Source organism: Eumetopias jubatus, unplaced genomic scaffold (genome assembly GCF_037043125.1).
Source record: "Eumetopias jubatus isolate StellerSeaLion01/CBP00866 unplaced genomic scaffold, mEumJub1_p1.0 scaffold_10, whole genome shotgun sequence".
NCBI classification, from domain to species: Eukaryota; Metazoa; Chordata; class Mammalia; order Carnivora; family Otariidae; genus Eumetopias; species Eumetopias jubatus.
Genome location: NW_028274816.1, coordinates 46,716,162 through 46,788,250, shown reverse-complemented (window position 1 = coordinate 46,788,250; position 72,089 = coordinate 46,716,162).

Below are 72,089 nucleotides of genomic sequence, written 5' to 3'. Positions count from 1 at the left end.
TCAATTATATTTTTGACATATGTACTTTCAGCAGAGCAGTGGAGGCAAAGCCTGACTCCAGAGGTTAAGAGAATATGGGAGGTTCTGATTTGAGTGAAGGTGGGGTAAACACATTCCACCTTGCTCTCCCTCTGAATGTAGCTAAAAACCCTGGGAAGAATGCATAAGGCAGATATCAGAGGACTCTAAAAAGTAAATGATAACAGGCATATTGGGGAAGAAAACCCGAACATGAAATACAACTAATCCAGTGGTGACTTTCTTTTATCCTTTTTTTTTTCCTCCTTTGTCTTCTGGCTGGGACCCAAAGACAACTTGATCTCTAAATCTGTATCCTGGCACAGACAGAAATATCTGAAAGAGAAGCCCTTTCTTTCTGGCTTAAGGAACAGAAGTAATGGCTGAAATTTCCCCAAATTTGGTAAAAGGTGTAAAATTACAGAGTCAAACCCAGTGAACCCCAAACAGAAAAACTCAAAGAGATCTATAGCCAGATACATCATATTCAAACTGCTACAAATAAAAGAGAAAGAGAAAGAAAAATGCTAAAAGTAGCCAGAGAAAAACAATTGTCTATGGGGAACCATAATTTGAGAGACTGTGGATTTCTCCTTAGCTGCTGTGGAGGACAGGAGGCAGTGGAAACATTTTTAAAGTGCTGAATGAGAAGAACTGTCAAGTCAGAATTCCGTATCCAGGGAAAATGCCCTTCACAAATGAAGATAAAATAGAAACTTTCTTAGGTGAAGGAAAACCAAGAGAAAGTGTCACCAGCAGACCTGCCTTAACGTAATGTTAAAAGAAGTTCTTTAGGCAGAAGAGAAATGATGGAACTTTCAGAGGGAGACTTAGAACTTCAGGAATAAGGAAAAACAACATAAATGGAAAATATGTGGATAAATATACCAGACAATTCCTCTCCCTTTAAGTTATTTAAGATATATATGGTGGCTGAAAGCAAAAATTATAACATTATCTGGTGGGGTTTTCATTGTATGTAAATGCAGTGTGTATAGGGCCACATTGCAATGTGATGGCCACAACGGAAATGAGGGAGGGTAAGTGACCCTATGTCAGGGTAAGGTTTCTCTGTCTTTCACACTCAAGTGGTAGAGGGTTATGCCAGTGAAAATGGCAGAGTAAGGACATCCAAAATCCTCTCCTCCATAAAAGCAAGGAGAACATTGGCAAACGTTGTCAGAATCAACTTTCCAAGAACTCTGAAGTCTTGTAGAACATTTGTTTTTGAAAAATGGCTGAATTTCAGTAAAAACTGTGAGTGTTTTGGTGGTTTAAGTTGCTCTATTTCCATTCCTCCTTCCTCACTCCATGGTAACTTTGACAACCAACAGCTTGCTTTGTGGTGGGAACCACCAGTCTGGCAGGCACTAGAGGCAGCAGATGCAATTGGAGCTTCTTCAAAAGCCCCATTCCCAAGATTTAATCTGGTGGTTCCTTGTAAGACCTCACTCACATGACTGTCTTTGTTTGACCTGACTGGAAGACCACCACACAGAGCCTTTTCCCTGGGAATGTTTGTGGAAAACAATCAATGGCATTTGTTTAACATTTCAGCTGCCTGAGGCAGTGGGTAATATTTGGGGCAAATAATAGGCAAACCAGAGGCATACAAAGAAAAGCAAGGGAATGATATGTTTTTTTTTTTAAAGATTTATTTATTTATTTGAGAGAGTGAGAATGAGAGAGAGAGAGAGAGAGAGAGAGAGAGTACATGAGAGGGGGGAGGCTTAGGGGGAGAAACAGGCTCCTCGCTGAGCAGGGAGCCCGATGCGGGACTTGATCCCGGGACTCCAGGATCATGACCTGAGCCAAAGGCAGTCACTTAACCAACTGAGCCATCCAGGCGCCCCAAGGGAATGATATGTTAATGGAGGCTTTGGAAAGCTCCAACATATCCCTGGGAATCTAGAAGGCCATGCGCATGCCCAGGGATGTGCACATGCTCAGGAAAAACCTGAGAAGGTCCTGTGCTTTTGTCTTTGGCTAACTTTGAGGGTCTTTGCAAGCAGGAAGTTAAGGCTGAAGCTGAGTTATAAATTGCCTCCTGAGTGTTGAAGGTGTGCCTCAACATGCATAAAGACTCCCTCAGCAAAGACTAGGAGACTTACTGGTTTCAAGAATTTAAGGAAATCTGTCCTGTCATTAGCTGACCACAAAGTTAACTGAGCAGAGACTTCAGTGCCCACATACAACAATGAATATATATTTTACAATTCAGAAAAGTCATTAAACAGCAAAACAACAACAACAAAAAACAACAGCAACACCAACAAATCTTGGGAAGTGTGTGTGTGGGGAGGTCTGATGTCCAGAGTTGTCACACTCAAAATGTACAGTTTCCAACCAAAAAAAATTATGAAACATTCAAAGAAATATGAATGTATGGCCCATACATGGGAAAAAAAATAGTAGTCAATAGAGAGTGTTCTTGAGGAACCTCAGATGTTGGATTTACTATACAAAGACTTTAAGCCAATTATCTTAAAGTGTTCAAAGAATGAAAGGAAACCATGTCCAAGAACTAAAGGAAAGTATCAAAATTATCTCATAAAATAGAGATTAGTAACAAAGGGTCAGAAATTAAAAGAACAAAATAGCAATTTTAGGGTAGAAAAGTACAATACCTGAAATTAAAAATTCACTAGAGGGGCTCAACAGTGCATCTGAGGAAGCAGAAGACCCAGTGAACTTGAGGTCAATTGAGATTATCTAGTCTGGTAAACAGAAAGAAAAGAGAATGAATAAATATGAACAGAGCCTCAGAGACCTGTGGAGCACCAGAAATCATATACATAAGGGAATCCTAGAGGGAGAGGAGAGATAAAGAAAGGAGAGAAATAATATCTAAAGAAGTAATAGCATAGGGGCGCCTGGGTGGCTCAGTCGTTAAGCATCTGCCTTCAGCTCAGGTCATGCTCCCGGGGTCCTGGGATTGAGCCCTGCCTAAGGCTCCCTGCTCAGCGGGAAGCCTGCTTCTCCCTCTCCCACTCCCCCTGCTTGTGTTCCCCCCACCCCATCAAATAAATAAATAAAATCTTAAAAAAAATGAAGTAATGGCATAAAACTTCCCAAATTTGATGGAAAACATTAATCTACACATTGAAGGAGCTCAACAAGTCTTATATAAGATAAACTCAAAGAAATTCATACCTAGACACATTATAATCAAAGACATTGCAATCAAACTGCAATCTAAAGACATCTTCGAAAGAGATCTTGAAAGCAGTAAGAGAAGTGTCACATCATGTACAAGAGGTCCTAATAAGCTAATTTCTCTTCAGAAACCATGGAAGCCAGAAGGCAGTGAGATGTTACATTCAAAGAGCTGAAAGAAAATGATGGTCATCCCAAGAATTCTATATGTAGCAAAATTATCTACAAAAGATAAAGGAGAAATTGAGACATTGCCAGATAAACAAACACAGAGAATTTATCATTAGCAGACATGCCCTGCAAGAAATACTGAAGGAAATCCTTTAGGCTGACATGAAAGGACACTAGATAGTAACTTAAATCCACATGCTGAAATAAAAAGCTCTAGTAAAGTTAAGTAGGTAAATATAAAAGATAGGATAAATGTAATTTTTATTTGTAACTCGGTTTTTTCTCCTATCTGATTTAAAAGACAATCATATAGACCTAAATCCAAACATATCAATAATTATATTAAATGTAATTCATCTGCACACACTAACTGAAAGTATGAGATTGTCAATTGGACTAAATAACAGGAGACAACTATCTGCTGTCTACAAGAACTCATTCTAAATACAACAGTGTAGGTAAATTAAATAAAATATTAGAAAAAGATGTACTAAGCAAATACTAATCATAGAAAACTGGAGTGGCTATATTAATATTAAAATTGCCTTCAGAGAAAGGTAAATTATCAGGGATAACGACAGACATTGCATAATGATAAAAGGATCAATTCACCATGAACACATAGCTATTCTGAATGTGTATGTACCTAACAAAATAACTTGGAAATACATGAAGCAAAAACCTGATTGAATTTAAAGGAGAAATCTACAATTATAGTTGGAGACTTCAACGTTTCTCTCAATAATTTATAAAATGAATAGACAGAAACTCAACAAGGACGTAGAAGAATTGATCAATACCATCAACCAGCTGGATGTAACTCACGTGTATAGAACACTCCATCTACCAACAACAAAATATACATGCTTTCCAAGCACACATGGGACATTTACCAATATATAGTACCACACCTCGTGTCATAAGACCATATTAACAAAGTTAAAAGAATGAAAATCAAATGATGTGTGTTCTCTGAGGCAGAGTGGAATTTAATAGAAAATAAGAAGAGATAAATTATAGATTGTGATTAGAAACAAATTGTATTGGTTTGTTAATCCTGCATAACTATTACCACAAACTTAGTGGCTTAAAACAATACACATTTAGGGGCGCCTGGGTGGCTCAGTCATTAAGCATCTGCCTTTGGCTCAGGTCATGATCCCAGGGTCCTGGGATTGAGCCTCACATCGGGCTCCCTCCTCAGAGGGTACTCTGCTTCTCCCTCTCCCACTCCCCCTGCTTGTGTTCCCTCTCTCGCTGTGTCTCTCTGTCAAATAAATAAAATCTTAAAAAAAAAATACACATTTATTATCTCAAGTTTCTATGGATCAGGAGTTCAGACATGGCTTAGCTGAGCTCTCTGCTTAGGGTCTCACAAGGCTGCAATTAAAGTGTTGGCCAGGACTGGGTTGTCATCTGGAGGTTCCACTGGGAAAAAATCCACTTACCACTTGTGGTTGTTGACAACATTTAGCTTCTTGGGGATGTAGGACTGAGAGATTTAGTTTTTTTCTGGTTGTTGACTCAAGGCATCCTCAGCTTATAGAGGCTACCCGAAATTTCTTGCCACTTTGAATTTTCCAACACGGCCATTTACTTCCTCACATTCAACAAAGGAGAAAGTTCCAAGAGTGCGCCTGCTAGCAAGATGGAATTTTATGTAATGTAACATGATAATGGGAGTAACATCCCACCACTGTCGTCTATTCTGTTGGCTAAAAGCAAGTCACAGGTCTTGCCCATACTCAAGGGGAGGGGATTAAGCAAGGGTGTTAATACCAAGGGGAGGGGATTTTTGAAGGTCACCTTAGAGTCTGTCCATCCCAGTCTAATCCCTTCCACATGCAAAATACATTCACCCTTTCCCAAGCTCTTTAAGAGACTCATCCCAGTGTAGTATCTACTCAAAGTCAAGAATGTCATCCTCATCTAAATCAGGTCCAGGTATAGATGAGGCTCCTGGCTTTTCTCTGTCTGTCAATGTGTAAAACTAATAAGACAAGTTATTATGCCTGTCCAACACCCCCCCGCCAAGCAAACAACAGCAGAATAGGCATAGGATAAGAGCTATTAGACATTCCCACTCCCCACAAAGAGGGGGAAATGAGAGGTACAAAAGAACCACTGGTTCATAGCTGTTCTGAAACCCAGCCAGTCAAATGTTGAGGGTTCCTTGATTAGGTTTCAAGGCCTGGGGAAACCCCTTGGTTTATGGCACAGAGTCCCTAAAACCGTGTAATTTCCTGAGTGATAAGGGTGCTTAGGAACATCTTTTGTTCTAATATTCCATCTTCGACCCCCAGTTCTTGGCATAAGAGCTTCTAAGACCTTTAGAATTTTGGAATGATGAGTGTCTTTTATATGCTAATGAGATGACTAGGGGCTGGGGCCCTCTAGGTAGCTTCAGGATGGGGGTTTTGCAAGCAGAAAGACCAAGGCATAATTAGAAGGTTGGAATTTTTTGTCCCATTCCCTGACTTCTGGGGAGGGAGGAAGGGCTGGAGGTTGAGTTTATTGCCAATGGCCAATGATTTAATCAATTATGTCTATGTAGTGGGGCCTCTATAAAAACATTAAACAGTGGGGTTCAGAAAGCTTCTGAGTTAGTGACGGAATCTACATGCCAGGAGGGTGGCGTAGCCCAAAGTCTATGGGGACTGAAGTTCCTATCCTTGGGACCCATACAGTTCTCACCCTATGTACCTCTTTGTCTGGCTGTTCACTTTATATCCTTTATATTATCCTTATTATAATAAGCCAGTAAATGTAAGTGAAGTGTTTCTCTGAGTTCTGTGAGCTGTTATAGCAAATTATCAAACCTAAGGCAGGGGTTGTGGGAACCCCTGATTTGTAGCTAAGTCATTCAGAAGAAAAGAAGCCCTGGACTTGAAGTTGGCTTCTGAAGTGGGTCAGTTTTGTAGGACTGAGCCCTTAACTTGTGGGCTCTGACACCAACTCCAGGCAGGTAGTATCAGAATTGAATTGAATTGTAGAACATCTCACTAGTGTCCAGAGAGTTGGAGAATTGGTTTTTAGTGTGGAAAAAACTCACCCGTTTGGTATCAGGAGTGTGAGTAGAGAAACAATCTTTCCTTAGTGTTTTGGAGCTCTGATCTCCAGGATCTTGGTTCTGTCCTTTAAGTCATTCTTCCCTTGCATGTACTTGCACCTGAGTTTTATCAGCCTGCTTCCTGCCGATAGAATTTTGGGGGTTCCTACTGCTTCATTTCATTTTGTGCCCTTTATCCCTTTTGGTCTATACTCTTAGTTTCTGTTTAAATAATTTTCTCAAGAAACTTTTGGGCCTTCCATGGATTTTCCTTAGATTCACTCCACTATAACAAAGGCACACATGCACAGATCTTTTTGAGATGAGCTTTTCTCTAATTGGGGCTTCTGCCAAGAGGGTTGGGGAAAAATTTCCTAAGCTCCTGCAGGCTCTATCTATGGTTTGATTGAGAGGATCTGTGAGGCCCACCCTTAATCTCTTGAAAGCCCACTTTGTGTGATTGAATACTCTGACTTTTTGTTCTTTCTGAGATTTAAGTAGAAGATCGTATAGTCACCTCCCCAGCTGTTTCTACAGGGCATCCTCTTCCCACAGAGCTTGGGGGTCTTTTAGTAGTATTTGCTATTTGGAAAGGCTAAGAATTAAAAAAAAAAAATCATCCAGTTCTGGTTCCTTTTTATTTAACAATTTTTTTTAATCTCTTTCCTCTCAGACTTTACTATAAGCAGCAAGAAAAAAACCGGGTGGCACCTTTAGTACTTTGCTTAGAAATTTCCTAGTCTGTATAACCCAGTTCATTATTTACAAGTTCAGTTTTTCCTCTAACTGCAGGAGACAATGTAACGAAGCTTTTTGCCACTATGTGACAAGGATCCCCTTCCTTCATTTTCCAATAACATATTCCTCATTTCTTTCTGACCTGTCACTGGCGGTATCCTCCAAGTCCAAATTTCTCCCAACAGTCTGTTTAAAGCACTTTCTCTATGATGCTTGTCAAAATTCTTTTAGCCTCAGCCCATGACTTGGTTCCAAAGCCACTCCCACATTTTTAGGTATTTGTTACAGTAGCAGCGTATTTCCAGATTAAAAAAACCTTTATTACTTATCTATCCCTGCTGTGCAATAAAGGATTAACTCAGCAGGTCTGGGTTGTTTAAACCTTGCACATTCCAAAAAAAGGTCTGGTCCTTGCCTGGCTCCTGGGAAATAGCTTCTACTCCCTTTAAATATCCTGCCTGTTAAGAGTGTTTACCTGAAGACTTGGGCCATGCCAGGTGATGCTAACATTGTGATTTATGGTGGGGGCCTTGGGGTATACAGTATGTGCCTGCTCTCTGGGAGAGCCGGATATTGAAGGTCAAGCAGGGCGTCAGCCATGCCTATGTAACCAACCTTCCGTAAAAACCTTGGGTACCAAGCCTTGAATGAGCTTCCTGGGTAATACTCTGTGTGTGTTGTCATGCACCATTGCTGGGGAATTAAGAGCTGTCCACGTGACTCCACGGGGAGAGGAGAACTGGAAACCTATGCGTGGTCTCTCTTGCACTCTGCTCTGTCTTTTTCTCTTGCCGATTTTAATCCGTATCCTTTAACTGTAATAAACTTTAACCATGATTATAGTGGCTTTGCTGAATTACGTGGGTCCTTCTAGCAAATTATTGGACCTGAGGTGGTTGTGGGGACCCCTGCACACAGATGTGTAACAAATTACCACAAATTTATTTTTCATCATTATTATTTTTGTTACATAAATTAACCCATTTATTAGAGGTTAGCAACGTCTCAAAATGGTGGCGCTTCTTGTCTTTCAACTCCTTCAGTCTCCTTCTGGTGGCTGACTTGACTGAGGGCAAAAGTGGTGTTAAAGGTGCAGGCACCACCTGCTACTGTTTTCACACAGGAACTGTGATGCCAGATGCCCACAGCTCATGTTTTCATCTCGGTTTTGCCCCAGAAGGAGCAAGGATTCTTGGCATGCTGGCTTATTTCAATCTTCTTCACCATTTTCCTGAGGGAGGCACCATAATGGGTCCCGTATTTACCAATGATGCCAACATTCTTGGTGCGTTTAGCCATGTTGTCGCAAACTGGGCTGAACTGAGAAAACCAATGTCTCTCATTGGCTCAAAATTTTGTGACTTAAAAGAGAACACACTTGTTCTCTCACAAGCACCTGGGCACAGAGTAACTGGGTCTCACAGGGCTGCAATCAGGGGATTGGCTGGACTGTGTTCTTACCTGGAAGCTCATCTGGGGAGGAATCTGCTTCCAAGTTCACTCAGGTTGTCAGCAGGGCTCATTTCCTTGTGGTTGTAGGACCGAGTGCTCCAGCTTCTTGCAGACTGTTGACTGCCCTCAGGCGCTGGAGGCTGCTTTCAGCCTCTGGGCAAGAGAGCCCTATGGGTCTCCCATCATGGCTGCTTATTTCTTCATAGCTAGCGAGGGAGAGAGAAAGTCTGTCGGGTTTGATAGCAAGTTGGAATCTTACATCATATACTGTAATCATGGAGTGATACCCCAACACATTTTACCATATATTGTTGATTAGAAGCAAATCACATGTCTGTCCCCAGTCACAGGAAGGGGTTGTTCAAGAGTGTGATACCAGATGGTGGGATTATTGGGGAGGTCACCTGAGAGTGTGTCCAATACAAGTCTTAATGAGGAGCTTTACTGTAAAGGGAAAAGAAAAATAGGGAATTAACCAGAGGGTAAAGTAAGGTCAAAAGCTATTTGAGACGAGGAAAATGTGCTGATGGGAGTGATTCAATAGATAGGAAATAATTAATGTAATGCTGCTTTACAGGTTAGCCATTCTATTCTTTTTAATATTAAATGTAATAAAAATTCTTATTTTGTCTGTCATATATCAGAAAAAGCCTAACTTATGGGCCATTTCCCCCAAGTTAGAGTAGGGAATATATATGCTAGGGAAAGTTCAAGAAACGGTGATCATTTGGGATATGGGAGAAAAATCTTAGAGCTTATATTTTTGTTCTTTTTATGCTACCCCCTACCAATTTTTATTTTTCTGTTTTATAATATACATGAGATATCAGTACAATATGATGAATAATTTATAAATAAAATATACGTACATTTGGAGAGTATATTAGCACATTTTTTAACTGATAAGGTACCAGATAAAAAAATTACAAAGTGCTTTTCCCATTTTATAAGTCTGTGTTTGGGGAAAAGATTTCATTCTACTTAATTTCTTCACAGAGTGATTTGAAGAAGTGATCATTTAAAACTAGTTTTCTGCTCAGGCCTTCACATTTATGAAAAGGTATTGGTGGATCATGACAGGCCATTCGATGTGATTTTTTAAACTTTCCCTTTTATAACTTTCAAGGTTTAGAAATTATTCTTTGCAGAACACTCTTGCTAATACAAAACATATAGTAATGTTTATATTTCAGTACTTACCAGTTTCCCCTAAATCTCATAATTCTATTTTAGTAATAACAAATGTGCCTATAACTCAGGTTAATTTGGTTGAATTTATGTTAAATACTGAGAGTGGGACCATTTTCTGACATTTTAGGGTCCTTTCCTGGCTTATAGCTGGGCCTACTTAGAAAATAGTTTAGACCCAATAAGCTATGAACTGTATGTAGCAATCTTTTTTTTTTTTTTTAAGATTTTATTTATTTGACAGAGAGAGACACAGCGAGAGAGGGAACACAAGCAGGGGAAGTGGGAGAGGGAAAGCAGGCTTCCCGCGGAGAAGGGAGCCAGATCCGGGGCTCCATTCCAGGACCCTGGGATCATGACCTGAGCCGAAGGTAGACGCTTAACGACTGAGCCACCCAGGCGCCCCTATATGTAGCAATCTTAATGAGAAAGGGTTTGGTATAATATTCCTGCTGACTGAAAAGTTTCCACAAAGATTTGGTATTTAAGACTTACCACAGTGCCATTTTATTTGTCATTCTAAGATACACTCTTGGGCCTCAGAACATCCTGTGGTGGATATTGCCACTGAAGGACTCATGCAGATGCCCTATCAATTGTGTGGCAATGTATTTGTCTGGGATGGCAACACCCATTTTTCAGTCTCCTGAAATACATGGTTTTTCAGTCTTCAGCTTTTGAGCAGTTTTGCCTACAGAAAGACCCCAGTGCAGTGCCCCCTGCTGGTGAATGGCAGCTGCGAGTTTGCATCATGTCAGTGATGGACAGCATGGGTCCCTTTGCTGACACTGAGCCGGCGGTGATGCTGAGCCTGCCAGGTCATTTTAGATCAGGTCATTAGAGGAACAGAAGGTCAAATCGATATAAAATGAGCAACTCATGGTTTTCTCTACATTTTTTAGACATGTGGATGATTTGCTATAGTTCACTTTGGCTGAGAGAATATGAACACTTCACAAAGATGTTTGTATTTCAGCCTCTGTCTTAGTTCATTTAACAAGCCATTTTGCCCTAATTCTCAGGAGCTGTGTTCTTGTTCAGTTGGGAAACCCAACTTAAGCCTTAGCAGAGATTTAATTTAATTTAATTTAAATTAATTTAATTTAATTTAATTTATTTTTTTGGCAGAGATATTAAACATGAAATATTTTGACTGTTCATTTTGTTAAACAATTAGAAAAACACTTTAAACAAAAAGCCCTTTTCTTTTTAATTTTGTTGATATGAATTAGCACCCATGTGTGCAGATTTCTAAATGATGATAATTATGTTAAAGAAAATTAATTAAAACTAAGGACCCGATTAGTGTTTAGATTATTATTTTAACTTTGGCCTCTGGTGAAGGTGATTGTTTTATAATGAATAACTATAACATTAATTTCACTCCCATAGTAGGTGGCTCTAATTTCTTCGTTTACATCTGTGGTGGATATGTCATGGCAGTGACATTTTGGGTAGCCTTTCATTCAGGAATGTAGTACACACTTCAGGATTTTAGTGTCTTAGGTTCATGAACAAGTGGCTTGTCTGCTTAGGTATTTCCAGGGAATTAGGAGGTGTGAATTTCCTTGTTATCATGTTTTTTACTGTGGTTTCATATGAGAGTGTGCTTATTTGTAGGAAATGTGCACTAAAGTATTCCAGTGTGATGAAACATCCTATTGGCACCTCCTTAACAATGGTTTAAGGAAAATAAGTTCTTCCTATTTTAAGTTGAGATTGTGTAAAAATGAAATAAAGAGAGTGGGAGAAGAAAACTAGAAGACAATGAGAACAGATAACTCTAAGAGTTTTATTATAAAGAAAAGCAAGGAGATAGGAGAGTAGAGAGTGGAGAAAAAGAAGTTGACAAGAGTTTCTAGGATACAGGTCCAAGGCAGGCATGGAAATTTAGATCAGTCATCTTGGGAAGGTGGCAGTTTATACTTTAGTGATTCACAAGAGAACAATGTCACATAGCTTTCCAAGAACCTATACTTTCCAAAATCAACCCTACTTTCAGGAAGAATTTTCTACCTGAGATAGGTTGGGATTGCTGTGAATATAGAGGATACTTGTTACCACATTTTCTCTGTGAATATAGAGGATGCTTGTTACCACATTTGTTGAATATGCTTAAAGTCAATTATTATCACTCTTTAAACTTCCCTTTTTAGACCCTTAGACCATTTGGGTCATTCATCCAACAAACATTGGCTGAATTTGACTCTGTGAAGCAAGGAGATAGTTAGTTTGGGTATAAAACATTTACGTGCCTGGACCTCTTAGATCTGTCTTCGAGTCTAGTGGTGGCAGCTTGTATTAAACAGTCATGAAACTGTGGTGAGAATTGTGAAAGACAACACAGGGATTTAGACAGAATATAAAAGGAAACTTGAATTTAAACTGGGGACTCAGGGAGCACCTCATTAAGGAAGTGCGAGTTGAATTGTAACATCAAGGACGAGAAGGTCATAGCTGTGCACAAGGCTGGGAGAAAAGCTCTTGTAGCAGAATGAGCAGAGTGCCGAGGCCCGGGGTGGGAAAGAGTGTGAGCAAGGAGCCAAGGAAGCCAGTGAGGCCAGGGCACAGGGAGCAACATTGTGGGTGGCTGGAAGGAGTCGGCGAGAAGAACAGACATCACATCTTGCCAGGCTGAGGGTTTGGAGTTTCATCCTGCAACAACATGAAGCCATTGACATATTTTACTAAAGGGAATGCCATAATTAGATTTGTGAGTTGTTTTTAAAGATCAAAGTGATCTTGACTTTGTGGACACAGTGACTGCTTTGTGGAGACTGGATTGTCAGAGGCAGGCCTGGAAGCAGAGAGATGAGGGAAGAGGTTGTTTCACTAATCCAGGTGAGAGATAAATGGTTACATATGCCACTGTGTTAATAGCGGTACAGAAGAGAAATTGATGGACATACAGTTTTTGACAATAGAATTGATAGAACTTGTTGATAGCTTGCATGTTTGGTGGGGAGATAAAATCAAAGAGATGAGAGAAAAATCAAGGAAGACTTTTGGATGTGGTCAAAGTAGAAAGAAAAGCAGGAGAGTGTGGGGTCATGGAAGTTGAATATAGCTGAGCATCTGTTGGATTTAGCAACATGGAGCCCACTGATGATCTTAGCAGAACAATTTGGGGGGGTTGCAGGAACAGAATCCATATTGCCATGTGAGGAAAGTGTAATGGATTCAAATTTCAGTGCATATGCCCAGGGGGCGAGATATGCCATTTCCTCTTTTCTTGGGGACTTTAACATCTATTAGGATCCCTCATTCTCTAGGTATCAGAAATAATCTCCTTCATTTCAGAGGCTGGGTCCACCTTTGCCTGAGGACCATGGCCTCAACTGGGGGCTTCTGTGGAGCATCTGTAAAATAGGGATATTTAAAGTACTTACCTCATAACAGTGTTGTGAGAATTAAATGAAATAATACCTGTAAAGCAGTACCGGTGCTAGGCCGATAGTAAGTGCTCAATAAATGTTGCTCTCCTTATTAAGACATGGTGGATATTGATACATTTTTATTGAAAGAATCAATGAGTAAATGACAGAATAAAGAATAAAGTATGTTCTAGAAAGAACCAGAACAGGTATCAGCCTGTTTTTCAAGGCCTCTCTGCCAGGTCTACTTGAATACCTCTCCGGTGAATTGCATAAGTCACTGAGCCAGTGTTCAGCCCAGGTACAAGGAACCGAATGAGGACAGACAGGCCGTGGTTCCCTGGGGGGCCTCTGGTACCTGGCAGAGCCATCTGGGCAGTTTGATCAGATGTCCATGCCTGGCCCTGTCCTTGGTGAGTCTGTCCCTGAGGTCTGTGCCTGGGCCCCAATGTGAACATTTCTATAAAGCACCCTGGATGGTATATTTTTCTGAAAACTACAACTGGGTTGTAGTTGTCTTTGTCCATTTGCGCTGCTATAACAAAAACACCAGAGACTGGGCGGCTGAAGCATTTATTTCTCAGTTCTAGGGGCTGGGAAGTCCAAGATCAATGCTAATATGCCTCGTGAGGGCCTGCTTCCCAATTCATAGATGGCATCTTCTTGTGGCGTCCTCACATGGTGTAAAAGACTGAGGGAGTTCTCTGAGGTCTCTTTGACCTAATCACTCCCCAAGGTCCCATCTCCTAATACCATCACCTCAGGAATTAGGATTTCAATGTTTGGATTTTGAGTCCATAGTGCTAGCTATGGTTCCTTTCACCTCTGAAGTCCCTAAAGTGATTATCTCTCATTACACTTCTGGTTTCTGAATGGCATGGTCAAACATCTGAAACTACTCTTTGCTTTTGTGTCTCATGGCAATCAAAGTTTTAGGAAGGATTAACTAGGGGCGCCTGGGTGGCTCAGTCATTAAATGTGTGCCTTTGGCTCAGGTCATGGTCCTCGGATCTAGCCCCACATCAGGCTCCCTGCTCGGCCGGAAGCCTGCTTCTCCCTCTTCTGCTCCCCCTGCTTGTGTTCCCTCTCTCACTGTCTTTCTCTCTGTCAAATAAATAAATAAAATTTTTTTAAAAAGGAAGGATTAACTAGATGGTATTTCATGTAATCACAAAGGAATTATATTTTCTTGTGAAACTGTTTTCTTAAATCATTTATTTGGGTCCCTTATCTGTGCATCTCAGTGAAAGGATAGTTTCAAAATGTTGTATTTAAATGGATGAGGATTCTACCTGCCATGATGTTCATAGAACAGCTTGGCGATTTTCATCCTGGTGGGGTGATAACTTTCGTGGAGAGACACAGCCCTTGGGGAGGGGGTCTGGCCCAGAGGATGTGCCTGGTTCTGGGCAAATTGCCCACATGACTGGACAGCCCCTGGGTTGACTCCATCAACCTGCCCTGGGGCAGAGGCTGGGCCATCCTGTTCCCACACCATGGAACAGCTCATGTTTTTGTGTGTGGAAGTGAATGGATTATTATTATTTTTTATAATTATAAAAATTAAGTCACGGGTAAGGATAGGGGATGCAACACGTGTATTTAATTTTGGTCCCCCTGAAATCCTACCAAAACAAGAGTAAAATGATTTTTTAAGAAAAAAAATACTCTAAGACCAAAACAAACAACAATAATCACAACAGACAAAACAATAAACAAGACAGCAACATTGTGGAAGCTGGAAGGCACACGGATGAGAGGTAGCTTACTTAGCAGGCAGAAGAAAGCTGTGTCCTAAGTCGACAGGCGAGAAACCAAGCAGCATCCTATTTTATATGACAAAATCCAACAGTCTAAAAACTGGGGAAGGGCGCCTGGGTGGCTCAGTCGGTTAAGCGTCTGCCTTCAGCTCAGGTCATGATCCCAGGGTCCTGGGATCGAGTCCCGCGTCAGGCTCCCCACTCAGCCAGGAGTCGGCTTCTCCCTCTGCCCTCTCCCTGCTCGTGCGCATGCTCTTTCTCTCTCTTGCTCTGTCTCAAATAAATAAATAAAAATAAAAACAGGGGAATTATATGAAAAGCTATCCAAGAGCAGGTCAGAGCCCCAGATCCTCACCCTGCCTCCATACTCCTGGGGGCCATCCCCCTTGGACACCAGCAGAGGGCAGCAATGTTATCACCCAGGGAAGGTCAAGGCTGAGGGTCCTATTTCCCAAGGCCTTGAGCATCTGGTTCACAGCCCCTCTCTCCACACTTAGCCTTGCAGTCAGTCCGGAGTTCTTCAGTCCAGCACCTTGACCCCGTGGTTCCTTGGACTGTCTCCCTTCCCCACATCAATATGACACCTTGGCCTTGTCATCGTTGGGATCTGCTGACTCACTTAGACATTGCATTCTGGGTGCCTCACATGTCCTTCCTATTAAGCTGCCTCAACACAACTGGTCCTTGACTGACACCTCTGGGCCAGGCATTATTCTGCTTTTTCTTAGTTTTCCGGTTTCCCCCCTGGCTTCCCATCCTCCCACCCTGAAACTTCTTGGAACTAGAGCTGGTATTTGACTTTCTATATATTATATCTCTCTCCTCACTTCTGGCCTCCTGGCCAAGCCTTAAATGTGGAGGGGCTCTTCGAGGGAGGGAGCCAGGGAGATGGGGAGACTAAATCAGGGGGAACCCCAGATCCATGATTTGTAACTTATGAGCATGCTCCATCCTCCCCTCCTTTGTTCCTGGCACAACAGCGGGGCCGCTGCTCTGTCTGTGACACTTTCCCCCCTGGATTCTATCATACACCCGGCCCCTCCATCTCTCCAGCCTTGTCCTTTTACATCAGTGGCTTCCACACTTTTTGACTGAGACACACAGTTGATGTTGATTTCCAGAGTGCCCACACACACATACACAGAAGCACACATTTACCTTGCAGGTTTCAGGAAGCAATCCTTCTTAGGATGTCCTCTGATATTTTCTATTTTGTTCTGTTTTATTCTATCCAGTCTATTTAATTTTCAAGATCCTGGCCGATAAATTCAAGTTCAACCCACTGGTGGATCCTCACCATTGGAAAAATACTGCCGCAAATCGTCCTTTTTATATTCTACTTTTTCCTTTAAGCCGGATCCTTTCTTTATTGTTTAACTGGCTTGGGTCTATCTGGATTTTTTTTTTTTAAATATTTTTTTTTTATTTTTATTCATTTGAGAGAGAGAGAGAATGAGAGATAGAGAGCACAAGAGGGAAGAGGGTCAGAGGGAGAAGCAGACTCCCTGCTGAGCAGGGAGCCCGATGCGGGACTCGATCCCGGGACTCCAGGATCATGGCCTGAGCTGAAGGCAGTCGCTTAACCAACTGAGGCACCCAGTGCCCCGGTCTATCTGGATTTTTAAGGATGCCTCCCCCGGGGTGCCTGTGTGGCTCCATTGGTCAAGCGTCTGCCTTTGGCTCATGTCATGATCCCAGGGTGCTGGGATCCAGTCCTGCATCGGGCTCCTTGCTCAGTGGGGAGCCTGCTTCTCCCTCTCCCTCTGCCTGCCGCTCCCCCTGCTTGTGCTCACACATTCTCTCTCTCAAATAAATAAATAAAATCTTAAAAAAAATAAAGAAGCCTACCCTGCTCCTTTTCACAATCACGTTCTGGAAAGAATTTGTCCGTATACATTGTTCCATGTCCTCTTTGCTACCTCTCCTCTCTCCCCACCCACGCCTGGCTGGCACCGGAACAGCTCGTGCTCTGGCCACAGAGGATCTGGGTCATCTCTTACCAGCTCTCCAGCAGCATTTAGCTTGGCTGCGTGTCCCTTCCGTGGCTTCCCCAGCATGCCTCTGCCCCAGCGCCTGCCCGCCCCCCCCCCGCCCCCGGTGACATCACACTCCCACTTAGATGCCGACCACTTACTGAGTAGCATCCCCAGCCAAGTCTCTGAGCTCTAGACTATTCTCTCTGGCAGTCCCTGGATCTGACGCCTGGGCCTGCTTCGTAACCCCTGATACACTTGCTCCCCAGCTTTCTATGTTTGAATGTCCCCTGGGTCCATCGACTTCCTCACACCCACACCACCGGCCCCCTGGTTTGCTGGTTTATTTTAGTCTTTGGAATCTGTGCACCCTGACTCTTTTCCTGAGAACGTGATGGAAGAAACAGTCTTCTCTCTCATCCTCCTTTTATTATATTTGCTCCTTTGCTAGCATCGAGCTTTTCTGTAACGTTTCCTATTCTTTTATTATGTGTTTGGTGCCATTTCCCAAACCTCATTCTAATTTTCCCTGGAGGGCAGCCTTCATTACTGCTGTTGATGGGCGCTGAGGAGGGAATGTAGGCGTGCAGTTTCTTTGCTTCTGTGCCCTACGCTTAGAAGCGAGCTCTGTTAGTGGATGAGCATGCAGCTGCTTGAGGCCACAGGCTGTTTCTTAACCATGTTACTCTTCTCCGGGGACTTCTGTGTTTATTCCTTGCTCTCTGTCTCCAGTTCTCTTTCTGATCTGGGAGGGTCCTACCACATTAAGGTTCTTGGAAGTCTAGATAATATTAGGTCAGACGTGAAGTCATTTTATTCTTTCAAGTGTAGCAAGTCTATTTAAATTCTGTCACCAGAAAATACCAGAAGGCTGTAGAAGGATTTCCTGTGTTTGTGTTCATTCGCTTAATCAATTTTCCCTTGCTCGGAAATATATTTGAAGATTGTTCGTTTTCGTGAGTCTCAAAATGGGGAAGCCCTAGAGATCACCTGGCAGGATCCCTTCACTGGAGAAGCTGAGCACCTAGGGTGGTTCAGTGCCCTGCACTTGTACACACGACTCATTCCCAGTGGAGTTCTGACTAAGGCTGGGTCTTCTAGGGTGGGGCTTTTTCTACTATGTCTTTCATACCCATGCCCACCACGCCTTGCCCCGTTCTTTTAAATCCCTAAGCGTACACAGACACCCACATTCTCCCTTAATCATCATTTCGGGAGATGAGAAATTGTTTTGTTCAGGGACACTTTTGGTAAGATGAGCTTTTTTTTTTTTTTTTTAAGATTTTATTTATTTATTTGACACAGAGAGAGAGAGAGAGACAGTGAGAGAGGGAACACAAGCAGGGGGAATGGGAGAGGGAGAAGCAGGCTTCCCGCAGAGCAGGGAGCCCGATGCAGGGCTCAATCCCAGGACCCTGGGATCATGACCTGAGCTGAAGGCAGACGCTTAAGGACTGAGCCTCCCAGGCACCCCAAGATGAGCTGGGTTTTAATGTAATTGTTATCCCTATAAAACATATTTTTAAACTGAATTTTTACTTAAAGTTACTTTACATCTATGGATCATGTATGTTTCCTTTATTTATTAATTATTTTATTTTAAGTGGGCTCCACACCCAGCATGGGGCTCAAACTCTACCAACGACCCTGAGATCAAGAGTCGCATCCTCTACCAAACAACCAAGCCAGCCAGGCACTCCTGTTTTCTTTTATTTAACACATGCTTAGTGAAGAGCATATAGGTGACCTCTGAATTTTTATATTTATTGTGATGAATGAATGAGAGAATTTGGTTATTAAAATGCCAGATCCTTTGGGTGCCTTGGTCCCACAACCATGGGTTTGTTCAGATTAGAGTGTGCTCTAGGATCTTTTGAAACCGTTACATTTAAATCTGTAATATCAGGTTTTGGGGATTATCTTCTTTGATAACCTTTTAAAAAAAGATTTTATTTATTTATTTGAGAGAGAGAGAGAGAGTGCACAAGCAGGGGGAGCAGCAGAGGGAGAGGGAAAAGCAGACTCCCCACTGAGCAGGGAGCCTGACATGGGGCTCGATCCCAGGACCTGGGGATCATGACCTGAGCCGAAGGCAGACGCTTAACTTGACTGAGGCACTGAGGCGCCCCTTTGATAGCCTTTTTTGAGGATGCAATGAACGTGGGTGTCTTGGATTTCTTTAAAGTTTAAGATAAATGTTTTTGAGTATAGTACACTTGTAGTACCGTTTGGTTGTCTTTGCTAGCTTTCCTTGTGGAGGGTGGACCGGGGGTTGGCAAACTTGTTCTTTAAAAGGCCAGACAGTAAATAGCTTAGGCTCTGTGGGCCATCTGGTCTCCCACACCACTCAGCTCAGCACTTGCGAGGAAAAGCAGCCACGAGCTACTGTAAATGATGGCGCATGGCTGTCCAACAAAACTACATTCACAAAACCAGCCTGAGTTTGCCAAACCTCATCTAAGCTACTGTCAAGTTTTTTCCCGAGTGTTAGTGGCGGTCTTGGCCAGCAGTTCTCCCCACCCCCGAAGGAGTCACCAAGCTTAGAATCAGAAGGACAACAGTTGTGTTCCCACTTCTGTGCCTTTTGTGAAGTTGGACTTCCTGCCCAAGATGCTGTCTCCTCTCTTTGCCATCTGTCTAAATGTTACGTAGGAAGCCTTCCCACTCAACTCACAGTGCTCTCTCCCTTCCCTGAACTCTGCTGGCTTGCTGTTGCCATGTCTCACTTGCAAGTCTTGTGGTATTTGTGTGTTCATGGGTGTAGGGCTTCTTTCCAAGCTCCTGGAGCCCAGAGTGTCTTGCACATGCTCTGCATACAGTGAGCACCCAGGAAAAGCTAAGCCCCTGCACTCGCACCCGCCCAGGAAGAACCATCCTTTGAAGGAATCAGTAGGACTGATACATGATCCAGTTAGCAAGAACAATAGTTACTGTCTTATGGCTCTGATTTCTCAGACAGGGTCTGTGGTGGAAATGGAAGTGTTAGAAACCATCGAAAGTTTAGGGAAGAACCAAGATGGTATCAAAAAGCACAGGGTGCTTTGGCAAGTATGTCTTTCAGCCCTCGGAGCAGAAATGGCCAAAGATACATTACATGCTGGAAAGAAAACCACCGGTTCCTAGCTGTGGGACCCTGAGAAAGTTGTTTGACTTCCTCAATTTTCTCACCTGTGTAAAAGACATAGAGTGATGTCTAGCATCCATTAAGCACCCAGTAGATGCCGCCTCTTGTCAGTTGGCATGCGGAGCCTGGCATGAGCCTGCCAGACCCTGAACCCCATAATTGCTTTAGGGCAATGATGAAGCAAGCAGAGGAACCCATCATCTAGGGCTGAAATTAACACCCCAAATATGCAGTTACCAAAAGATAACCATACTCCAGATATTTCTAAGGCTAGAGGGATTAAACTTAACTCCCTTGCAGTTTAACTAAAATGTATTGAGAGATTCTATAAGCTACATCCTGGGGGTGCAGAGATGGCTAAGTCATGGCTGCTGACCTTCAGGACTTAGAGTCAGGGAGAGACATATTTTCATTATATTCGGCTAAGCGGCGAGATAGATAGACAGTATTGTAAGAACATTATCCTGGTCGAAGCGGATATTAAAGGATGAAAGGATATTAAAAACTTCCATTAAGCTACAGGGATTCAGTTGCGAGATTGTTGATTCAGGGATACTGGAAAAAGTGGCTCCTGAACGGGTCTTGGGGGAGGCCGGCTGTCTGTCTAGGAGGAGGGCAGTCCGCTGGTGTTTTATACGTGATGTGGGAACCTGGGGAGGCGCTCCTGGGTCTCCCTGGTTCACGATGAGGCGGATGCCATCTAACTGGAAGTATCAGTGGTCATCTGCTTGGCAGGGTCAGGGAGTAGCTGCCCCTGGTCTGTGTCCATCTGCAGCAGAACTTACGAGGTGCTCTGAAGCTAGAGAGAACTCTGGAGCAAATGTGCAGATCACACAGGATCTGGGAGAATTGGATCTCCCATCAGAACAGGGGCAGGTTTGCTCTCTCTAAAGGTGACTATTAAGGTGTCCTTTTACATCTGTATCGCCCTTTCCGTGTCCTTTATTGCACGTGAAGTGCATTAGGAATCTGGTGTCCACAGACTCTGAAAGTGATCAATCACATGGTAACGAAAGGTAGGACCTATGATGAAATGTTTCCCTTGTGCTGTGCTGAGGGTTTCATTGGCTCCTGCAGTGGGCACTGCCTGGGCATTCAGTGCTTGGGGACATTGCTGTGGCAGCCACTGGTTCTACCCAAGTGAAACCTGTCTGTACCCCCCTGCAGCTCCCGATTCCCGCCCCGGGGCCTCTGATGCTGGGATGTGGGATGCCCATGGGTACCTGTTCAGCACTCATACAGGAGCATCCCGGGAGTGTGGGGGGAGACAATATCCCCAGGGAAACCCTTAACCTGTGGGGGACAGGGGCTATGTTAAGGCTGTTCCTTTCTTTTCTGCAGTGGGGGTGGGGGCAGGGGTGGGGGTTCCCAGCATATCTCTTCAAGCACCTCTGGTGGTCCCGTGGGATTGAGTAGCCCATGTCTGAGATGGCAGCCAACGTCCAAACACTCCCCGAATTGACCATCCATTTCATTCCTCCTGTATCTGCACATCTGCCACCTATGGTCACGAATGAACCCAGCACAGGATCTGCTTTTGTAGGAACCCAGATCAAGAAGGGTCCCTCTGATTGTCTCTCCCACCCAGCCTTTCCTGTGCAGGGTAAGTCTCCCTTGTGCCACAGTTCGAGTGTTCTCTGCTTCAGGAAGTCAAGGCCTCCCAGCTTGGAATATACATATTTACAGAGGAACATTGGAGTTAGAGATGGGAGAGGGCCTTTCTTTTTTTTTTTAAATAATTTTTTATTGTTATGTTAATCACCATACATTACATCATTAGTTTTTGATGTAGTGTTCCGTGATTCATTGTTTGTGCATAACACCCAGTGCTCCACGCAGAATGTGCCCTCTTTAATACCTATCACCAGGCTAACCCATCCCCCCACCCCCCTCCCCTCTAGAACCCTCAGTTTGTTTTTCAGAGTCCATCGTCTCTCATGGTTCATCTCCCCCTCCGACTTACTCCCCTTCATTCTTCCCCTCCTGCTATCTTCTTTTTTTCCTTAACATATATTGCATTATTTGTTTCAGAGGTACATATCTGTGATTCATCAGTCTTGTACAATTCACAGCGCTCACCATAGCCCATACCCTCCCCAATGTCTATCACCCAGCCACCCAATCCCTCCCACCCCCTACCACTCCAGCAATCCTCAGTTTGTTTCCTGAGATTAAGAATTCCTCATATTAGTGAGGTCATATGATACATGTCTTTCTGATTGACTTATTTCACTCAGCATAACACCCTCCAGTTCCATCCATGCTGTTGCAAATGGCAAGATCTCATTCCTTTTGATGGCTGCATAATATTCCATTGTGTATATATACCACATCTTCTTTATCCATTCATCTGTCGATGGACATCTTGGCTCTTTCCACAGTTTGGCTATTGTGGACATTGCTGCTATAAACATCGGGGTGCATGTACCCCTTCGGATCCCTACATTTGTATCTTTGGGGTAAATACCCAGTAGTGCAATTGCTGGGTCGTAGGGTAGCTCTATTTTCAACTGTTTGAGGAACCTCCATACTGTTTTCCAGAGTGGTTGCACCAGCTTGCATTCCCACCAACAGTATAGGAGGGTTCCCCTTTCTTCACATCCCCGCCAACATCTGTTGTTTCCTGACTTGTTAATTGTAGCCATTCTGACTGGTGTGAGGTGGTATCTCACTGAGGTTTTGATTTGGATTTCCCTGATGCCGAGCGATGTTGAGCACTTTTTCATGTGTCTGTTGGCCATTTGGATGTCTTCTTTGGAAAAATGTCTGTTCATGTCTTCTGCCCATTTCTTGATTGGATTATTTGTTCTTTGGGTGTTGAGTTTGATACGTTCTTTATAGATTTTGGATACTAGAGGGCCTTTCTTCTTTAAGAAAACTCAGCCTTTAGGAGCTCCTGGGTGACTCAGTCGGTTGAGTGTCTGACTCTTGATTTCCGTTCAGGTCATGATCTCGGGGTCTTGGGATCAAGCCCCGTGTTGGGATCAAGCCCTGTGTTGGGGTCCATGCTCAGCGTGGAGTTTGCTTGTCCCTCTCCCTCTGCTCTTCTCCTCTCTTATAATAAATAAAATAAAATCTTTTATTTATTTATTTGAGAGAGCGAGAATGAGAGAGAGGGAGTACATGAGAGGGGGGAGGGTTAGAGGGAGAAGCAGTCTCCTCACTGAGCAGGGAGCCCGATGCGGGACTCGATTCTGGGACTCCAGGATCATGACCTGAGCCGAAGGCAGTCGCTTAACCAACTGAGCCACCCAGGTGCCCCAATAAATAAAATCTTAAAAAATAAAAGAAAGAAAACTCAGCCTTCAGGGTGTCGGTCTTTCTGTGGCCTCTAAAAAGCCAGTTTTGAGATGGAAAGCCAAATAGGGACCCATCTGTGTTCGGCTATGCCACTGATTCCTTACCTGATACACTGAATCTTGGCTTTGCTTATTTGGTGGAATATGACCACAAGGACATAAAAATTATATCTTTTTAATATTTTAACAATATTCCCCTTTTATGCAGGCAATGGAATTAAGGTATTGAGGAACAAACAAATGTGAGCCCCTTCATAGGGGTACTGAAGCAAATATAGAAATTAAGTGCATGAAAATACACACACTGGGTTCTTTTTTTTAATAAAGATTTTATTTATTTATTTGACAGAGAGAGACAGTGAGAGCAGGAACACAAGCAGGGGGAGTGGGAGAGGGAGAAGCAGGCTTCCCACTGAGCAGGGAGCCTGATGCGGGACTCGATCCCAGGACCCTGGGATCACGACCTGAGCCAAAGGCAGACGCTTAATGACTGAGCCACCCAGGCGCCCCACACACTGGGTTTTTAATAAAACTAGTTTTTTGTTCGTTTTAGTTTTTTATTCAAACTCTAGTTAGCCAACATATAGTGCAACATTAGTTTCAGGAGCATATTTCAGTGATTCATCACTCACATGCAACACCCAATGCTCATCACAAGTACCCTCCTTCATCCCCATCACCCATTTAGCCCATCGCCCACCCTAAAACCAGTTTTGATAAAACTTTTTATGCAAGTTTTTTTTAAACTGTTCTCAGTAATTAGATTGTTGTTGGTAATATTATTATTGTTAATCTGAGACTATTATGTGTTTAACATGGGATGAAGTAAATGAATAATTTCGAGATAATCTAATGATATCATCTCTTGTGTTTTAGAGAACTAGTATTCCCAGTATAGAAGAAAGGAGACATAGATGGAAACAGAAGAACTGATGTTAAAAAATACTAGTCTTGAGTTTAAATGAGGAGTTCCAGTATGAATTCATAAGCTGTTTTGTTTTTTAAAAATATTATATATGTATGTGTGTGTGTGTATATGTGTACGTTGTGTGTCTATTTCTGGTTCAGACTAATGAAAAGGCCTAGCAGTGGGTATCCCCAGTGCCCAGATGGTAGCCTTACAATGTTGCTGCTTCCCAGTAAAAGAAACCAGGGCTCTTGGAAAAATGGCTGATTCCAGATCTGGGGCAGGAAGTGTATAGATGAACTGGAACATCTTATTGTACCAAGTAGTGAGGAAGCTAGCAGAGACTATCAGGTAATGTCAGAAGGACTTGGGCTAGTTTGCAAAGACCTTTTTTAAAATTTTATTTAAAAAATTATTTATTTATTTGAGAGAGAGTGAGAGAGAGCACGAGTGGGAGAGAAGCAGACTCCCTGCTGAGCAGGGAGCCCGACGGTGAGGCTCGATCCCAGGACTCTGGGATCATGACCTGAGCCGAAGGCAGATGCTTAACTGACTGAGCCAGCCAGGCGCCCCGCAAAGGCTTTTATCAGCCAAATTGGAAACCATTTGAGTTATAATAAGGGAAATATTTTTAATTGATCAAAATGTATCAAAATAGGTTTGAATCCATGAGTGTATAATGATTTTTAGAATAAAATCCAATTGGTCACCTTCAGAGTGATAGGGATCCAATTTATTATCTTGCAATTGATAAATAAAAGGAAAGATTCAAGCATTTATCCCGCCTTTTTTAGGTGACTGGGCCAGTGGCAGCCGAAGTGTAGAAGAGGGGGGTGCATCTGTTTATAGGAATATTCCAACTAATAAATAAAAAAGAAATGATGGGGCACCTGGGTGGCTCAGTCAGTTGAGCCTCCGACTTGGTTTTGGCTCAGGTCATGATCTCATGGATCGTGGGATGGAGCCCTGCATTAGGCTCCATGCTCAGTGGGGAGTCTACTTGAAGATTTTCTCCCTCCCCCCTCCCCTCACTTGCACGTTCTCTCTCTCATAAATAAATAAATCTTTTAAAAAATGTTTTTTAAATGATAGGATTGGAATATCACCATTCTAATGGATTTAGGCATTGTGCATTGACAACTGCTCATATCACAAAAAGAGAGATCATTATACTTTGTGTCTCCTAGTGAAAGACCCTAATGTCACTTATGATATTACCAAAGGGATTGAACCTGAGTCTAGATACAGCTGCCAATGTGCAAGAAATACAGAGGAAAATGTTGCATTACACCAAGAGTATCAGCAAAGCTAGACTGTGAGGCCTCTACAGGTCAAATGCCTCTGGCTTTTCAACAGATACATTGTCATGAAAAGAAAGGGACAGAGAAGGACCTGTAAAGTCAAGAGAGACTTAAAAGACATACTACCTTTTTTACAAGGGCAAGACAAGGTGCACACTCAGTGGAGAACATCACCAAAAAAAAAAAAAAAAAAAAAAAATGGCAGTAGAAGGTGATTACTACAAAGAGCCAGAATGTTGAATCCTCTAGGGGAGTTGGAGCGGGTTGACACTGGGACAAGGCACAGGGAAGGATTTCTGGGGTCGCTGGTAAATTTCTATGTTTTGACCTTGGTGGTGGTTATAAGGTGTTTTTGTTTTTTTTTAAATATACTTATTTTATAATAAAAAGATTAAAAAAGAAAAAAATGAGGAAGTGACTCAAGTATACCCATATTTTATTTTTTCAACTTTTTATTTTAATTCCAGTTAGTCAACATATAGTGTTATCTAAGTTTCAGATGTATAATATAGTGATTCCCATACATCACCTGGTGCTCATGACAAGTACACTCCTTAATCCACATCACTTGGTTCACCCATTTTCCACACCCCCACCACCCCGTAACCATCAGTTTGTTCTCTATAGTTAAAAGTCTGTTCCTTGGTTTGCCTCTCTCTCTCTTTTTTCCCCCTTTGCTCATTTGTTTTATTTCTTAAATTCCACATATGACTGAAATCATATGAAATATAACCATACTTTAAAAAATTTGTAAGGTGATTTTGTTCTATAAAGTCCCTGTCTTGGGGATTTTCTTAGGTCTAGACATTTAGACCCACTATTTACTCATTCTGGGGACCTCCTCTCTTTGCCTCCCTTCCCCCACCTGGTGACAGCCTAGGGACAAGCTGACGTTCCATCTTGATCTGGTTTCCAGGGGGACAGAACTAGAATGTTAACCCAAGGTCAAATTTGTCCATAAAGAAGATGAAAGAGTTTTTGTTTCTTTGTTTGTTTTGAAACCCAATACTTATACCTATACGAATTAGAGAACTGTCCCATTGCATTTAATTTCACAACATGTCTTTCAAGAGACCTCATGTATAAACCAAGGCAGGAAAATAAGATCTGTATCAAGACCTCCTTTAGTTCTGATATTTGGTATTTGAGGTAGAAGTAAATTAGCTTCCTTGTTCTTCATATGGAGAGGATATGAAACGAAGAGGTTTAATGGAATTCTCCAGGTCACATGGGGGGCTGGAGGCTCTGCCAGGCCACCTGTGAAATTTATTGCCAGTGTAATTCTTGTTTGTTTGCTTGCTTTTCAGTGCCATCTTAGAAATAGTTTTTATTTATAATTTTTCCTTCTGCTGTCTTCCTCCCTTGCCTTTTTGGCAGGGACCTGAGAAGGAGTACATCATTTCTGAGTTGTAGTAATTAAAGGGATATTCAGAGTGGTGTGTTCTCTGATTTGAATCCCTAAAAAACCAGAAGAGGTTTTGACAGAACTAGGACATGGGAAGCAAAAAGTCAATTAAAGCTGATTTTTTTTTTCAAGAGCCACATAAATGTTATAAAAGTGCCATATACTTGAGCCATTTTAGCAGTTTTCCATCTGCTTTTGTTGTCACAAAAAGAAGGAAGTTTTTCTGGCATTTCTCTGAATTGTCTTAAGTGACTTTTAGATTGTCATAGTGAGTGGGGTGGCCCTAATTCTCAACATCCCAATTTGACTCTGAAGTTTAGAGCAAGATGAACTAATTCATTTGGGTAGTTTTGCCCCCTTTTGGCTTGAAAAAGAAAAGAATATGAATTCTTTCACTTGGCAGAGCAAGTAGCATTGTGGGTTGTCCTTCAGATACATTTTCCACAGGCACCAATCTCTTCTTGGGCATAAACAGGCTGTTGTTGAACAGACAGACATTCAAGGGATTCTATAAATTGAATCTTCCATCTTCTGCTAATATGGCTTTTGGCAATAAAGCCATTATAATGAAGTGCCATAAAAGGCATCTTTTTTTTTTTTTTCATCTGTTGCCTACTCAGCGTGGGGTTTATTGCTATTTAGAAGTCTGATTGCTAAGTGTGAAACTAGGCAGGTCACCCTGCAGTGGATGGATAGATGGATCTCTGATATTCCACCTGCTCCCCTTCAGGACACCTGGCAGATTTGGGGGTGGCAAGACCTAAAAGGGCAACAGAGGCATGTTCCCTTTATTTTGGATGGCCAACTGGACATTGGCTCATTGACACTAATGAACATTGGTAGGTGTGTAATCTATGAATTGATCCAATTTAGATACTCATTGACTACCTATTTGGAGTCTGGTGCTGTGAAAAAATTTTAGAGTTGGATAAAATAGAAATTTGTCTCTAAAGAAATTTAGAGGGGTTAAGAAATGGGGAACTAATACTGAACAATAAGAAACAATTTGAGAACCACAAAATGCCGCTTTGTAGGTGCGCCATATGTGGTGGGTTGTTGTTGCTATTTATTATTATTATTATTATCTGGATCACAAAGGCAGGATTTTAGAGGTGACAGAGGATGGGTTGAAATATTTATAACGTCCGAAGGGAGCAGGCCCTTGGAGAGTGGATGGGCTTTGCCCAAATAGAAGGATGTTGAAGGCGGTGTGGCATAGATGAAGTTAGTTCTCAGTTCAGGGTTTGGCATTCTTGTGTCTGATGAGTCATTCATCCGCCTGCTCTCCAACTCCCCAGAGTTTGTTGTTACCGTTAGTTCTTGTCTTCTTCCTCTTCTTGCCAGTTTATGTCTTCTTCTTTTTTTTTTTTTTAGAAAATAACTTTACTGTAATTTTAGTAAGGTTTTCAGAGTAAAAGTAGATGCATATGTTCAAATGATCATTTTGATTGGAGACTTCTAAATTTTTTTACTTTGTTGCAGGTGTAATTGACATATAACGCTATATTAGTGTCAGATGTGCAACACAGTGATTCAGTATTTGTATATGAATCTAGTTGGCATCTGTCTGCAGACATAGTTACAAAATGTTTTTTCTTGTGATGAGGACTTTTAAGACCTATTCCTTTAGCAACTTGCAAAGAAGCATTATAGTATTATTAACTCTAGTCACCATGTTGTACAATACTTTCCCATGATTTGTTTATTTCATAACTGGAGGTTTTTTTCTTTTGACCCCCTTCACGCATTTCATCCATCCTTCACCCCTACCTCTGCCACCATCAATCTGTTTTCTGTATATCTTGTTTTTTGTTTGTTTGTTTGTTTTAGATTCCGCCTATAAGTGAGATCATCTGATATTTGCCTTTCTCTGTCTGACTTATTTTACTTAGCATAATGCCCTCAAGGTCCATCCATGTAGTTACAAATGGCAAGATTTCATTCCTTCTTATGGCTACATAGTATTCCATAGTGTGTGTGTGTGTGTGTGTGTGTGTGTGTGTGTGTGTGTGTGTACACACAATATCTTTATCCTTTCATCCACTGATGGACATTTAAGTTGTTTTCATATCTTGGCTATTGTAAATAATGCTGCGATGAACATGGGGGGCATTACAGATATCTTTCTGAATTAGTGTTTTAATTTTCTTTGGATAAGTACCCGGAAATGAAATTGCTGGATCATATAGTTGTTTTTTAAATTTTTTGAGGAAACTCCCTACTGTTTTCCATAGTGGCTGCACCAATTTACCTTCCATCAACACTGTGTAAGGGTTCCCTTTTCTCCACATTTTTGCCAACACTTGTTATTTCTTGGCTTTTTGATAATAACCATTCTAATTAGGTGTGAGGTGATATCTCATTGTGGTTTTGATTTGCATTTCTCTGATGATTAGTGATGTTGAGCATCTTTGTTTGTACCTGATGGCCATTTGTATATCAGGAGACTTTTTAAAAAGATCAATAACTTCATTTGTTTTTAAATAAAGATACATACTCATTATTGAGAACTCAAACAATATAGAAAAGTACCAAAGAAGTAGAAAGTCAATTAATACCCTATCACCCAGAAATTACTTTTAATAATTTCAGTGAAGATCCTTTAATTCCACACTGTATGCATACGCTAAATACATGAGTAGAAAGAGAGAGATATGTTCATTAACTTGGGTCATATTGTGCATGCTATTTAAAAATTAAAGTCCATACATTTAATTTTGCTTGAATATAATGTGAAAAATACAACAAAATGAAATGGTAGGAATTGTTGAACTTTAGATATTTCTTGGCTACAAGAAACTGTAGTTTAATTAGATAAAGATTGGGACTCAAATCACCTTTCTCAACCCCAGTGTCAAATTGTACTTTCCTGTATAAGAAGATGATTTTGTCCCACTCAGACTCACTCAGCACTCTGTCTCTTGAAAGCTAGAGAAAGTGAAAAGAAAGTGAAAAGAAGGGCTGATTACTTTCATTTCCAGCAATATGACAGACTAGATATCCTGGAATCCTTTTACTATGAACTGGCCATCTAAGGTTGTTTGATAATTTCTAGTCCCCTAGAGTTTTGGGGTCTACCTGTTATATACATGCAAAGGCCTTGGCCTATGGATGATGAAGTGTTTGAATGGAGACCCCACATAAAACGATAAACTCCACAGGGCTATACTTCTATGTGGTTATGGGGGGAGTGATCTAGAAAAATATCTGCACAATTAAAGAGATGATCTGACAAGGAGACATATTTTTCTCAGCCTGGGCTCTTGGATGGAGCCAGAAAATGAAACCTCCCCTGATAATTTATAATCTCAGGTCAGCCCTCATAAGGTTTAACTTACAGCACTTGCATAGTCCAGAATCCCCAAGTGAAGAAATTGATGTAAATTGGTCCTGGGTTGGGAGTGTCTTCAGGTGCCTGGAAGGAGAAAACAGAGGTCTTCTCTGCAGGAATGTATCTCCAACATAGGCTTCATGGAATCCTCATGGAAAAGTCCTGATGAACACAAGCTGATACTGAAAAATCAAGAAAAACACAAGCAACCATGAATAAGGAACTCATCATGAATAAGTATTAACAGAAACAACAAAGAGTAGAAATCAGTTCCCCAAAGACTTCAGATACTATAAATTATGAGATATACAATATGAAATAAATATGCTTTCATGTTTAAAGAACTAAAAGTAGCTAACAAAATCATAAGCATGGGAAAAGATCAGGCAGATTTGAATACAATTCAAATAGGACTTTTAAAAATGAAAAAATATAATCAGTAGAATAAAAAACTGAGTTGAACAGATTAGAAAAATCTGTTTTTTTCTAATGAACAGAGAAACAGTACAGAGAAATTAGGTAGACAAGATGAAGAAAGGTGAAAACACATAAAGGATAGTGTAAGACTGTCTAAGATGTGCTTCAATGGAATAATATGTCCATAAAAAGAAAATAGAATGAAGGCGGATTTTCAAGAACTCATTTCTAGAACTAAAACATTAAATCTCACATTCAGGAATCATAATAAATACCAAATAGGATAAATTAAAAAAAAAGCCCTATTCTTGAGATCCATCATGGTGAAATAGCAGGTGATCAAATATAAAGAGATCTTTAAGATCTTAAAAGTAGCCAAGGATGAAAGACAGATAACATGAAACAACAGTATTGAGACTGACCAACAGACTTCTCAACAGTGATAATGGAAGCTGGTGGTGCTAGTAAGAAGTCCGATGCCATTTAGACTCCACTTTCTGTGGAAGTGACCCATTTTTCTTAGAAATTTCATTTGATCCTTAGATTTCTGAAATTTCAGAAGTGCTGTGTCTTGGAGCAAGTATCACTTCATTTATTGTGCTGGTCTCTCAGGGGGTCGTTTTAACTTGCCAACTCATTGTCTTCAGTTTTGGAAATTTTTCTTGCATTGTCTGAGAGTTTCTAAATCTAGATTGATATATTTAAAAAAATTCTTCTCCTATTTTTTCTCCTTTTATTTCTCATATTATGGAAACCTTTGATTTAAACTTCCAGTCTATAGATCGAATTTTTAATTTTAATCATATTTGAATTATCCAAGAGCTCTCTTTAATTCTCTAATTGTTCCTTAAAAATTCCCCTGAAATATGAGACATATAAAACATACTGATGATTAGGAGTAGGGGGTCTAGAATATCAATCCCTTCATAAAAGACTTTTACCCTATTTTTAGCCTCTCTCTTGGCTACTGCTTTCTATAACATCCTGAGTTTCTCTAGGGTTCTATGGGATTAGCTCACTTTTGACCTATGTGTCCCTTGGCAGGAACTTTGGGTTGTATTTCTCTTCTGTCTGTTAGGTCAGTGTCAGTTCCTATATCTTTTTAAATTTTTTTTAATGAACATACAGTAGAATTGACTTTTTGGGGGGTTGTAGAGTTCTATAAATTTTAACATCTGTAGATTCCTATCATGCTATCCATGTGTAGTCAGAACGTCTCTCCATCCTTTTTCTCTTTTTGACAGTGTCATATAAATAGAATCATACAAAATAACCTTTTGAGACTGGCTTCTTTCACTCTACATAATTCCTTTGAGATTCATCAGGTTGTATGTAACAATGGTTTGTCTCTTTTTATTGTTGAGTAGTATTCCATTGTATGGATGTACGAGTTTAACTGTGTATCTATTGAAAGACATTTGGGCTGTTTCTTGTTTTTGACAATTATGAATAGAACTGCTCCAAACATTTATATGCAGGGTTTCATCTGAATACATGCTTTTATTTCTCTAGATCAAATACGAAGGACTGGGATAGCTGGGTCACATTGTTAAGGGTATGTTTAAATTTATAAGAAACTGAAAAACTGTTTTCCAGAGTGGTTAAATCATTCAGATCCTTTCCCTATTTTTAAAACTGGGTTATTTGTTGTTTGTTATTGTTGTTGTAAGAGTTGTAAGGGTTCTTTATATCTCCTAGATATGAGTCCTTTATGAGATATATGATTTGCAAATATTTTCTCCCACTCTTGGGTTGTCTTTTCATTTTCTTAATATGGTGTCCTTTGCAGCACATGAGCTTTTAATTTTGATGGTCAGTTAACTTTTTCTTTCGTTGCTTATACTTTTGGTGTCATACCTAAGAAAACATTGCCCGACCTGAGGTCATGAAGATTTACACCTATGTTTTTATAGTTTTAGCTCTTAAATTTACATCTTTGATCTATTTTGAATTAATTTTTGTGTATGATGTGAGGTAGGGGCCCAACTTCATTTTTTCCATGTGGCCATTCTGTTGTCTCAGTACAATTTGTTGAAAGGTCTATTCTTTCCATATTGAATTGTCTCGGCACCCTTGTTGAAAACAAATTGACTGTAAATGGGAGATTTGTTTATGGATTTTCAATTTTATTCTATTGATTTGTTATATCTGTCCTTGTGTCAGTACTACATTGTCTTTTTTTTTTTAAAGATTTTATTTATTTATTTGACAGAGAGAGACCCAGCAAGAGAGGGAACACAAGCAGGGGGAGTGGGAGAGGGGGAAGCAGGCTTCCCGCTGAGCAGGGAGCCCGATGCGGGGCTCGATCCCAGGACCCTGGGATCATGACCTGAGCCGAAGGCAGACGCTTAACAACTGAGCCACCCAGGCGTTCTAGTACCACATGGTCTTGACTACCATTCTTTGCAGTTGAGTGTTGAGGTCAGAATCCTCCAACTTTGTTTTTCTTTCTCAAGATTGTTTTCGCTATTTTGGGTCCCTTGAATTTCCATATGAATTTTAGGATTAACATCAAGATCTGCAAAGAATTCAGCTGGAGTTTTGATGGGGATTGCTGTAAAATGTAGACCAATTTGGGAAGTGTTGCCATCTTACCATATTACATATAAATGTCTTAATGTATTAATAGGTAGGACTTAAATATTATCTTTCAGTCCATGAGCATGGGATATCTTTTCATTTATTTAGGTTTTAAAAAATTTCTTTCAACTATGTTTTGTAGTTTTCAGAGTATAAGTTTTACACGTTGTGTATTGAATTTCTTCCTAAGTATTTTATTCTTTTTTTGATGGTATTATGAATGGAATTATTTTCTTAATTTCATTAGGGGATTGCCCATTGCTAGAATATAAACATATACTGTACAATATACAATTGAATTTGTATATTGATCTGGTATCTTGCAACATTGTTGAACTATTACTACTTCTAATAGTTTTCTGGTGGATTACTTAGGATTTTATATATATATATATATATATTTAACATGTCATTTACAAATAGAGATAGTTTGACTTCTTTTCCAAACTGAATGCCTCTTATTTCATTTTCTATCTAATGGCCCTGGCTAGAACCTCCTTTATAATGTTGACTACCAGTGGTGGGAATGGACATCCTTTCTTTTTTTCCAATGTTTGGAGAAAACATTCATTTTTTTCCCAATTAGTATGATGGCTGCTTAAAAAGTTTTTGGGGGGAGCATCTGGGTGGCTCAGTTGCTGAAGCGTCTGACTCTTGGTTTCATCTCAGGTCATGATCTCAGGATGGTGAGATTGAGCCCTGCCTTGGGCTCCACACTCAGCTGGGAATCTGCTTGAAATTCTCTCTCCCTCTCTCTCCCACCATTGCACCTCCCCGCCCCTCTCTAAAATCAATCAATCAATCTTAAAAAAATCTTTTTTTGGTAGATGCCTTTTTATCAAGCTTAAGATGTTCTCTTCTGATCCTAATTTGCTGAGAGTTTTTAAAATAAATGAATGTTGAATTTTGTCAAATGCTTTTTCTATACCAGTTGATATGATTGTTTGGTTTATATTTGTTAGGTGCTTGAAATTGTGAATTACATTGATTTTCCAATATTGAACCAGCCGTGATGCCCAGGATAAACCCACTTGATTGTGGTATTATTAGTCTTTTAATATATTTTATATATTTATATATTATATATATTGTATTTCATTTGCTAATATTTTATTGAGGATTTTTATATGTATGTTCATAAGGGATATTGGACTGTAGTTTTCTTATATTGCTTTTATCAGATTTTGGTATTAGGGTAATGCTGGTCTCATAAAATGAGTAGTCCTTCTCATATGGAAGAATCCATATTCTGGAAAAGAGTGGGTAGAATTGGTATCATTTCCTCTTTGAATGTTAGAATTCACCAGTGAAACCATCCGATCCTGGAGATTTTATTTTCCTAGAAGATTTTTAAAACTATGCGTTCGATTTCTTTAATAGTTATATGACATTCAGAATATCTATTTCATCTTGAGTGAGTTTAGTTAATTTGTGGTTTTCAAAAATTGGCCCATTTTATCTACGTTGTTGTATTTCTGTGTGTAGAGTTGTTCATAGTATTCCCATACTGTCATTTTAATGTCTGTGGGGTCCGTAGTAATATCCTCTGTTTCATTCCTGATATTAGTAATTTGTATCTTCTTTCTTATTTCTTGGCATGTCTTGCTAGAGGTTTATTAGTTTTATTACTTCAAAGAATCAGTTTTGACTTCATTGATTTTCTCTCTTCTTTTTCCTTTTCAACTTCATTGATTTCTGCTCTAATTTTAGTACTTCCTTCCTGCTGTTTGATTTGCATTTATTTTACTCTACTTTTTCTAAGTTTGTTCGTCCTGTCCTTTCCTCTCCTTTCCTTTCCTTTCCTTCCTTTCCTTGCTCTCCTTTCTTCCTTCCTTCTTTCCTTCCTTCCTTCAAGGAAAGGAAGGAAAGCAAGGAAGGAAACTAAGCTCTCCTTTCCTTGCTCTCCTTTCTTTCTTCCTTCCTTCTTTCCTTCCTTCCTTCCTTCCTTCCTTCCTTCCTTCCTTCCTTCCTTCCTTCCTTCCTTCCTTCCTTCCTCCCTTCCTTCCTTCCTTCCTTCCTCCACTCCCAGTGTGGAGCCCAACTCTGGGCTCAAACTCACAACTGTGAGATCAAGACCTGAGCCTAGATCAAGAGTCAGACACTTAACTAACTGAGACATCCAGGCACCACTTTCTTAAAAAATTTTTTTTAAGATTTTATTTATTTATTTGACACAGAGAATATAAGCAGGCAGAGCAGTAGACAGAGGGAGAGGAAGAGCAGGGTCCCTGCTGAGCAAGAGAGCCTGATGTGGGACTTGATCCCAGGACCCTGGGATCATGACCTGAGCTGAAGCCTTAACAGACTGAGCCACCCAGGTGCCCCCCTTTCTAATTTCTTAAAGAAAAGATTAGATTATTGGTTTAAGGCCTTCTTTTCTAATATAAGCATTTAATGCTATGAACTTTCCTCTAAGCACTGCTTTAGTTGTACTTCACAAATGTTGAAATACTTATTTTCATTTTCTTCCAGTTCAGGATGTTTTCAATTTCCTTTGTGATTTTCTCTTTGATCCAGGGATTACTTATAAGCATGTCGTTTAACTTCTAAGCTCTTTTAGGGTGATTTTCCTCTTCTCTTTCCATAATTGATTTCTATTTTAATCTAGTTACAGTCAGGATATAGTCTGTATGACTTAAATGCTTTTAAATTTGTATTATATGATCTCTAACTATAACTGTAGATTTGTCTATTTTCCCTTTCAATCTTACTAGTTTTTGTTTCATATGTTTTGACACTCTGTTCTTAGATGCATATACATTTGGGATTGTTATGTTTTTTTGGTAAGTTGATCCTTTAATCATTATGCAATGTCTCTTTTTATCTCAGACAATTTTTTGGTCTAAAATCTACTTTGTCTAACATTAATATAGCTATTCCAGCCTTTTGGTTATTGTTATCATGCTATATTTTTTTCCATCCTTTTACTTCTAACCTATAATAGTATTATATTTGAAGTGAGTTTCTTGTAAATGTCATCTTGTTTGATCACTTTTGTCCATCTGCAATATCTTTTAATTGGTATATTTAGATTGTTTACATTTTTTTTTAAAAAAGATTTATTTATTTATTAGAGAGAGAGAGAGCATGAGTGGGAAGGACAGGAGAGGGAGAGGGAATCTCAAGCAGACTCTGCACTGAGTATGGAGCCTGTGTGGGGCTCAATCTCCTGATTCTGAGACCATGACCTGAGCCAAAACCAAGAGTTGGACGCTTAACCGACTGTGCCACCCAGGTGCCCCTAGATTGTTTACATTTAATATAATTATTGATATATTTTGATGGACCTATCATTTTATTGTTTCCTGTTTGTTCCTTGTGTTTTTATTTCCTTTGCTTACACTTTCCTGCTTTCTTTTGGGTTAAACATTTAAAAATTTTTAAGTGAAAATTTTATCAAACTAATTGTAGTCTTACATGCAGTTGTAAGAAATAATACAAAGAAATCTTTTGTACAGTTTGCTTAATTTCCCCCAATGGTAACATTTGCAAAACTGGTATAATATAATCGGGATATTGACATTAATACAGCCCACTAGCTTATTCAGATGTCCCCGGTTTTACTTATACTCATTTGTGTATACGTGTGTATTAACTTTTATACAACTTAATCACCTGCATATATTTGTTTACCTACCACCCCAGTCAACATACTGCACAGTTCCAACAACACAAGGAGTCCAAGGATCACTTGTGTTTCCCTTTATAAGCACATTTACCTTCCTCCAGCTACCCTGCCCTGACCCTTAGAAGTCACTAATCTTTCCTCCCTTTCTAAAATTTTGTTATTTCAAAAATGTTACATAATTGGAATCATAGAATATATAACCTTTGGGGTTGGCTTTTTTTCACTCGGCATAATTTTCTGGAGATTCTATCCAAGTTGTTACCTGTATTAATAGTTTGTTCCTTGTTATTGCTGAGTAATATTTTTAGTATGTAGGTACCACAGTTTGTTTAACCATTCACCTGTTGAAGAACATCTAGGCTGATTCAAATTTTGACTATTATAAATAAAGTTGCTATGAATATTCATGGAATGTTTAAATATTTTTTATTTTTTGAAAATATTTAATTTATTTATTTGTCAGAGAGAGAGAGCGAGCGAGCACAAGCAGGGGGAGTGGCAGGCAGAGAGAAGCAAGTCTCCCTGCTGAGCAAGGAGCCCAACCTGGGACTCATATGGGCCTCGATCCCAGGACCCTGGGATCATGACCTGAGCCGAAGGCAGATGCTTAAGCGACTGAGCCACCCAGGCATCCCTAAATATTTTTTAGTAGTTCATTTTAGTTGATATCTTTTGTTCTTGGTAATATCTCTTAGGTTCCATTGCTCTAGGGCTCACAATAAAAATTACTTATTTTTTCAGTCTGTTTAGAATCAATATTTTAATACTTCAGGAAGAATATAGAAACTTACTACCCTATAGGTCTTATTATCCTTCCCCCTTTCATGTTATAGTTATCTAATGTATTAAACCTTCATTTACCTAGTTGAATTTAGGCTGCAAGTTCCAGTCAGATCTATGGGTTATGGTTCCAGTGTCAATTCCATTTGAAAAGCCTTTGCAGTGCTATTGGATCTGTCCCAGGTAGGCACTACCACCAACAGTCTGGGACTTGGGCTGTGGCTTATCCCTGCTGTTCCTTTCACACAGTCTACCATAGACAGTTTAGGGTTAGGTGTGGGCATGTATCACTCAAGAGATTTGTCCAGGAGTTCATGAATAACTTTATAACTTTATGGGGTTGCTTTTTCCAGCTTCTGCCTCTTCAAAATCTCTTGGATAATTTCTTGTTTCCTGGGTATCTCTTTTTCAATCCTCTGGGGTCAGAAAACTAAAGTTTATTTATCCAGCTCTGCCATGCACTGGGCTGAGGCAGAAGGAAATGGAGAACAAAAAAACAGAGGCTCTATTTCTGAGTCTGAGTGTTATCAGACCCCTTTCCTATTCCTCAAACCAGAGCAAGGGGGGCATATCCTAGAGCATTCTCTGCACCAACAACCATTCCAGTTTCCAGCTGTGCTGTGACTAGATTGGGGGCTACTGGAAGGAAGAAAAGTTGTTTGATGGTACTTTAAACCATGTTCTTTTTTCCCCAATCTATCACTTCTTTCTCAGAGCCCTCATAGATGATTCATGCATTCTGTCTACATTTTATAGCAGCATTCAGTGGGAGAGACAGGGTGGAATATACTTTTCTATATTACTGGAACCAGAATTCCTTCATTTGCTTTGTCTTTTAAACATTTGTTGACAGTTGACACTTTCATCTACAGGTGCTTCTTTTCAGTTCTCTTTGTCTTCTTGAACTTACACTTTTGTTTTACATTTTTTTCTTTACAATTTTAGTATGATCTTAGAGAGAGGAGATGGTCAGTTCTCTTTCTCCTTTCTAATAAAATTGTGCCTTGTGCAAACTGTGACTATTTTTTCTTTTCTTGGTTAGTATGATTGTTGCCTTCTTAGTTCCTTTAAGCTTTTGGGGGTTTTTTTTGTTGGTTGGTTGGTAGGGGGGTACAATTAGAAGAATGAATTTTAAGAGAATTGATTGGAAATCTGGTGTTTTGTATTTTCAACTTGTTAGTTTGTAATAGAGCTTTTCTCCAATTTTAGAAGATATACACGCATATCTCTCTGATAACTGATAAAGAAGACATCCAGATTTCCCCCTCTTTTTATGTTAGCTAAATAAAAGTATTTTGATTTGCTCATACCATGATAAAAACACTCTACAGCTGTATATTGGTTTCATACCTTAACTTTAGTTCTTTAGTTAGATTTGATAATTGCAGGTTTCCTTCTTATGCATCAATATTTACCATATTTTTTGTTTGTTTTGGGAATAATTCTTTTTCTTTCATTTTCTTTGGGATTTTTGCTACCTTTCTTTACTAATCATTTAACCATTATACAGAATATCTGTAGAACTGAAATTTTTGCTAAATAGAAATAGCTGTTCTAGTTTCTACACTAGTAATTAGCCAAAATAGTTTGAAAATATTTTTATCTTCCCTTGTTTCTTTTATTTTAACTTACCGACTTCCTGAGATAAAGGAGAAACTGGAGCTTGGAACTAGATTTTTATCCACGGGTACTCTGCTTTTAACTCTCACTTTTTATTAACAAAGCTAATGTGAAAGTGAAGTGTTTTCTGTTGCCAATTTAACTTCTTTAATTAAAAATGAAAGTTATAAGGTAATAGTGCCATGGGTGAAGTTCTAATGTCATCAGAATGGGGGAAATGGGTTTAAAATTGAAATTGTTGGCATGGTGGTGGCTCTATAGTACAGCATCAGGAATTTTGACACTTTAATGAAAAATGGATACCGATGCCTTAAACTCTTCTAGTATTACCTTTAAAAAATTATAAAACTATAAAGAAGCATGACTATGAGAAAGCTCTGATGAAAGCCGAGGGTGCCCTGGGAAGGTGGGAGTTTGAAAGATTAAAGCATGAACACTCAGGGTTTCAAACTCTAAAGGGATGTGTATTCCTGTTCCTAAACGAGGTCAGGCAAAGCTGAATTCCTCCTCACTTTTACCAACCTTGTACAGTTGCCAAGTGTCTGAAACAAACACCATTCTGGAATGTGCTGAACCTGATTATCACACAATCCCAGCGAGAAACCTTGGTTTACGGTCTTCATGCCAGCTTGAGTGGCTTTAGGAGTCAAAAAATTTTTTTTCTGAGTAAAAAGCCAAGTATTTGGAAGTGTGTGTGTGTGTTTTTTTTTTATGGAGGGTCTTAAGACCCCCCCCTCCAATTTCCAATTACATCAGACATTATCTTTTCAAACAATAGCTTCCCATTCATGAAGACCTCAACCCATCGGGATGAGTGTTCCCTGTCATGCCTGTGCCATCCGCTGAGTAGGATTTCTACTGTTTTGTAGGATTCTGTTCTCTTCCCCCAGAAAAAGCCAAATGCTATACCAGACATGTCATTTTACAAAATATTAATAGATTTTCCCAATATCTATTTGTATTTGTATTTCAGGCATACAAAATGTTACCTCTACAAAGACTTTAACAGAAAAATGTCCTTGGCTCAGGCCTCACAGTCAAAGTGGAATAGTAAAGCTAAATTAATTTCATGGTAATTTATCATCCCTAAAATTTAAAGTGGGAGGAGGCGAAGAGTCTTTCAGTCAGCTACATTCTGACAAAACCTGAAAGCTGAGATTGAGTGAAAACCAACCCAAGGGTGGTATATCTGTATACACTTGTCAGGGATCTCCCCCGACCCCCCACCCCAAAGCCCACAGGTCAGTCCTTCTTGACATACTTGATCAAGTCTGTAGACGTTGAGTATCAACCACACAGATGCTTTGAGGAAGATTTGATTTTCAGATGAAGCAACGATGGCTGACAGATAGGGCCTTCCGAGAGCACCAACCACCAACTAGAATGGCTGCCCAGGGCAAGCAGGATTCCCACACCCTGCTGGTCTTCAGGGCCCGGAGAGCCAGAGGCACCACACTCCCTCCCAAATCAGACCCCTGTGCTCAGCCTGCTGTGTGAAAAGGAAGGGGCTCTGGGGCCCATCTGTCCTCGCCTTCACAGAGCAGACTAGGCTGCTCACAACAGGGAACAGACTGCAGTCCTTGCTTGGGTTTCTCAGTCACCAACCTTTCAAGGTTGCCCTCGTTGTTTATTATATAGACTGACCTGGTGGGGAATTTTTCCTCTTGACACCACCTTCCAGGGATGGCTGGAAAATGATCTCCAACCCTTTCACCTGGAAATCTCCAAAGAGGCCACACAGGTCCTGTGGACATTCTGTTATGTTTTCAGTAGCTTTGCAGATGTGTTCGTGGGTGTGTTTTTTTCCAGTAGTGTGCTTTTCTTCATTTTCCCCAAGTGATTCATTAGTATTTTTCCTGTTGGAGAGGGTTATCATTAAATATCCAAATTAATAGTCAAGGAAGCATCCAAATTTAGGGCAGTGTTTTTTTCCTATAGGAAATTGGGTTAGTTGCTTTCTTTCCTAACAAAACCTCATTTCGCTGGATTTTTAATTTTTTTTTATTTTTGAGATGGCTTTATTGTTTTTATCTGTTTATAAAAGGAAATACATAAAGTTTGCAAAACCTTAAGAAAATCCTGAGAAATATAAAGAGGTTAGCAAAGGCTACCCATAATTCTACTTCCTGGAGACAATCTCTCTGCCCATTTCATTTAAATCCCTTTTTAGGTAACTAGAAATAGAGCTATGTGTGTGGTCCATAACTATACTTTTCTTAGAACCTCCAATCCCTTGTCCCTCCTCCTCCCCCAATACCACACTAACTTGGCCCTACTTTAATTATATGACCACAAACTTCAAGTGGGTCTTTAGCACAGCTCAGCAGCTGAATCCACTTCCCCACCTGGGTCTCGCTGCCACTCTCCAAGACCACTGATTGATACCTTCTTTTCTCTTTAACACTCTTTCCCTTCCTCAAGTTCAGATGATGACCTCGTTTCTTATTTCTCCTCCTTACTCCCCACTTTTCAATTTATTCTTCTTCCCACCCATTTCATGCAGCAAAGCAAGGAGGTTCCGGGTAATAGCAAGAAAGAGGGAGTGATGAAACAAGGAACGGATCCAGTGGGGCAAACCTTGTTTTAATGGAGAGAATCTGGTGCAGATGATCTAAAGAAGGAAAAGCTAGCCTGCGCGTTGCTACATCAGAAGCTGTGTGTTTGGCGGGGAGGGTCCAGCCACCGTAGGAAGGACTGGGGGCATGCCATGGTAGTAATCAGTTATGGGGCAGCTGGAGGCTCCTCTCTGGGGAGAGGGGGAGCCCTTGTTACTATGGTGCCAGGAGCTCCTTCTTCTGCAAATGGTGAAGCTTCTCCCCTCCCATCAGAACTCCACACTGGTGTCAGTGTCCACATTCAGGTCCCTCTGATGGTGGTCTCTGCCATTGTTCTCAGTCGAAGTGGGTGTGTTTTGGCTTTAGCATAGTTATTCTTCATTCTGTCTGTTTAAAATGTGTTGCTAATAAATATAGATTAAAACCAGGCAAATTTTTTCTTTTGAAAGATCAAGTCAAATATTTCTTTGGTGATTAAAAAAAAAATTTTTTTTTTACTAAGATATAACTAACATCAACATTATATTAGTTTCAGGTGTACAACATATTGATTTGATATTTGTCTCTATTGTGAAATGGTCACCATCATAAATCTAATTAACATCTGTCACCATGCACAGCTATAGAATTTCTTTTTCTTGTGATGAGAACTTTTAAGACCTACCCTTTTAGCAACTTTCAAATATGCAATATAGTATTATTAACTACAGTAACCATGCTGTATTTGTTTTATATTGACTTATTTATTTTACAACTAGAAGTTTTTCCTTTTGACCCAGAACTTGACCCAGTTCCTTCACCCCTCACTTCCTTCTCTGGCAACCAACAACCCCCTGTCTTTGGCTATGCTTGTTTGTTTGTTTCTTGTTTTTTTTTTTAATTAGATTCCACATATAAATGAGATCAGAGATCATACATTTGCTTTTCTGTGTGACTTATTTTGCTTAGCATGACTTTAAGGCTCCATCCACATATCACAAATGGCAAGATTTCATCCTTTTTAATGGCTGAATAGTATTCCATTGTATATATATGCCACATCTTCTTTATCCATTCATCCACTGACGGACATGTAGGTTGTTTCCATAACTTGGCCATTGTAAATAGTGCTGCATTGAACACGGGGGTACAGATATCTTTTTGAGTTAGTGTTTCCATTTTCTTGGGATAAATACCCAGAAGTGGAATTGCTGGATCATAGTTCTATTTTTAAGTTTTTGAGGAACCTCCATACTGTTTTCCATGGTGGCCTCACTACCAGTGCACAAGGGTTCACTTTTCTCCACATCCTTACCAGCACTTGTTATTTCTTGTATTTTCAAGTCAAATATTTTTATTTTTTTTTCTTCTTCACATAGCTCTTTAGGCCCAAAGTATGTCAGCACATGCTAAACATCAGAGAGGGAGAGACTCCTACCCCGTGTTGCTGGTATGTTCCTGTCATAGTTGGGTAAAGATCTGTTAGCAATTAAGGATTGACTTTATTGTCCAGGAGATTTGGGGACTGAATGCTTGGCACCACAAGATAGTTTGGGATCCAGGAAGTGGGAAATGTGCATCCTGCACATTTCTTTCTTTGCTTTATAGTGGCTGCTTCTCTGTTAGATGGGTTGGCCTCCTGGAAAGAAAAGATTTGGGGGCATGGAATCCCACAGAAGGTGTGGGGGGGACTCAGTGTACAGCATCTTAAATACTTAAAAAAGAACAGAAACTTAGTCTTAAACTTAAGAGTTAGCAATATTATAAGTAAAGTGGGTGGATTTTTTTAAACCTACAGTAGATTTTATTTAAAACTGAATATTTAACAGCTTATTGGGTAAGCCTAAAGGCTTGAAATTACACGTCTATGAATTTAGGCCTCGCGTTTTTGACACCTTGGCTCCTATTCTCCTTCCTCTGCTATTTTTTGACTTAACTGCAACAGATGAGGGACTCTTAAACCATCTGTTAACCTTTTCTTTCTCCTTTTTTAACCGGGTAGAGTTGCTCCAGGCAAGAAGACCCAGAGCCATCAGCACTGAAACAAAAAGCAAGGGAGGTGAGCATGGCTAGAGATCATTGGGTTTGACATTTCAAGGCTTGAGCCTATTAATTTTTTATGTCCTGCTACTTGTATATCGTTAATAAAAATCTGACGAAAAACTTTTTGGGATGTATTTGTTGCTTTGGCTTTGATCTTAATGTTTGCAAACTAATACATTAATACATGTGAAGCCTTAAGGAGTTTTTCTAAGAGAATATTTCCATACATTAGATTTTCATTTCCATTTTAGGTAGCTGAGCCTCTGTGGGGCTGTTGATGGCGGTGGCATTCGATTTTGGTGGGAAATGTATCTCTTTGCCTGCCATTAAATGTTACTTCTTAGGCATAGGAAGCCTTGTCATCAATATTTTACCTAAACTCACATCTGTAAGAGCCCGCACTTCTAAGATGTGTTGCCATTTCAAATTCTTCATTTTGAAAAGATATATGAAACCCGGTTTGGTTATTTGCAATAGTAAAACTACTCCCAGATCATCGAAGCACAGGGTTTGCCGTCTGGTTATTAAAATTTCACTTGGGTTAGGCTAGAGAGATCAGCTCAACTGAATGTCATTATCTTTGCTCTCTTTAAGGGACCCGCTCCCTGGCAGTGTGTCTGTGACTAATTGAGTTGCAGAACTCAGATGTCTAGAAACAGAAGTCATGCCAATGAAAACATGTCATTTTGTCACTTATGTGTTATGTATGCATCCCCAGATGCAAGATGGAGTCATGGCATGACAAAGTGTTCACAAGAAAGTTCTAAACAGCGTTTGAGATATGAGAGTCTAATGACTAATTAGATTATCTCTGAAATTTGGTTTTATCAAAATAGGTAGATATGAAACTCGAATTATTTCTTATTACAAAATGATGGGTAACCCAATTTTGAGCACTTGGCAGTGACACTCTGGCAAATGGGCTGTGGAAATGGCTCTTGGAGTTGGGCTTTACTCGCAGGTGACTGTAAAATTCTTTGAATATTTATGATTTATGTTGAGTATAATCCAAGCTTCAGTAGTTTTCAAATTTTTATCCTCGTGAGTAATATTTGAAATGCCCATCCTTTTCTGATTTATGAGTGGTTAATTATTCAGATAAATGTTAAGTACCTTTTTCTTAGAGGATAGGGAATGGAAAAAAGCATACTACATAAGAAAGCAAAATTAATTCACTGTAGTGACCATTAAAATAACCACTGATCAGAGTGACTTATGGAAATTTCTTTTACTATTGTTCCAAAAGAGAGGAAATCCCTCTATAGATGTTTTTTTTTTTTAGATCCACTAGAGGGAGTAATGCTGTACAGATGTATATATATATATATATATTTAAAGATTTTATTTATTTATTTGACAGAGAAAGACACAGCAAGAGAGGGAACACAAGCAGGGGGAATGGGAGAGGGAGAAGCAGGCTTCCCGCGGAGCGGGGAGCCCGATGCGGGGCTCGATCCCAGGACTCTGGAATCATGACCTGAGCCTAAGGCAGACGCTTAACGACTGAGCCACCCAGGCGCCCCCAGATGTATATTTTTTAATGAAAACGATGTTTGTCGTTGAGTTAGCAAATACATCTGTGCTAATAGTATTATCAAAATCCAACAGCTGTACTATTTAAAGTCTTGCTCTTTATTTATGAACATTGCTGGGTGGTTGATTTAAACTTGAAACCAGCTTTTCGGTGACAGAGGGGAGGGGGTAGCGCTATACTTCTACACATTTGTCTGTCCCTTCTTTCTGTCCCTTCAAATGTAATTCCTTAATTTTCTAATTCCGCTTACTGCCCCGAGGCAATTTTGATATGCAAATAAGTTTTAGCGTTTAAATGAAGGAAGCTTTTGAGATTCTGACTTTCATTTTTTTTAGAGATTATGCGTTTGGTACAGTAGCCTCACAATAGGGAGCAAATGATTACAACTTCATTTCTATAGCGGCTTTCAGGAGCAAGTCTTTTGACTTGAGACCCTGCCCTTGGACACCCCTCCCCCCCGGGGGTCTCCCTGACCAGTGATCTGGCTGGCGGGAAGGGGTGAGGGGTGTGGAGGTTGGGGGAGGGTAAATGACACCTTCCCAAACAGCAGATTTCTTCTCACCTTCTGTCTTCTATGGAGCAATGATAAAAGGCTTCAAATTTGAATGTGTTTTCTTTCCCCAAACTTAAAGAATTTAAAGGAATCCATACACCTGCTTTTACAAATTTTAAGAAGTACCGAAGGGCTTAAAATGAAAAGCACACCACCAGGTTCATCTTCTCCTTCTCTCACATCACTCATCAGAATGATGATCACCTTAAAAATAAAATTTTTACTGAGGTGATATTTACATACAGTGAAATGCACAGTTAAAAGTCTTCAAATAAATTGGTGTTGATTAATTGATATACTTGTGTAGCTACCACCAGACTCAAGATACAGATCATGTGTATCAACCCTAGAAAATCCCCTTACACCTCTTGTCAAAATTAATTCACCATAGTGACTGTTAACATGACCACTGGTTAGAGTGATTGCTATAGAAGTTTCTTTTACTAGTGTTCCAAAAAAAAAAAAAAAAAAAGATAAATAACTATAAGTAAGGTAATATTTTAGATCCACTAGAGGGAGTAATGAAGTCCATTTATCAGGTTTTTTCTTTGATCTCTTAGGCTTTTAATATCATAACCAAGACATCATTGCCTAACGAAGGTTACTAAGATTTACTCATATGCTTTCTTCTAAGAGTTTTATGATGTTAGTTCTTACATTTAGGTCTTGAACCATTCTGAGTTAAATTTTGTGTATGGCGTGAGGTAAGTGTCCAAATATATCTTTTGCATGTGGCTATCTGGTTGTCCTGCAACATTTGTTGAAAAGACTGTTCTCTTCCCCCATTGGATTGTCTCGGTACCCTTCTGGGAAATCAGTTGATCATGAATGTAAAGATTTATTTTTGGACCCTCAGTTCTCTTCCATTGATCTAAACATCTGTCCTTATACTGGTACTGCCCTGTCTTGATTATAGTAGCTTTGTAGAAGGTTTTGAAGTTGAGATGTATAAATTCTCCAACTTTGTTCTTCTTCCCCCACATTGTTTGAGCTCTTCTGCGCTCTTTGCACTTCCAAATGAATTTTAGAATAAATCCACATTTATTTAGAAATTTAGAATAAATCCAAATTTATTCTAAAATAAACAAACAAATAAGCCAGCTGGGATTTTGATAGGGATTGCAAGGAGTCTTAGATCAATAGGTAGAAAATTGGCATCTTAGCAATATTGAGTCCTTCTAATCCATGAAGATGGGATGTCTCTCCATTTGTTTAGATCTTCTTTAATTTCTTTCAACAAAGTTTTGTAGTTTTCAGAGTATGAGTTGTATACTTCTTTTGTTAAATAGATTCCTAAGTATTTATTTCTTTTTGATACCGTTCTGAATGGAATTGCTTGCTTAATTTCATTTCAGATGTTCATTGCTAACACATGGAAATACGATTGATTTTTGTATGTTGATCTTGCATGCTGCCAACTTGCTGCACTCACTTATTGGTTGTAGTCCCTCCCTCTTTTTTTTTTTTTTAATGTGGATTCTTTAGGATTTTCTATATACAAGATGATGTTGTCTGAGAATAAAGATAGTTGTATTTCTGCCTTTTCAGCCTGGATGCTTTTTATTTCTTTTTCTGGATAGTTAATGCTTTTTGTGTTCTAATAAGTCTTCGCCTATATTTGTTCTGCACCCTAATCCCAATGTGGGAGGCAGTTTCCCACACCAATGAGCAATGCTTTGACACCAGCAGGGTATCCTACAGTTCAACTCAATTTTGACACTGTCTCCCCAGAGATAGCATCCGATTCCACAGGCTAAGAGCTCAGTCCCACATGACTGTCCTCCACTGGAGATGCCAGTCTCCAGGCCAGGTTACCCTTTTGTCTGACTGACCCCAGCAGCTGTAGTTTGGAGGTTCCCATGACCCCTCCTTGGGTGATTACTTTGCTAGAGCATTTCACAGAACTCAGGAAACCCATTTACCTTCTAGATTACCAGTTTATTACAAAAGGTATTAAAGGGTATGAATCAACAGCTTGATGAAGAGATACATGGGTGAAGTCCTAAACAAAGGAGTCTCTGTCCTCCTGGAATTTGGGCCTGGCATGGTAGTATGTGGAAGTATTCTGGTTCTCCAACCTGAAGCTCTCTGAACCCCTTCCTTTTGGGTCTTTATGGAGGCTTCATTACACAGGCACTACTGATTAAATCATTGGCCATTGGTGATTGACTTAACCTCTAGCCCCTCTCCTTTCCCTGAAGTCAGGGGGTGGGACTGAAAGTTCCAACCCTCTAATCACATGCTTAGGTCTCCTGGCAACCATCTCCTTTCCTTACATGCTTTCCCAAATCACCTCAACAACAAAAAGAGACATCTTTATCACTGTCATCACAGGGAATTCCAAGGGTTTTAGGAACTCTGTGTCAGAGATGGGGATGAAAACCAAATATATCTTTATTATTACAATCTCTACAAGACCGTGAGATTGTAATAATAAAGGTTATGAAGATTTTCTCTTTTGTTTTCTATAGCAGTTTTGTAGTTTATCTTATAAATTTAGGTCTATGATCCATTTCAAGTTAATTTTTGTGTAGTTGTCAATTTCTCCCTTTATGTCTGTCGATTTTGCTTCATGTATTTTAAAGCTCTGTGTGTACACATTTAAGATAATTATATCTTCCTGATGAGTTGCTGCTTTATCACTATGAAATAGTCCATCTATCTCTAGTAATACTCTTTGTCTTGAGGTCTACTTTTCTGATATGAAAATAGCCACAGCAGCCTTGTTATGCTTACTGTTGGCATGCTATATATTTTCTCACACTTTATTTTATATTTAAAGTGTATCTTTTATAGGTAGCATATAGTTGAGTGTTGCTTTTGTCTAATGTCTTACATCCTTTGCAATTTAATTGAAACATATGCTTTATTTACATTTAATGTAATTATTGGAGTGGTTGAGTTTAGGTCTACCATCTTGTTATTTGTCTTGTTTTTTCTTTTGGCCACCATTCCTTTGATCCTTTTATCCTGCCTTCTTTTGGATTAATTGAATATTTTTTCAGCTTTCATTTTATTTCCCACTATTGGCTTCTTAGTTATTCCTATTTTTTATTACATATTAGTGCTTTTTTAAGGTTAGTATTATGTACTCTTAGCTTATCAAATCCTATTTAAAATTATATTGTATCTCTGTTCACTTAATGCTTCATATCTAGCACTTCTCAGTTCACACTTTATACTTCCCATATCACAGTTCATACATGACCCTTCACAAATCCAACAACCTTAAAATGGAATCATTTCATTTATCTACTCTTCCACCACATCCTTTATGCCACTGTTGTTATATCTTTTATTTCTACGTACTTATAAGCCCCACCTTAGAGTGCTATTATTTTGCTTTCAACAGTTTTAAAAGTAAATATGGGAAGAAAAATGTCTTGTATGTTTACAAAGTTATTTACCATCTAGTGTTCTGTATTCCTTACTGAGATTCAAGTTTCCATCTGATATCATTTTTCTTTAGCCTGAAGAACTCTCTTTAGCATTACTTGTGTTACAAGTCTAATGACAAATACTTTTAGCTTTCATTCATCTGAAAATATCTTTATTTCATCTCATTTTTGGAGGATACTTTCACTGAATATCGAATTCAGTGTTGACAGCATTTTTCTTCAACCCTTTAGAGATGTCATTCCATTGTCAACTCACTTCCATTATTTCTCATGAGACATCAGTGAAAAATCTTATGTTTGTACCCCATGTATGATATGTCTCTTTTCCCTTCTCTGGCTTATGTCAACATTTTCTTTTTATCTTTAGCTTCTAGAAATTTAATTATGATGTAACTAAGTGTGATTGTGTTCATTTTCTTTGGCAATGCCAAGCTTCTTGACCCTTTGTTTTGTTTTTGTTTGATTATTTGTTTCTGTTTTCGTTTTTAAGATTTATTTATTTGTTTTGGAGAGAGAGAGAGAGAGAGCACCAGGGCAGGGGCAGAAGGAGAGGGAGAGAATCTCAAGCAGACTCCTGGCTGAGTGCAGAGCCTGATGCAGGGCTTGATCTTACAACCCTCAGATCACAACCTGAACTGAAACCAAGAGTCGGATGCTCAACCAATTGAGCCACCCAAGTACCCCTGATTACTAAATTTGGGAATTGTTAGCCATTGTTTTATTAATATTGTCCTGCTCTTCACCGTCTCCTGCTAAGACTTCAACTGCACATATTGTTAGAGCACTTGATATTATCTCTGAGTTCACTGACACTTTTTTTCCTTCAAATTTTATCCCTGTTTTTTTATACTAGAAATTTTCTATTGGGGTGCCTGGGTGGCTCAGTTGTTAAGCGTCTGCCTTTGGCTTGGTCGTGGTCCCAGGGTCCTGGGATCGAGTCCCACATCGGGCTCCCTGCTTGGCGGGAGGCCTGCTTCTCCCTCTCCCATTCCCTCTGCTTGTGTTCCCTCTCTCGCTGTGTCTCTCTCTATCAAATAAATAAATAAAATCTTAAAAAAAAAAGAAATTTTCTATTGATCCATCTTAAAGTATGCTTAACCTCTCTTCTACCACATTGAATTTATTGTTAAGCTTATTCAGTACATTTTTCATTTCAGATGTACTTTCCAGTTTTAAAACTTCTGTAGTTTCCATTTTCTGCTGAAACTTCTTTTAATTCTTTGAATATTTTATAACAGTTGTTTTAAAGTCCTTTTCTATTAATTTCAACATCTGGATCATCTTGAGATCTATTTTTATTGAATGGAGTTTTTTCTCTATGCCTATTAGTCACATTTTATAGTTTCTTTGTATGTCTAATTTTAAAAAAATTGTGTACTGGGCATTTTCCATGATACATTGTAGAAACTCTGGATTCCGTTATAGTTCTCTAAAGAGAGTTTCTTTTTGTTCTGTCAAGCAGTCTAATTAGTGGTCAGTCACCTTGAACTTAAGGTTGTTTTATTTTCTTAGGATGACACTTTCAGGGTGAGTGTGTTTCAGTTTTTACCTTAGTCTTATGATAAATTCTTTGTCTTGGGACATAATCTTCTGAAGCCTGACCCTTCTGCGGGCTTAATTGGAAAAGCCAAGTGTTTACCAATCTCCCCTGACTTGGGAGGATTCCAAATCCAAACTGTCTCTCCAGCCTGCAGTGGGTAACAGCTGAAATCGCTGTTCAATTTTTCTGGTCTTCCAGCTGCTGATTTCCAGCAGGTTTCATAGAGTTTCCCTGCACATTCATGTTCAAAGCCAGCTAAGGATTTAAGGGGAGTTATATACAAATGTGGTGACTCCCCATTCTCTGGATCCTTTTTTTTTTTTAAACCCCTGGCTTTTCTCCCTTCAATTTTCCACTTCTCTGGCTGCTTCAAGCCCTAACACTTCAAGCCAATTCCGGCTCTCTGTTTCAGTACTAGCCACTCCCCTATGCAGACTACAGAGTACCCTTTGGGAAAATTACTAAGAACAAAGATCTTACCCGGCGCAATTCCCTTCTTTCAAGCGTTGAATTCTCTACTCTTTATGCCTGTTTTGGGTCACTTCCTAGTGCCTTCAAATAGTTTTAAAAAATATTTTGTCCAGAGTTTATAATTATTATCTACAGAAATGATAGTCTTATACAATGTAGTCATTCATTATTGAAACCACAATTTCACAGTTTAACCATTTCTACTCTAAGGTCCTCGGAGATTATCTCCATGCTCTAAGTATTATGCTTATACTTTTATTTCTGAATGTCTCAACTTCAGAATGATCTAGTGGATTTATGTTATGTTTGACAAAATTTAGTTTATATGTCTTTTGCTTCCTCTGGTTCACTCATGCCAATATGGTTACATTAGTATTTTTTGTTCTTTTAATTGATACTTATGCAACTTTTTCCCCCAAAGCTTTTATTTATTTATTTGAGAAAGAGAGAGCACAAGAGGGGGTAGGGTCAGAGGGAGAAGCTTCCCTGCCAAACAAGGAGCCCAATGCGGGACTCGATCCTGGGACTCTGGGATCGTGACCTGAGCCAAAGGCAGTCGCTTAACCAACTGAGCCACCCAGGTGCCTGATACCTATGCAACTTTAAATAATCTTCTTAAACCTGTATTTATTATTTCATCACCTCTGGCAAGCATCTTGATTATCCATGTGGTAAAATAAGAATATTAGCACTCTTTTTTTTTTTTAAAGATTTTATTTATTTATTTGACAGAGAGATAGAGAGCACAAGTAGGCAGAGCGGCAGGGGAGGGAGAAGCAGGCTCTCAGCTGAGCAGGGAGCCCAGTGCGGAGCTTGATCCCAGGACCCCAGGATCATGACCTGAGCCGAAGGCAGCCACCCAGGTGCCCCGAATATTAGCACTCTTAACCTTCTTTTTCCCTCTTTTATTTTTTTGCCTTTCTCCCCCCACCCAACTTCTGTGAATTGTGCCCTTACTTTTGCATTGCCAAGCACAATGTCATTTCATTTTTATCACATAAACACAATTATAGCTTCTGTGACTTGCCTATTGCTTGATTCAACATTTTTTTCTTTAAATTTTTTTATTGTTATGTTAATCACCATACCTTACATCATTAGTTTTTGACGTAGTGTTCCATGATTCATTGTTTGTGCATAACACCCAGTGCTCCACGCAGAACGTGCCCTTTTTAATACCCATCACCCGGCTAACCCATCCCCCCACCCCCTCCCCTCTAGAACCCTCAGTTTGTTTCTCAGAGTCCATTGTCTCTCATGGTTCGTCTCAGGAGGGGAAGAATGAAGGGGGGGAAATTGATTCAACATTTATTAATGCAACAAATACCCACTGGGGACCTATCATGAGCCAGCCCCTGTCCTTGGTGCTGGGGAAACAGCAGTAAATACAGTAGTATAAAAAAAAAGTCCACCCTAGTGGAACATACTTTTTAGTGGGGGGAACAGAAAATAAACAAGATGAAGAAGTAAAATATTTAGTATGCTAGTTGTACTTAGGGAAAAATTAAGCTATATGGAGTGTGTATGTGGGTGTGTGTACATATGCATGCACACACCTATATGTTTTGCAATTTAGATAGAAAGGTCTCTCTAAAAGGTGATATTTGAGTAAAGTTCTGAAGGAGATAAGGTATACACCATGTGGATATCTGGGGAGAGTTCCAGGCAGTAAGTCATGTATATTACAAAGAGTAAATATTTAAAAAAAAGAGAGTAATTATTATTTGCTTTGGAGCTGAGACTATGACTACATTCCTTCTCAGTGATTCCAGTGACCTTACTTTTACACTACTCACAGAAGAATGCTCAAAAGGATTTGTTTTTATACTCAACTAATTGCTCACAGTCACATCATGTTTTCTTCTACATTATATTTAGATCATAACTTTCTGGTATATTTGTCCCCACCCCCTTTGCTGCTTATCTTTCTTTATTTTTCATGAAAGAAAAAACATATTTTATTCATTATATTACTAGTATCTTCTAGGTTATTTTCTCCATTACTCAGAATTTATTCACTTTTTTTTTTTTTTTGAGTCCGCTGACTTCCACTCAAATCTGCCTTGATTTTGCAATATTTTGTTATGACTTTATAGTGTTAGTTTTAGTTATGCTGTTAGTTTTTCTTGGAGTTTGTGGTGTTAGTTTTGGTTATGCTGTTCGTTTTTCCTAGAGTTCCAGTTATCTTCCCTTTTTTTTTAAAAAAGATTTTATTTACTTCTTTGAGAGAGAGAGAGAGTTCATGCATGCGTGTGTGAGCGGGGGTGGGGGGGTGGGGGCAGGAGCAGAGGGGGAGGGAGAGGGATAAGCAGACTCCACAAAATCATGACCTGAGCTGAAACCAAGAGTTGGAGGCTTAATCTACTGAGCCACCTAGGTGCTCCCTCCACTTTTTTTTTTTTTCCTTGCATTCTGTGTGTTTTCACATTCTTTTATTATAGAGCCCAATCACATCTCCAATGGAGAGTGAGGCCACGGTACTTATTCCTTCAGCTTTCTCCCTGTGAGGTTGCCCTGGGCTGACTGAGTCCCTTACGCACAGTCCCTTACACGCAGCTTTCAGCGGGTGGCCCTCTTCACAAAGACCTGTGGCTCCAGACTATATATTGTAGCCTCGCTCTTCAGACCAGGTGTGGCAAAGGATCCCTTCTTATTGGCCCCAGGGCACTGCCCATCCTTTGTGCTTACCTATACCTTGCCTACATCTTTTGTAAATAATCTCTTTATTAAACCCTCCTGGATTGATCCCATTTGAGTGTGCTTTTATTTCCACTTTTATTTCCAAGTGGGACTCTCTGGCTATGCAAAGAAAACGTAAATCATATATGCCTAGTCCAGTATATTGGGCCAGGGAATCTTAGCTTTTAAAGCATGTAACTTTTCCTAAAACTTTCAGCTCCTAATCCTCTATAACCAGTCTGGTTTACTGTTTGTTAGGGAATCTGGGGTTTTCCTATAATTTCACAATATTTGTTGGTCATAGGGGCCTTTAGAGAGCGGGGTTTCAATTCGAGTTGCTGTAACTAGCACTGAATTGAACTGAATTATCCAGGCATACCTTGGAATGTGAGTCCTGGAAACTTTTTAGCTTACAATGTAGGCACCTGCCTCTGGGTGGCGGTGCCTTGTTCCCGACCACTGACCAAGCAGGCCTGGTCTCAGATGAATAGTGACAAACCCGACTCTTGAATTGTGTCCCTTTCAGCTTACAAGGACCTCAGGAATAGTTTGTGGGCACATCTGCCTCTTCCTCCAGACTGATGTCCCTGATGGCAGGGCCTGTGTCCTTGTTAAGTTTGTGTTGCCAACAGCCAGTCCAGAGGCTGCCCGTAGCAGGAGTGAAAATATTATTTGTATAATGAGGAAAGTGTCCTTAGAGAGCTATAAAACCACAGCCCCAGTTGAACATCTTTTCTACTCACCCCGTCCAGTTTTGCTCCATAAATAAATGACTAGGGGGCTTTGAAACCTCTATGAAGGGTATTCATCTTAGTCTATAGACCCCTATGTAAAAGAAATGAAGCTTCCCTTTATTTCCTTTAAATCAAAATAAATTGAATTCTGAATTCCCGCCCGACTGGGTTGGAGGGAAATTTGATCCTATTCATCCTGGGGAGTGGGAATAAAGTGTCCTCACAAAGATCTGGGAGGCTTCTTTGTTGCCTGGACAATGTGGGAAGAGACCCATCTTTAGTCTCTCAGTCACCCCAGTGGCCTCCTTTCCAAGTTCCCTTGGAGGCAGGTAGCTATGCTGCTTCTATCATGAGCTTGGCCCTGCGATCTCAGCCAATGCTGGGAGCCTGGAGTCCAGCTTCCAGCCTCTCGGGGTACAATGAACTGATAACTCCTGATGAGTGGTACTCTTCCTAGTGCTTATGGCACCTGCTGACTTGTCCCTCCCTGGATGGGCAGCTTGTGTTCTCTCTGCACCTTGCTATGTCCCTACAGATTTAGCCTTTCCCCTCTTGACCCTCAAGGAGCCCAGGCTTCTGGAAAACAAAAGCCAGGAAGGTTACTCACCCATAAAAAAAACTCCTGGTTATTTCCCCACCCTGTGCCTGGGCTGGTGATTGGCCGGGATGCTCTCCCCAGTGTTGTTAAATGTTTGGGACTTGTCCCTGAATCTAGGCATTTGTGCTGGAGTGTTTGCCACATCCCCCTCTGCAAGCTTGGACATCTGTCTCACAGCCTAGTCGGAAGGAAGTAAGTGGCAACCGAGTAGTTGCTAATAAATGTTCATTCCTTTCCTTTTCTTTCTTGCTCATGATGTTAATATTTCTCCCTACTGCATTGCAGATTCTTTGTTGGGTTCCTGTTTGCGTCTCCTACACCTGGGCAAGTAGCAAGTCCTCCATCAATGTTTGTGGGATTCAACCCACTTCCTTCCCTGGAGGTCTGGTTTAAGTCTTCACCACTTTTAAGCTGCCATTTTGTCCTCTTGGGCAGAGTGAGGAAAGATCTCCCTCCATCTTAGGGTGCTGGATCTTGCCTCAGGGGTGGTTTGGGCCTGTCAGTGTGCTGGGTGGTGTGAAGGCTGGGCCCACTCTTCCTTCTGCAGGAGATTTTTCTACAGCTCCAGGGGGTCATCTCCCTAACTGACTCTGCCTCCTCTGCATTTCTCAATCTCCTCTGAACTGCTGAGAGGGTAAATCTGCTAACTTAGAAATACAGATGATTCTGGGGCTAAGGTTCTGGATTCAATGAAATATAGCCAATGGCTTTTTCAATTACCTTTTTGAATAAAATAACTATTAAATAGCAATAAGGAAATACTAGCATATTTAATAAACACATAATTAAATAACTATAATAATAAATTAAATAATAATAGTAATAAATAGTTAAAAATAGTATAATTCATTATGGAGAATTTGAAAGATGTGTACATTCATAAGTATGCTCTGTATTTTCTGCCTACTCAGTCTCTTCACTTGGATGTCAAATATGCATCAGTTGGAACCACCCTAAAACCTGTACCATCTCCAGGCTTGCCCAGCTCAGGACCCTATTCTTTCAGTTGCTCGTTCTTCTGGAATCCACTCTTTCTCACCCATACATCTAAATCCATTAGCAACGTCTGTTGGTTCTTTCTTCAAAATCCACCCAAATCCAAACACGTTTCACAGAACTCTGCCACTTCTGTTCCAAACCAGAGCTCTTGTGTGGATTACCATCAGGCCTCATTGCTGTGTCCCCTTTATGGCCTGGGCCCCCTATGGTCTATTCTCTGAAAGCAGCCAGGGATGTCTGTCTCTGGCATATGGGAGATGCAGGGCTCAATTTTCCTTCTGCCACAAACAACTAGAAAATCAGTCAAAATATAGGAAACATACATTTCCATACACAAACTCATACTAAATTTGCACATATGCATAGATCTGATTATGAACTTTCTGTTCTCTTCCACTGGTCTGTCTAATCCTCCACAAGCAAAATGTTTTGATTATTGAAACTATATGATACATGTCAGTAACTGGTATGGTAAGTCTCACCCCATTACCTTTCTTCTGTAAACTTTTCTTGGCCGAGTCAGGTATTTCTTTTCCCAGGGGGATTTCATAAGGATTTTATTGGAATTGTTTTATATTTGTAGATTTATCTGATGATTAATGAATTTCTTCCAATATTAAGTCATCCAAGAATGCAGAAAATGGCACACAGCCTTGAAGACTGTAGGTATATAAGTCTTGAACTTGGGTAGACAGATTCGTCCCACTTTCTTCTTTTTTCAGTTATTTTAGTTATTCTAGTTCCTCTACCTTTCCATATAAATTTTACAGTAAGCTTGTCTGTATCTACAAGTTTCAGTCCTCAGTGAAGTTTTGTGTTTTTTTTTCCCATACAACTCTAGCACATTTGCTGTCAAGTATATTCCTAGATTTTTATTTTGTTTATTGTTACTGTGAACAGGACAATTTTGCCATCATATTTTAATTGGATATTGTCATTGCTTTTTATGTATTTATTTCATAACTGGCCACTGCAAAACTTTGTGATCAGTATTAACAGTTCTCTTTTAGTCGATTCTGATTTCTCTCTAGACTTCTCCTTTGACCCAAGGAATATTTAAAAATTTTTCATTTAGTTTTCCTATCATCCTTCTGTTATTGATTTCCAGCTTGATCCCACTGTGGTCAGAGAACTCTCCCTACATGATTTAAATTCTTTTAAATTTGTTAAAATTTGTGTCATGGCCCAGGATATGGTTTATTTGGTATGTGTCCCATGGACACCTGAAAAAAATATGTATTCTGCTGTTGTTGGATGGAATATTCTATAAATGTTGATTAGATGCTGTTGGTTGATAATATTGTTGCCTATATCCTTGTTGACTTTCTGTTTAGTTTTTCTATTAATTGTTGAGGGAGAGGTGTTGAGGTCTCAGAGTATAATTGTAAATTTGTCTTTTTATCCTTCTGTTTTGCCTTACATAGAGATGGTCCTGACTTCTGCTGCTTCCACTTCTGATTTTTTGACTTTATGATGGTGTGAAAGTAATACACATTCAGTAGAAACCATACTTCAAATTTTGAATTTTGATTTTTCCCCCCCCCTAGAATAACAATATATGGTACGATCTTCTCTCCTAACTCTGGGAAGTGGCAGCAAACTGATGCTCCTAGTCAGCCCTGTGATCACGAGAGTAAACAACTGATACATTTACAACCATTCTGTACCCCTATGCCCATTCTGTTTTTCACCTTCAGTACACTATTCAATAAATTACATGAGATACTCAGCACTTTATTATAAAATAGGCTTTCTGTTACTGTAGGATAATGTAAGTATTCTGAGCATGTTTATGGTAAGCTAGGCTAAGTATGATGTTCAGATAGGTTAAGTGTGTCAAATACATTTTCGACTTAAACAATGTTTTCAGTTGGGATGGGGTTATTGGGACATAACCCCATCATAAGTTGAGGAAGGCCTATATTCTGCAGCTCTTTTGTTTGGTGCATACACAGTCAGGATTGCTGTCTTCTAGGTGGATTCACCCATTTATCATTATGTATTACCCTCTTCACCCCTGGTAGTTTTCTTTGCTCGGAAGTCTGCTTTATCTGATATTACTATATCCACTCCTGTTTTCTTTTGAGTAAGGTTTGCATGGCATAGCTTTTTCCATCCTCTTACTTTTAACCTATCTATCTACATCACTGCTCAGAGTAAATGTTTTTGTTCCCCCACTCCTCCAAAATCATGTTATAACCAATCCCCAATGTGTTGGCATTTGGAGGCGGGGCCTTTGGGAGGCCTCCGTCTCATGAATGGGATTTTATAAAAAAGACCCAAGAGAGATCTTTTGCACATTCTGTGAAGACAATGAAAAGATGATCATCTGTGAACTAGGAAGTGGGCTGTCACCAGATACCAAATCTGTGGCGCCTTGATCTTCGACTTCCAGTCTCCAGAACTATAAGAAATAAATATTTGTTGTTTATAAATCACCCATTCTGTGGTATTTTGTTATAGCAGCCTGAATGGAGTCATTATATTTGAAATGAGTTTCTAATAGATAGTATGTATACTTGGGTCATGTTTTTCAGTCCAGTCTGCCAATCTGTCTTTTAATTGGTGTGTTTAGGCTATTTACCTTAAATGTAATTATTGATATATTGGGCTTAAGTCTGCTATTTTATTTTTTTCCTCTTTATTCCTTCTGTTTTTATTTCTTTGTTTTATTTTTCCTGCCTTCCTATGGATTTTTTTTTTAGAATTCCATTTTAATTTATCTGTAGTGTTTTTCACTGTATTTCTCTGTATAGCCTTCTTAGTGGTTGCTCTAGATGGTCCATTATATAGACATAACTTGTCACAGTCTACTGGTGTTGATATTTTACCAGTTTGAATGAAGTATAGAAACCTTATTTCCCTTTATGTCCCTTTACCCCCCCCAATGTATTTCTTGTGTATATATTTAGAATCACATTAGACAGTATTATAATTTCTTTAACTGTCAAACAGAATTTAGAAAACTTCAGAGATGATGGAAATGTATTTAACCATATTTTATTCTTTCTCTTGCTCTTTCTTCTTTTCTGGATACTCCAGATTTTCTTCTTTCATAGCTTCATTTCTGTTGAGAGAACTTCCCTTAGCCATTCTTTGCAGGTAGTCTGCTGTCAATAAATTGCCTCAATTTTCCTTCATCTGAAAATGTCCTGATTTCTACTTTATTCCTAAAGGATATGTTCACTGGATATAGAATTCTGGGTCAACTGCCCTTTTCTTTCAACACTTGAAAATATTTGTGCCACTTTCTTCTGGTCTCTGTGGTTTCTGATGAGAAGTCTGCAGTCGTCCAAACTGCTATTTTCCTGTAAGGAAGTCACCGTTGTCTCGCGCGGCTTTGCAGATAGATTCTTTGCCCTTAGCTTTAAGAAGTTTGACTACTGTGTATCTTGGGGTGGATTTCTTTGGATTTATCCTGTTTGAGATATGGGATCGGAAAAGCTTCTTCAATCTATAGGCTCTGTCTTTGCCAAGTTTGGGGAATTTTTAACCATGATATCTTTGAATAGTTTTTGGCCCCACCCTCTTTCTTCTCTCCTTCTGGGATTTCGATGGCATGAATGTTAAATCTTTTGTTATAGTCCCACAGGCACCTGAGGCTCTGCTCATTTTTTTTTTTTTAAGTCTGCTTTCTCTGTGTTGTTCAGATTGGATAATTTCTGTTGTTCTAACTTCAAATTTACTGATTCTTTCCTCTGTTCTTCTTCTGTCCCTTCCATGTTGAGCTTTTTTTTAAAAAATAGTTTTTATTTATTTATTTACTTATTTTTTTAAAAGATTTTATTTATTTATTTGACAGGGAGACACAGAGAGAGAGGGAACACAAGCAGGGGGAGTGGGAGAGGGAGAAGTAGGCTTCCTGCGGAGCATAGAGCGTGATGCAGGGCTTGATCCCAGGACCCTGGGATCACAACCTGAGCTGAAGGCAGACGCTTAACTGACTGAGCCACCCAGGCACCCCTGCTTCTTCTTTATATCTTCTATCATTTGCTGAGATTTTCTATTTTTCCATTTGTTTCAGGCTTGTTCATAATTACTTGTTGAAATATTTTATGATGGTTACTTTGAAATATTTCTTAGAGAATTATAACCTTTCTGTTATCTTGGTGTTGACATCTGTTGATGGTCTTTTTTCATTCGAGTTGAGATTTTCCTAGTTCTTGGTATGATGAGTGATTTTTGATTGAAACTTGGACATTTGGGGTATTATGAGAATCTGGATCTCATTGAAACCTTTTGTTTTAGCTGGTTTCTTTTGACACTGCTCCACAGGGAAAAGGTGGTGCTACTTTAACTGCCAGGCAGTGGTAGAATTCAGGTCCCTCTCTTGGCCCCTACTGGGAGAAGGGGAGAAGCTCCTTGTTATTGCTGGCTGAGGGTAGGAGTTCTGGCTCCCCAGTAGGGCTTCATGGACACCACCCTGGTTGGGAGGTATGAGTGGCTTATCATTACTCTCCACATGGCCTCCACTGACACCACAGGGGGAAGGGTGAGCTAGCCTCATGCCACTGGGCAGTGGTGAAAGTGCTGTCTCTTCTTTGGGTCTCTCTAACACCACCTCTGTGGGGAGAGTGAGGACTGCTTTGTTATGGCAGGAAGGGGTGGAAATCCCAGCTCCCTACTCAGCCTTCCCTGATAACCCCCTGACTGGGGCTTTGAGTCACCTCATTACAGCCTGGTGAGGGTGGAAGTCTAGGCTCCACACTCAGGCTTTGCTGGCAGGTTGGGGCCATAGTTTTTTCCTGTGGTGTTTAGCTGGAGTAGAACAATTATTTTCCAGATGGTTTCTGTCTCTCTAGTCTCTTTTCCTGGTCCTTTGGCTAGAAAGAGCAGAGTTTGGAGGGGGATTTTTGTTTGCTTCTTTGTGTGGTTAGGTGTGCCTGGCTTGCAGCTTCTTTAGATACAAGTCCGAGATATTTAAGGCAGAAGAAAATCCAGAGAATTAACTCCCATGTTGTTCCTTGAGGACATTATGGTGGTCACCCCAAAGGTCCCTAGCCAGTCTGCTTATTTCTCTCCACTTTGAGTATTATGTTCATTTTATATATAATGTCAAGTGTTTTTAGTTGTACTTAGCTGGAGGAATAGGGAAAAATACATCTATCCCATCTTCCCAGAATTTTATATAGCATTTTATTTCCTATCTTTTTCCTGCTTAGCATCCTGGCTAGTATTTCTGGGATAGCATTAAATAACAACAGAAATAGTGTCTATCCTTTTCTCGTTCACTGGGAATTCACTGGGAATGCCTTTAATGTTACCACATGAAGTGTGTTGCTTCGTGCTGATTATTAGTTTGAGATATTAAATTCAGTCAGTATGCTTAAATTCAGTTGAACAAATATTTAGTAGTACTCTCCATGTTTAAGTCACTGCTCTAAAGCTGGGAATATAGCCAGCAGGGAATAAAGAGGTCATAATTCTTTTCTTTTATATTAAAAGTTATCTTTTTCTCTACCATAAGAGCGACCTTTATATTAACACTATGTCTCCCATTCCTTCTTCCTTCTGGCCTGTTCTGGACTGGGCATGGGAGGCAGGGACCAGTGTGGTTCACAGTTGGACAAGAGAAATGTGAGGTATATTAAGTTATATTAAATCTATGGTCCTATCTTAAGATTCTTAGTGGCGAGTACATAAACAAGTTCAAGCTAGCAAAAGTAAACATCCATTGTGCCACAGAAGGCCATTTAATGGAGCCACTTTTAATGGAGCTGAGTCTCAGGCCTCAGGAAGGACTAGAACCAGGACCCACCAGGACTCTCTGCACCCATGTTCTCCCTCTTTCTGGGTCCTTTGCCTCCACTTCTCCTGAAGAATCAGCTTCATTCCTCTCTTCTTGCCTCAGAGGCTGTGACAGACACTCTCCGGGTTGCCAGGTTCATGTCCCATCGTACAAGGAAATAGTCCAAATTGAACGCCTCATTCTCAGCATCAGATCGGCTCAGCTGGACACTTGTCCAGCCATCAGTGGCCAGAAAGCCTGGTCAGGTGGCCCAAATGTGGCTGCTAGGAGTTCACCTTTGTGTTTGGGGTGAGTGCCACCTTGAAAGACGGAGTGGGTTTTCTCCTTACACGTTATGATTGTGCAGTAATAACACGAAGCTACAGGGACTAGATAAGGAATCATCTTATACATGCAACAATATAACTGCACAGAATAACTACCCTTACATTGGGCCTCCAAATTAGGGCTTCTGTAAATTGCTGTGAGAATTTTCGGCCCGAGGTCGTGCCCTTTCCTGGTCTGTGTAGTGCATTTTTATCACTAGTGGCTCCTTTGCCTTTCTATGGGTCATATTATGGTGTATAGCAGACTTTCTGTCTCTAATTTATATTCACCTTCACCTCTGCCTGGGCTTATAGATAAAGCCAATACAGAAATTCTTTTGAATATAAATACTTTCAAACAAGGGGAGCATATTTCCTAGCCAGCAACATGAAGTCATGAATTCTATTCTCACGGGTTGAATATAATTTTCCTCCCAAATCTTTTTTCTTTACTGATTCTTTTTCTTATATTGGTGTCACAAAGAAATATTTGGTGTGGTTGAGGATGTTAGCAGCTTGCTTCCACATCATTGAGTATTCTCAAATACAAACATACAGTAAACTCCTAAGGGCTGCAGCTTGTTAGTTTCCATCTTTTTTTTTTTTTACAGAATCCTCACTTCTGCTTTCCCTTTTTCTTAGACCAGTATTATAGCATATTCCACCATTCTAGTCAAGGACCCTTTTTCCAGTCCGTGTTTTTAGCATTTAGATGTTCATATATATGTATATTATCTAAGAGGGAGAGAGAGAGAGCACGTGCACATGAGGGGGGAAGGGTAGAGGGAGAAGGAGACAGAGAACGTCAAGCAGGTTCCATGACCAGCGCGGAGCCCTAAATGGGGCTCAATCTCATGACTCTGAGATCATGAGTCAGATGCTTAACTGACCAAGCCACCCAGGTGACCCTAGTAGCATTTAGATATTCTAAGCAACCTCTTCCCTCTACTACGTCTCTGGGTGTCCCAGACCTACCTCACCCTGGAAGAATTACAATCAAGTTCAATTTCCAGGGCTCTGAGGCACAAACAGAAGGGCTCACTCCTAGAGTAGCTCCAGTAGGCATTCAGGACAGCCTAGGAACAAACGATATCACATGTCCTCTGGTGAAGTCTCATGTCAGTGCGAATGGCCTATCCAACTAGACATGTCATTGGTTTAGTATTCCCCAAATCTCCCAAGAAATCAAAGCCAATCAAGGTTGCCAGGAGACACAGGCAAATCACATATCAAAAACCATCAGGAAAAGCATACCAAATGTTATTGTTGAACAACTTTTACGTACACAGTTCAAGCTTGAAGATTTCCCTAAGCCCAAGTGCCAGAAATTTACATTTCTTTGATTCTAAAACACCACTAATTTTAGAATGCATCACATATATAATAACAAAAGAAAGCACTGACAAGTTTCTTTTGACATCTTGATCCCAGAAACATTAAAATGTGGGGGAAATGTATCTTACAATTGAAGAATTACATTAATATCTCACAGGAACTCAAGAATCACATCACATAGTAGGCTTAGCCAGAATCCAGTGGCGTGTAAAAACGGAAGTGACTGAACCTTATAAAATTGCAATCCTTTAGCATCTCATGGTTATTCCATTGCAATTTGAGTGCAAGGAACTAAAACCCTGAATGCATTTACAATGCCTTGGCTCAATTTATGATTTATCATTCTATAGGGAATAAGTACCCCTACAAAAATAAAGAGCATTGAGGATTTAAATTTCCAAGAAAAAAAATTAACCTCATTAGTATATTAAAATTTTCCTCCATCTCACTGAGGAGAATCAACGAATATAATTCCTAAAATGAAGATTGATCCTATTCAATTGTAATTATGTAAAATATCCCAGTGGCATTAAATGAAATTGCTTCATTCTGGTATGGTGTTCCTTCTTGCTGGGGTCTGATTGCTAATAAGGAATGTTCTTGTTCCCTGCCTAGGTTCAAAACCAGCCAAGGAGAGAAGTGAGAATCACATGGATGGAGATTGAATATCATCTCTGTTACTGTGATGACATATTGAAGAGAATGGCCAGACATCCTGGCCAGGTGGCTTCTCTGACTCCCTGTAACCAATTTAAACCTTGGAACTGTCCATCTGAAGGCATATTTAGGTCTGTAGAGTAGACTCACTCAATCAGAATTTCTGCCATGAACTAGTTCAGAAGAAAGAGGGCATTTTTACTCATAAGTTCAAATAGATAAATTCCATCCAGTAAAGAAATGTGGACCAGTGGCTATCACCTACCATTGTACCCCATTCTCAGATGAAGCAAGTAGTAAGGGATGGGATAAGAGGTCACGACTATTTATGGGGAAACCTCCTCATGGAAACTGGAAAAATAGGTCACGGAAGTTTCCTAAAGGGCACCTTTATTAATTCATTTAATATGGTGGCCAGCTCCAAGATGGTCTCCAATGAGCCCACCTCTGAGTCTTCATAACCTGGTGCAGGCTCCTCCCATATTATACCAAGATTGCTCTGTGTGACCAATAACATATGGCAGAAGTGGAGGTGTGTGACTTCTAAGATTAGATCAGAAAAGACATGTGGGTTCCATCTTGGGGGCTCTCTTGTTGTCTTCCTTGTTTGCTCTGAGGAAAGCCAGTTACCATGTTGTGAGCAGTCCTAAGGTTAGCACTATGTAGAGAGGAACTGAAGCTCCGGTCAAAAGCCAGTGAGAAACTGAGGTGCAGCAACAGCATGTGAGTTTGAAAGTGGATTTTCTAGCCTCAGTTGAGCTTGTGATGATGGAAACCCTAGGTAACAGGTTGACTACAACCTCATAAAAGCCTCTGAGCTAAAACCACCCAGCTAATCTGCTCTCAGATTCCTGATTTTCAGATCCTGTATGATATAATACATTTTTTGTTGTTTTTAAGCTCCTAAGGTCTTGGGTAATTTGTTAGGCAGGGAAAGATAACTAAAACATTTACCTAACATTTATTTCATATATTTATCCGTTTTCAAAATGTGCCAAGCATGACAAGCATCCCTTTCCCCAAGATCTGCCATATAGATAGGGGAACTGCAAGGTACACAGCTCTTTCATTAATGTTCCTTACAATAACTCTGTGGGGCCAGTGAGCTGATGTCAATTTCACTGATGAGGAAACTATGACTCAGAAAGATTAAACATCAGGGCGCCTGGGTAGCTTAGTTGGGTAAGTGTCTGCCTTCGGCTCAAGTCATGATCTCAGGGTCCTGGGATCGAGCTCTGCGTTGGGCTCCCTGCTCAGCACAGAGTCTGCTTGTCCCTCTCCCTCTGCCCCTTGCCCCTGCTTGTGCTCTCTCTCTCTCTTTTGCTCTGCTCTATCTCTCAAATAAATAAGTAAAATATTAAAAAAAGAAAGATTAATCATGCTCAAAGTATCAACTGATCAGTTTTACTAAAATAGAAGTTAAGTTTGGTTGCCTGTATTGTGTTGTGGGGTCTCCTTCATTTCTAGATATGCAAGAGAGAAAGCAAGACTTATGCTGATATTTCATTGGGACCACAGGTATAGTAAAGTTTTACTGCTACAGGCTGTAGAAGGACAACCTGGTGTGTGGGCCTTGCCAGGAGAAGAGAGACCAGCCTCTCTGAGTGTCTTAGGATGCCCCCTCGGGAGCAGTTGTCTTATCCTTGTCTTCACGGGTCATGTGTTCCCTGAAAAGCCTAGGATGGCATGAGGTGTTGGTTGCGATGTGGGCAGCCACTTTTGATACAGAAATCCATTTTAAAACAGCCCCTATTTAAAGATAGCCTTGGCAACTGGCCAGGGTCGAACTGCCAGATGTCTCAAGGAGATGGGCCTACAGAGTAGATAGCTGTGATTTGGTATCATTTAGCTTTGAACACACCAATTTATCATGCTCATCTCTTAGATATTGAGGTTGCTTTACTTGCTCTTGGTTTTTAGTGAGTAGTAGTAGAGAAACCATAAATTTTATTTTATTTTTTAGAAAAGATTTATTTATTTGAGGGAGAGAGAGAGAGAGAGAGAGAGAATATGAGTGGGAGGGGCAGAGGGAGAGGAAAAGAGAATCCCAAGCAGACTCCATGCTGAGTGTGGAGCCTGATGTAGGGCTCAATCTCACGACCCTGAGATCACCACCTGAGCCGAAATCAAGAGTCAGATACTTAACTGATTGGGCCACCCAGGTGCCCCCAAACCATAAATTTTAATATACAAAATTTTAAACGCCATCAAATGTATGGAGCTCTTTTGGGGCATTTTTGTGGCCACCAAATAAATGTATTACATAATAATTGCATGATATCCTGCATCCTTACTTAATTTTGACCATTCGGCTGTAGAGCATGAAAACATACTAACCCACACCAAATCACCAAATTAAGAAATTTTACCTTCACCAAACTGCAGGATGTACAGTAAGTTAAGAAAGATTCTTTTCTAGCCACTGATGGATAATTGCATTTAAGAATTTTCTAAGATTGAAGAAATTTAGATCTTCAGACAGATGGTTACATTAGGTTTGATTATCCATATTTTTGCTATGAATATATTTATTTATGGATAAATAGGTTGTATCAATTAAGAGTATAACAGCTGGAACAATAACCGTGAAAATTAATGTCTTTGCATATGATTTCTTGTTCCAGTTGGAATTTTTGCGTTTCTTGGGTTTATATTTCAAATTGGACTTTGTTGTTGTTGTTGTTATCATGGAAGATGAAAGTGCAGCTGGTAGACAGTCTGGAAGGGAGGAGGGAAAGTAAGGGCAGTTCTCTATAGTTAGTGTTAGTAAAGATTAATGCTACTGACTAGATTATCTTCAGGTCAACTCTAGTACAAATCAATCATCGTGTTTATAAAAAAAGGGCCAAGTCTCCTTCTACTTCCCCAATTCCACCTCATCCCCCAACAGCAATTCTTCATTTTGCTCTGCTCTTTAGGACCTGACCGCTTTGTGTTGTTTTTCTAAGCAAGAAATGGGCATCCTGTGCTGCTCAGAATTTTGTTAGGAAGATGCAAGCCTGTGAAGACAATCCTTCTTTAATTTAACTGCCTGGGGTTTTTCTGCGGAAAAGGTTCAGAATATATGACTTGTGAGAAATTTTAAGACTTTGAACTTTTTGGAAAATTAGTATCAGATTGAGTTTAAATTTTATGAAGTATTCTGACTCATATCCCCTATCCTTTATGAAATCTTAGTCCATTCTAATACTCAGTAACCTCTGAACCATAGCAGTAATGGTTTGCTCATTCATTCACGTAAGAAATACTTGCTGAATACCTATTAGGGGCTACAGCCTATGCTGTCAAATCCTGTGGTTTCTGTAGGGATTAATCTAGCAACAGATGATTTACACTGCAGTGAGGGTAAGCAGTGTAGTGTTTTTGAACAGATCAAGAGGGCATGTACCCAGACTGAGTTGTGGGTGGCTTCCTGGAAAAGCAATGCCTAAGCTGAGAGAAGAGATTACACATGAAAGACAGAGAGACGTGAGGATGACGTTCAGGCAATGAAGCTAGAGAGGTGAGCACAGGCCAGATCAGAAAATCTTTGGGTATCAAGCTAAGAAGTTTCCATGTTATTGTGAAAGCACTGAAACCATTGAAGATGTTTAAGGAGTAAAGCAACATGGTCTAGTTGGTGTTTTAGAAACATCACTCTAAAGGATGTCCATTATTGACAGTACAATGGATGAGGTACCCTGGCTAAACTTCCCATTGAAAACAACTAAAAATGCCTGATGAAAGCAACTTTTAAATAAATTATTAAATGAATCAATGAGCTGGCAAGAAAGTAAGGGGCACTCAAACCAAAAACCAGGTAAAGAGAGGAGCTCAGAAAGAGAAGCATAGCTGTTTCCTCTTTGCCGTCAGGGCATTTGCTAAAGAGGATGAACATGAAGTTTGATTTTTATTTCCTTTTTGGCTGTGGAGTGCAGGACACAGCTTGGGGCCTATCAAGATAGGGAGTCTAATAGGAGACTTCGATCATATAACTGAGATGCCAGAGATTGTAACCGTAAAGCGAGGACAAACTAGAAAGAAACCCACCCCACTACCCCTAGAGAATTTCACGGAAAATTACCAATCTGGAAATATAGTGTTAAGACAGGACAAGAAGCAGTCCTTCCTGAATGTAATCACAAGTCCTCATACAAGTTTGTACCCAAAATTCGTACTACCTAAATATTCTGAAAAAAATCTCAATCGGAAATTTTAGTATGAAATGTTTCCATTTTGGGGGGCCCTATGTGGCTCAGTTGATTTGAATATCTGACTCTCAGAGGGAGGGGCAGGGTCGGGGGAGGGGTAGAGACAGAGAGAGACAAGCAGACTCCCCGTGGAGTGGGGAGCCAGACATGGGACTCAATCCCAGGACCCTGAGATCATGACCTGAGCTGAAATCAAGAGTCTGATGCTTAACCAAATGAGCCACCCAGGCGCTCTGAGCATCTGACTCTTGATTTCAGCTCAGGTCATGATCTCAGGGTTGTGAGGTCCAGCCCCATGTGGGGCTCTGTGTTCCACTGGGAGCCTGCTTCTCTCCCTCTTCCTCTCCCTCTGCCCCTTCCCCACCACATGCTCTCTCTCTCTCTTTCTCTCAGAATAAATAAATAAAATCTTTAAAAAAAGAAAAACAAAAAATGTTTCCATTCTGGTAGTGCCTCAGGACAATAGATTGAAACAAGTGAAAATCCTCTCTCTGGAGGAACCCACCTTTCTTATGAGCTCAAAGAATTTACCTCAGTGAAGTTCTTTTTTTTTTTTTTTTTTAGGTAGGCTCCACACCCATCATGGAGCCCAATGTGGAGCTATTAACTCACAACTCAGAGATCAAGACCTGAGCTAAGATCAAGGGTTGGATGCTTAACAAAAAGAGCTACCTAGACATCCCTAGCTGGGTGAAGTTCTAAAAAAATTATGAGCACATAGTAAAATTGAACAAATAAAAACATACACAAAATAAACAACAACAACAACAAAAAGAAGTCATCATAAGAGAGAGCCAGCAGAAACAATACACAGCGGGATGAGGCAAGCAAAGATTATAGAGTAATATAAATTTATATTAAATGTATGACAAAACTATCATAAAGATCTTGATAGGAGAAGTGGAAGTATGCTATCGTAAGATTCTTATACTATATATGAAATGATATTATATCATTTGAAGGCAGATTGTGATAAGTTAATTATGTATTATAAACTCTAGAGCAAACACTAAAAAAAGAGTTGTGTTTAATAAGCTCACAAAAGAGATAAAATGGAATCATAAAAGGTCTTCAATTAATTCAAAGGAAGACAGAAAAAGAAGAAAAGGGGAACAAAGAAAAGAAGGAAAAAATAGAAAACCAGTAGCAAGATTATGGACTTAAATCTAAGCATATTAATAATCACATCAAATGTAAATGGTCTAAACACCTCAATGAAAAGGCAGAAAGCCTCAGAGTGGATAAAAATGCAAGACTCAACTCTATGTTGTTTACTAGAAACACACTTCACATATAAAGACATAAATGAGTTAAAAGTAAAAGAATGAAAAAAGATATGCCATATTAACATTAATTGAAAGAAAGTTGGGGTGGCTATATTAATGCCAGACAAAATAGATTTCACATAAAAAAATAATAACAGGGATTGTCATTTCATAATGATAAAATTGTCATTTAAACAAGAAGAAATAACTATCCTAAATGTTAATGCACTCAATAACAAAGATTTGAAATATATGAAGCAAAAACTGATAGAACTGCAAGAAGAAATAAACAAACCTACAGTTATGGGTAGAGATTTCAATACTCCTTTATCAATGGTTCAGTAGGCCTTGTTGGGGCTGAGATTCTGCATTTCAAACAAGTTCCCAGATGATGCCAGTGTTGCATCTAGCAACATTAGTAAGACGCTAGAAGGTAAATCAGAAGAAAATGTCTACAGTGAACTACAGGAAGAAGGGGAAATGCAGAAGAAAGGGTAAGAGGTAAATGAGGTATAGTGAGAAAGTCTAACATTTATGTAATTAGATTCCAAGGAGAGGAGAGAGAGAATGTGACAGAAAATAATACTTGAAGAGATAATAATAGCTAAGAATTTGTTTAAAAGACATCAGGCCAGGGGTGCCTGGGTGGCACAGTAGGTTAAGCATCTGACTCTTGGTTTCAGCTCAGGTCCTGATCTCAGGGTGATGAGATCAAGCCCTGTATCAGGCTGCACCCTCAATGTGGAGCCTGCTTTAGTTTCTCTTTCTCCTTCTCCCTCTGCCCCTCCCCTACGTGGGTGTGTGTGTGTGCACGCGAGTGCACATGTTCTCTCTCTGAAATAAATGAATAAATCCTTAAAAAAATTTTTTAGATGAAAAAATAGAATAAAAAATAAAAGACATCAAGCCATAGATTCATGAAGACTGAAAACTTCAAGTAAGGTAAATACAAAGAAAACCACACTCTCAAATATATATATATAACACATATATATGTTAATATATATGAATATTTTATAAATTATGTTAATACATATGTTAAAAACTGTTGAAAACTAAAGACAAAGAGAAAATCTTAAAACTAGCTATAGAAAAAAATAAAGATTACTTTCAAAAGGATGACAGTTGGACTGAAGATTGACTTGTCAATAGACAAAAATGGAATTGGGCCTCAAATTCTATAAAGCAAAAATTAACAAAACTACAAATAGAAATATTAAATCCTAATTCACAGTGGGAGATTTTAGGATATCTCTTAGCATCTGATAAGAACAAACAGACAAAACCAAAAATGATATAACAATAGAATTGTTGATACCCTTGACCTAACTGTCTTACAGGAACCCTACACTCAACAGCTGCAGAATAAACATTCTTTTCAAGCATACTTAGAATACTTTTTAAAATTGACTGTATTCTGAGCCATAAATCTCAAAGCATTGATTTCACATAGAGTATGTTTTCTGTCAACATTACAATGAAGCTAGATATGAGTTTTTGAAAGGATAACAGAAAAAATCCCCACATTTTTAGAAACTTATTATGCAAGTCATACTAATATTCTCTCTATACATATCTATTAAGATCTATGGTAACATCCTCTTGTTCATTCTTGAAAGCACTGATTTGTAACTTTCTTCCTTTTTGTCTTCCTAGGAGTTTATCCATTTTATTAGCCTATTCAAAGAATAACTTTTACCTTGATTTTCTTTACTGCATTCTGGTTCTATATTTCATTAATTTCTACCCTTAAATTCTTTCTTTCTTTCTACTTTCCTTTGGTTTAATTTTTTCTAGCTTTTTGAGGTGGATGCTTAGTTCATTGGTTTTTTAGGCTTTCTTTTTCTTTAATATATGCAAAATTTTCCTTTAAACAAATGGTTTCAGGACTACCTAATTAATTACATTGGTTGTAGTATTTTCATTAATTAGTCAAAATGTTCTCTAATTTACATTGTAATTCCTTCTATGACTCATAGATTATTAATTTTCAAACATATAGGAACTTTCTAGTTGTTTTATTCTTATTGCTTTTTAGCCTGATTACATTATGATTAGAAAACATCTTCTGTGATTTCAGACATCAAATTATATCAGTTGAAACTTGCTTTAAATGTATTCTTTAGTTGAAAGTTTTCTATATCCTTTCATTAAGCCAAGTTTGTTACTGTGTGGTTCAAATCTATACATTCACTAATTATTTTTTGTCCACGTATTCTATCTGACACTGAGAA